Consider the following 72089-nt stretch of genomic DNA (forward strand, 5'->3'; position numbering starts at 1 on the left):
TTACCATGAAGGCCTGCTGCACAAAGTCTCCTCTTAACAGTTGTTGTAGAGATGTGTCTGCTGCTAGAACTCTGTGTGGCATTGACCTGGTCTCTAATCTGAGCTGCTGTTAACCTGCGATTTCTGAGGCTGGTGACTCGGATAAACTTATCCTCAGAAGCAGAGGTGACTCTTGGTCTTCCTTTCCTGGGGCGGTCCTCATGTGAGCCAGTTTCTTTGTAGCGCTTGATGGTTTTTGCAACTGCACTTGAGGACACTTTCAAAGTTTTCCCAATTTTTCGGACTAACTGACCTTCATTTCTTAAAGTAATGATGGCCACTCGTTTTTCTTTACTTAGCTGCTTTTTTCTTGCCATAATACAAATTCTAACAGTCTATTCAGTAGGACTATCAGCTGTGTATCCACCCGACTTCTGCACAACACAACTGATGGTCCCAACCCCATTTATAAGGCAAGAAATCCCACTTATTAAACCTGACAGGGCACACCTGTGAAGTGAAAACCATTTCCGGTGACTACCTCTTGAAGCTCATCAAGAGAATGCCAAGAATGTGCAAAGCAGTCATCAAAGCCAAAGGTGGCTACTTTGAAGAACCTAGAATATATGACATATTTTCCGTTGTTTCACACTTTTTTGTTAAGTATATAATTCCACATGTGTCAATTCATAGTTTTGATGCCTTCAGTGTGAATGTACAATTTTCATAGTCATGAAAATACAGAAAAATCTTTAAATGAGAAGGTGTGTCCAAACTTTTGGTCTGTACTGTGTGTGCTTACAACACAGCTCCTCTGTCAGTTGAGACACATTTCTCAGGAGCAGTATATTTTCAGACTGCAGCCCATGACTGGGATGGGCTGCTCTTTGAATAACGTGACGGCGGCCATTTTATTACATTCATGGAGAACCCCTTTAAAGGTGATCAACATCTTATTATAGCTTTTGAATTCCTTACCGTTCCCCTGCAGCCGTTCATGCCCATCTCTATTACTGACACATCATGTCAGTCGCAGGACAAGTGTGATGCATCTTTAGATACATGCTGTAGCTGGCTGTGATTGATCTGTCTTATTCACATAGGAAAAATATACTAGAATAGTCATGTCACAGTCTTCTAAACAGACAAGGTGGGTAACAGATATATAATTTTACCATTTTGGGTGTAAACATTTTTTTTTTTTCCTTACAACAAGTTAAATAATAAAAGGTATGAAGACGTCACAGAGGTTGGCCCTGAGAAGAGAGTTGCTAAGAAGCAGCAGTCCTCATCACGGCAGACTTGGGCTGTCTATGTATTACAAGGGGATCAAGTGCTGGAACTGCAGTAATCAGGAAGTTCTTAAAGAGGCGGTAATAAGACCCCTTTAAATAAGCAAACTCCAGTTATTCGTAAAGAACAAGAATGACCAGTCTATAATCCCCAAGTTTTGAGTTTCCTTCAAAGATGTACAATAGCATAAAACTGTTGATGCGTCACTGCATTGGTAATGATCATGAGGCCCAGGCTTGAAGTGTCTAGAAGTAAACTGGCCATTATCCTACAGTGAGGGAAGGGGTAACTAGCTTTCACACAGGCCTGACATTCTTCATCTAAGGTCTGATTCTTAGGCCGGATGCCATGGTCTGAGTATGGGCCGTGATTCCTGGACTGGTCGCAGGACTACTGACCCAAACTTGTCAGTTGTATAAACATTTATGAGGCTATCAAGTTGGGATCAGGAGACCGGTAGCCAGACCGGACATCAGTCCATACTCAGACCATGACATACAGATGTGTGAATGCGGCCTTAAATATCAGGCAATTTGGAGCCCCCCCTTCAGTGTAGCAGAGAAAAACCTAAGGGATACTGATAACAGAACTGATCAATCTATAGGATCATTAATAAATCTATTTGATTATTCCTAGCCATCCGTAGCATTAGTTTTTGCCTCAGATTGGTCCTAGAGGCAGGTCAGAAATAGATGCTTGCAATGTTTTATAATCCAGCTATGCCAGATCATTGTAAAACTGTGTGTAACTGATATACATGGCAGCACAGTCTAAGAATAGAAGACGGACCGCTAATTGTCTCCCCAGTAGGCACCAAATCTGGCAACTCAAATCATATATTTCCAGCCATCTTTAGTCTGAGCTTTTGAGCGGAGTGGTGAATGATTGGGATGATGACTGGTGCAAAGATCTACATGGGACTGAAAGGTTTCCTCATACAGCTGATGATGAGATTCTGCTAGAAGCCGCTCTTTGTCCAACATCAGCAGGAAATCTATAGTAAAAAGTGTTAAAACATCATTTCTCCATTGGTGAAAAAGGAATAACAACACTTCACTGCATGATATAAACAATCCACATCTTCTCTCTGTTGTATAAAAGTGTCCATTATTCTTTGATACTTTGAAGAAGCTGCAGAAGGTGATTCTCGATGACTTGTTGAACTGAAACAGTAAGGAGAAGCCTGTAAGTGTGCGGTGATAGGATGTAACACAGGTACATCAAACATCTGCATCTTACAGAAAAGAAATAAATGGCAGGGTACTTTATTCATTAAGAAAAGAGTGTGAAAGAGTGCCTAACCCCTTATAGAAGTTGTCCGGCCTTAGGCTACACAGAGTGACTGCAGACTTGTGAATCTTCACGTTGCGCGCACTGCACATTGAGGATTCTGCAGCACCGGGAGCGGCGTGTGGTGACTAAGTTTATGATTTGTATACATACAGGCACATGCCGACTAGATGTGTGCGGCCTCGCACACTACAAGTGTACTGAGCGTGGATGGATACAGTCTAGTCGGAGTGTGGCTGGGAGTATGCAAATCCCATACCTACGGTCGCATGATCGCCGTTACTAGTGGCGGCACCGAACAATCCTCACAATGAGCAGCATGCGCGATGTGAGGATCCACAAGACGGCAGTCACAGACTTGTAACCAAATTATGGACAACCCCTTTAACAATAAGGCCTGTTTGTTCCTCAAAGACTTTATATCTAGACGTATGAGGGTTTCTTTGGTGGAATAAGTTGTATTATCAATGGCACTTTGGGTACTAAACATTAAAAATGGCGAACATTGGACATAATTTCAAAAAACATCACAGTAAAAGATAATGCCTTACCAACACCGGGTCAGATTACTAATGCACTGCAGGATGCAGCAAGCCTCCATGATAAAGGAGGGGGCAGCACATGTGCAAAATACTGATGGAAACAGCCACTCACTAACCTACCAAATCATGGAGGGGGTGGCTGTGTAGTATTATACATGCACACCGATGGAGTCTGCATAAGGAGCCAGTCACACAGATATGGGAGATGCACAGTGTCAGGCTTGCAGCCTATTGATGACGCCCATACTATTAGATCAGGCGGGTTGCCCTGCAGCATATACGTGCACTCCCACAGGACAGACGCCCCAATTCACCCAGCCACCACTAAAGAGGCCTGGCCACATCCTGCATAAAAATGTGCAAAAAAGATGAAAAATAGTGTATAAGATAAATACACCATATGAGGTTTTGGTTGATATTTTGGCCAAAATACGCAAGCTCGTAACCCAAAGTCAAGGGTCCCCATACTTGCGAGTCCTAACACCAAGCATTATCTTTTACTGTGGCACTTTTTGGGTACATATAAACTTATTAATTTCTGGAAGGGAATGCACAAAAAACAGCAATCCTGCTATTTTTTTTTCTTTGCAGAAAAATTTGTAACATTCACTACGTGGCTTAAACTCTGTAAATTGGCTATTGGCCCTGCACCACAGACCCCGGCCATTTATTAACTCTTCTATCTTCTTTTTTGCCGGCTACACTACTCTCAGTGAGCGCTGTGCAGTGAGTAGAAGCATTGGTAATGCTGCGTCTTCTGTAGGACCTGGCAATAATATCATTTCTGGGTGTCTCTCCGGCATAGCAGTGCTAATGGTCCCCAGTAGGCCCAGATCAGCTCTGCCAGTGACTAAGGTCACGTTAGTGGACTGATTTTCCCCGTAGATGCTCCTATGGATGTGCCAGTTACATTTGAAAAATGAACAATAATGAAAAATATATATATTTTCCCTACAAATGTTTTATGATCTCTTCGGAGAGAAATTATGTAAAATATGTGGTAAAATATTATAAATATATATATATATATATATATATATATATATATATATATATATATATATATATATATATATATATATATATATATATATATATATATATATATATATTTATTTATTTATTTATATGAAAAAGTTTGGGCACCCCTATTAATCTTAAGCTTAATGTTTTATAAAAATTGGTGTTTTTGCAACAGCTATTTCAGTTTGATATATGTAATAACTGTTGGACACAGTAATGTTTCTGCCTTGAAATGAGGTTTATTGTACTAACAGAAAATGTGCAATCTGCATTCAAACTAAATTTGACAGGTGCATAAGTATGGGCACCCTTATCATTTTCTTGTTTTAAATACTCCTACCTACTTTTTACTGACTTACTAAAGCATTTTTTTGGTTTTGTAACCTCATTGAGCTTTGAACTTCATAGCCAGGTGTATGCAATCATGAGAAAAGCTACTTAAAGTGGTCACTTGCAAGTTGTTCTCCTGTTTGAATCTCCTCTGAAGAGTGGCATCATGGGCTCCTCAAAACAACTGTCAAATGATCTGAAAACAAAGATTATTCAACATAGTTGTTCAGGGGAAGGATACAAAAAGCTGTCTCAGCGATTTAACCTGTCAGTTTCCACTGTGAGGAACATAGTAAGGAAATGGAAGAACACAGGGACAGTTCTTGTTAAGGCCAGAAGTGGCAGGCCAAGAAAAACATCAGAAAGGCAGAGAAGAAGAATGGTGAGATCAGTCAAGGACAATCCTCAGACCACCTCCAGAGAGCTGCAGCATCAACTTGCTGCAGATGGTGTTACTGTGCATCGGTCAACTATACAACGCACTTTGCACAAGGAGAAGCTGTATGGGAGAGTGATGCGAAAGAAGCCGTTTCTGCAAGCACGCCACAAACAGAGTCGGCTGAGGTATGCAAAAGCACATTTGGAGAAGCCAATTTCTTTTTGGAAGAAGGTCCTGTGGACTGATGAAACCAAGATTGAGTTGTTTGGTCATACAAAAAGGCGTTATGCATGGCGGCAAAAAAACATAGCACTCCAAGAAAAACACTTGCTACCCACAGTAAAATTTGGTGGAGGTTCCATCATGCTTTGGGGCTATGTGGCCAATGCCGGCACCGGGAATCTTGTTAAAGTTGAGGGACGCATGGATTACACTCAGTATCAGCAGATTCTTGACAGTAATGTTCAAGAATCAGTGACAAGTTTGAAGTTACGCAGGGGATGGATCTTTCAGCAAGACAATGATCCAAAACACCGCTCCAAATCTACTCAGGCATTCATGCAGAGGAACAATTACAATGTTCTGGAATGGCCATCCCAGTCCCTAGACCTGAATATCATTGAACATCTGTGGGATCATTTGAAGAGGGCTGTCCATGCTCGGCGACCATCAAACTTAGCTGAACTTGAATTGTTTTGTAAAGAGGAATGGTCAAAAATACCTTCATCCAGGATCCAGGAAATCATTAAAAGCTACAGGAAGCGACTAGAGGCTGTTATTTTTGCAAAAGGAGGATCTACTAAATATTAATGTCACTTTTCTGGTGAGGTGCCCATACTTATGCACCTGTCAAATTTTGTTTGAATGCAGATTGCACATTTTCTGTTAGTACAATAAACCTCATTTCAAGGCAGAAACATTACTGTGTCCAACAGTTATTACATATATCAAACTGAAATAGCTGTTGCAAAAACACCAATTTTTATAAAACATTAAGCTTAAGATTAATAGGGGTGCCCAAACTTTTTCATATAACTGTATATATCCCCATCGCAAAAAAACAAACAAACAAAAAAATCTACACATATGATAAACCTACACATATTCAATATCCACATGACCATACTAACCGGGAGAATTCATTCAAAAGGTTATATGGTTCGAAATGTGAACAGTAAAAAAAAAAATATATAAAAAAAAAATTATATATACACATACATATATAAATAAAAGCTATACTAAAAAATGCTTTTTTATATTTGTATGGCAAAAAAAATATTTATATACAGTGGGTATGGAAAGTATTCAGACCCCTTTAAATGTTCCACTTTGTTTCAATGCAGCCATTTGGTAAATTCTAAAAAGTTCATTTTTTTTCTCATTAAAGTACACTCTGCACCCCATATTGACTGACAAAAAATAGAAATGTATACATTTTTGCCAATTTATTAAAAAAGAAAAACTGAAATATCACATGGTCATATGTATTCAGACCCTTTGCTCAGACACTCATATTTAAGTCACATGATGTCCATTTCCTTGTGATCCTCCTTGAGATGGTTCTACTCCTTCACTGGAGTCCAGCTGTGTTTAATTAAACTGATAGGACTTGATTTGGAAAGGCACACACCTGTCTATATAAGACCTCACAGCTCACAGTGCATGTCAGACCAAATGAGAATCATAAGCTCAAAGGAACTGCCCAAGGAGCTCAGAGACAGAATTGTGGCAAGGCACAGATCTGGTCAAGGTTACAAAAGAATTTCTACATTACTCAAGGTTCCTAAGAGCACAGTGGCCTCCATAATCCTTAAATGGAAGAAGCTTGGGACCACCAGAAGTCTTCCTAGATCTGGCCTTCCAGCCAAACTGAGCAACTGTGGGAGAAGAGCCTTGGTGAGAGAGGTAAAGAAGAACCCCAAGATCACTGTGTCTGAGCTCCAGAGATGCAGAAAGGAGATAGGAGAAAGTTCCACAAAGTCAACTATCACTGCAGCCCTCCACCAGTCGGGTCTTTATGGCAAAGTGGCCTGACGGAAGCCTTCCTCAGTGCAAGACATATGAAAGCCCGCATAGAGTTTGCTCAAAAACACATGAAGGACTCCCAGACTATGAGAAATAAGATTCTCTGAGAAGATAGAACTTTTTGGTAATAATTCTAAGCGGTATGTGTGGAGAAAACCAGGCACTGCTCACCTGTCCAATACAATCTCAACAGTCAAACATGGTGGTGGCAGTATCATGCTATGGGGGTGTTTATCAGCTACAGGGACAGGACGACTGGTTGCAATTGAAGGAAACATGAATGCGGACAAGTACAGAGATATCCTGGATGAAAACCTCTTCCAGAGTGCTCTGGACCTCAGACTTGGCCAAAGGTTCACCTTCCAACAAGACAATGACCCTGAGCACACAGCTAAAATAAGAAAGAAGTAGCTTCAGAACAACTCTGACCATTCTTGACTGGCCCAGCCAGAGCCCTGACCTAAACCCAATTGAGCATCTCTGGAGAGACTTGGAAATGGCTGTCCACCAACGTTCATCATCCAACCGGACGGAACTGGAGAGGATCTGCAAGGAAGAATAGCAGAGGATCCCCAAATCCAGGTGTGAAAAACTTGTTGCATCATTCCCAAGAAGACTCATGGCTTGACTAGCTCAAAAGGGTGCTTCTACTCAATACTGAACAAAGGGTCTGAATACTTATGACCATGTGATCTTTCCGTTTTTCTTTTTTAATAAATCTGCAAAAATTTCTACATTTCTGTTTTTTTTGTAGTCAAGATGGGGTGCAAAGTGTACTTTAATGAGAAAAAAATTAACTTTTTAGAATTTACCAAATGGCTGCAATGAAACAAGAGTGAAAAATTTAAAGGGGTCTGAATACTTTCCATACAAACTGTATAAAATTAGGCAGCGCGCCAAGTGCCAAAATTCTCCTGACCGTAGTGCAGCAGTTCCTGGGCATCGAAGTCTGTCTTGCACAGCACCACTACAGACTCTTCCCCCCTCCTCCATCGGTATAGAGCAGTTACTGTCAGGGAATATGGGTGTCTAAGCAGGAGATCTGTCCAGGATATCGGGAGCTCTACTCACATGCGTCCACTCAGTACCAGAACATAACCACGCAAACGCCCCCACCTGTTCTAACAAGGATAAAAATTCTCCATTCGGCTGACCAGTGTGACCTCAGCAGACCCCCAACCGATCAATAAATTATCACCTATCCTGTGGAAAGCTGATAACTTATTTTTACAAGACAAGCCATTTAACCCAGGTATATATTAAAAGTGATCAAAGCCATTTGCAGGTCTCTGGTCCAGCGACCTCGTTGGTAGTCCGTGGCCACCAGTCCTGCGGACCTCCTCCTACCTGCCAGCATCCCCAGTGCCTCTTCTGATGAAGCCTGGTGAATCTCTGCTCAGAAGAATCTCAGCGATCAGCAGAATCTCTGCAGGTCGGGCCGGTGAAAAACCTGACAATCAACTGACAGTGACGGGAAAGCTGCAGTTGCTTCGGAGGATTCCCAACACTTAATGGTCCCATATGTAAATATGTAAACGGGCGATATCAGCAATAACTGTATGAAGGTGGTTACTGCCATTGGGCAATTGGCTATTAGGTAATTTAAGCAGCCTTGTGTCTAGATGTTGTGTGTGTAATCTATCTATAGGAACCCAACCATAAATCACCCATTATACAGCAATGTCCTCAGATAATATTTACAGCATGGCTTTCTATTGACTTAGTGACATCACAGCATTTTCGCAATATTGACCAGATACTGACAGGAAGGAGCATGATGCCGATCTCGCTGTTTATGTGGGAGGAAACACAATCACTTCTGTGTACACAAGATGAATAGATTTGGACCTGGACCCAGAGGGTTGTTTGCTGCGGGTACATAACTTACCACTCCTGTGGCCCAGAGCGACAGACAGGTCCATGGAGTTATAGCCAGAGTCGGTCTCAATGGTCGGATCTGCCCCATTCTCTGCCAATAATAACATAATATCATTCAGCTAAAGTCAATACCAGGCTCGAAAAGTTTCCCAAAAATACTTTCTCACATAACTACCCACCTGTGACCTGCTCAGTCTGATGGGACTACCTGCATGTGTAATCTGCTTTCTGTTTAACCATTTACCTAGTATTTAGGAACACAACTAAATCTGGAATTCTAAATGATACAGAAACCATATTATAACCCCATAGCGAAACATTATGACCCCCAGCTAGTTGTGAAAAAGCCACCTAGCACTTTCCAATCATCAGCACCTTTGTGCATTTTTGAAACACAATGCAAAGTTTTGTAAAAACAGATAAAAATATAATGTGTGTGGCTAAGTCTGACCCAAGCAGAACCCTAAATGGAGAAAAATAGACTTTTTTTTTTCTACATTTTGGATTTTTGCAGGTCAGATTACTTGGCCTACAGATGTCACGTCCCTTTAATGAGAGAGTGCTGCTGACAGCCATATGAGAGATATGACATCTCCTAGTAATAAAAGTACAAAATGTGCTGTGCCCACACAGGCTACGTATGCCTGACTACATTCACATCACCAAATATTCACCAGAACTGGAAAGATCAAAGATCTCCATGATCCAGATGCTGGTGAACATGGGGGTGATCTTCATACTCTTTGGTAGAAACCAAAAAAATGTCCCCACTAAATGTGACGATTGCAGAGCACACCCCCTCTCTGATTAGTAAGAAGGGGTGATACCATGAGGAAAAGCTCCTGTAACTCCCTCCTGGAGGCTGTACCCCTGGAGGTGACAGTAGCAGGCTGTGAGATTTCTTACAGAGGTCACTTCCAGCTTTCCATCCAGAATACTGAGTCTGATATCATTTGAAAGTCAATATTGTAGTTAATAATCTGGATTAATAATATAAAGAACTAAATTAGTCCTAATATTTTAGCAAATGTTTAAATTGATGACATTTTCCATAAGTCCCTGGCAGTGAAATGATTGCAATATGTGTTCACCCAAGGACACCCCGTTGGAGGTCACATATATAGAGCGACATCACTTGTTTTCCACCAGAGCTGAATCTGATCAGTTTTCTGCGGATTCCCTTCTAGGGTGCAGAGCTGAATTCACAATTCTGCTGGTAGTCAGGAATAGCTGATCAGCACGGCTTAGCCGAGGTCTTATGACACAGAGGGATTGTACGTTTTCTCCTACATCAGATTACTGTTTGGTATAAAGACGGCACTTTCCAACATGGAAATCATTACTAGGGAGAAGACCAGAAATACCACGTACACTGCGGTTGAATTAGTGAGCTACATGTGCCAGAATTCTGGATTAAAGGGAACCTGTCATATTGTACATGCAGTCTGATCTGTGGACAGGAGGAGAAGCTGAGCAGAATGATATATAGGCTTGTTGGAAAAGATTCAGTGTAACTTGCAATTTATTAATTGCAATTCCTAATATTTATATGCATATGAGTCCAGTGGGCAGTCCTACTAGTGATTGACAGCACTCTCTGAATGCACAGTTATACAGAAGATACTGTCAATCACTAGTAGGACCACCCACTGGATTCATATGCATATAAATATCAATTAATAAAATGTAAGTGATACTGAATCTTTTTCAACCAAAATGTATAACAATCTGATCAGCTCCTCCTGCTCTATAAGATCTGGTCTGCAGATCAGATGCGGCTTCCAACATGACATGTTCCCTTTAATGTGCATAATAAACAGCCTTACATGCCGGGCACCGCATTTACTATGTGCTTTAAACACACTTGACAAGGGAACATGTTCTGTTTGGAAAGTGGGTGGAGGGAGAGCCCTAAATTGTGACCCTCGTGTGCCAAAATTGCCCCACAATCTGGTGTAAAATAGTGAGCCAAGTAATAGGGGATGTAAACTTACACTGGACATTTAATGATGCGCCAAACTTATCAAATAGCAGGAGGCAGTATGATAAATGTGCCACATTAAGACTATCAAGTCCAAGTCTAAGCCGTCTAAAGTTTAGACAGCTTAACAGGTTTTTGTAGCATTTTTACACTTGGTGGAATTTCCTCTAAGCTCAGCATGTTTTGGATACATTGTTTTGTCAAAGGATTTTCTACAAAACTTCAAAAAGAAAGAAAACAAAACACATCGGGGCCGATACATCAAATGGTCACTTTGACTAGCAGCAAACATTTTGCACAAAGTTGAGTTGTGGAAAATATTTGCACACCACCGACAAACAAATCACCAATCTCGATGAATCGGAATCATACAGTATGAACAAAAATGATAAGAAATTTAAATGCTCAAAGACAAGCGTGTGTGAACACCATACGGCCACGTATCCCTACATCCTGACATCGCTCAGATACTCACCTAGAAGAATTTTCACACATTTCACGTGATTGCCATGGACAGCATATAACAAGGGCGTTCCTCCATTCTGTAAAGAAGGTGTCATGGGGTAGACATAGTAAATCTGCGTGCTCATCTCACTACATGCATTTTATGATATTTTCATGTGCTGATCTTACCCAGTCGTACTCGTTCACATCCACTCCACACTCCACCAGCATTTTCACAATATCTGTGTAGCCTTTGCTACATGCCAGGGACAGAGCACTTTCGCGACCTTTCCCGAGGACTTGAGGATCCGCACCCTAAACAAAGGATAGAGATCAGAGTATAAATATATTTTCAGAGCCTTTTGTATTCAATATGTGCAAATTATTTTAAAGCTCTTTCAATTTCTTACATTCTGAAGTAGAAACTCCACAACGGCGATCTGTCCGTGAGCTGCGGCCCACATTAGCGGTGTGAATCCTTCTTCGTCTGTCAGGTTGATCACGTTTTCTGGTAGGAGGTTAAAGACAATTTTTTTCTTTAGCACACATCATAGGTGATAAGTGCCAGCTCAGTGAGAGTTCAACCGAAACTCGGCTCCCACCTATCCTAGCCCTGAACAATCCTCAGCACCCCCCCACCACCACGATCCTCAGCTCCCCCCCCACCACCACGCTCCTCAGCTCCCCCCACACCACGCCCCTCAGCCCGCCCCCCCCACCACCACGCTCCTCAGCCCCCCCACACCACGCCCCTCAGCTCCCCCCCCCCCCACACCACGCCCCTCAGCTCCCCCCCCACACCACGCTCCTCAGCTCCCCCCCCACACCACGCTCCTCAGCTCCCCCCCCCACACCACGCTCCTCAGCTCCCCCCCCCCACACCACGCTCCTCAGCTCCCCCCCCCCACACCACGCTCCTCAGCTCCCCCCCCCCACACCACGCTCCTCAGCTCCCCCCCCCCACACCACGATCCTCAGCTCCCCCCCCCACCACGATCCTCAGCTCCCCCCCACACACACACACACACACACACACCACGATCCTCAGCTCCCCCCCCACACACACCACGATCCTCAGCCACCCCCCCCCCACACACACCACGATCCTCAGCTCCCCCCCACACACCACGATCCTCAGCTCCCCCCCACACACACCACGATCCTCAGCTCCCCGCCACACACACACCACGATCCTCAGCTCCCCGCCACACACACCACGATCCTCAGCTCCCCGCCACACACACCACGATCCTCAGCCACCCCCCCCACACACACCACGATCCTCAGCCCCCCCCCCCCACACACACACCACGATCCTCAGCTCCCCCCCACACACCACGATCCTCAGCTCCCCCCCACACACACCACGATCCTCAGCTCCCCCCCACACACACCACGATCCTCAGCTCCCCCCCACACACACACCACGATCCTCAGCTCCCCCCCACACACACACCACGATCCTCAGCTCCCCCCCACACACACACCACGATCCTCAGCTCCCCCCCACACACACACCACGATCCTCAGCTCCCCCCCACACACACACCACGATCCTCAGCTCCCCCCCACACACACACACCACGATCCTCAGCTCCCCCCCACACACACACACCACGATCCTCAGCTCCCCCCCACACACACCACGATCCTCAGCTCCCCCCCCACCACGATCCTCAGCTCCCCCCCACACACACACACACACACACACACACCACGATCCTCAGCTCCCCCCCCACACACACCACGATCCTCAGCCACCCCCCCCCCCACACACACCACGATCCTCAGCTCCCCCCCACACACCACGATCCTCAGCTCCCCCCCACACACACCACGATCCTCAGCTCCCCGCCACACACACCACGATCCTCAGCTCCCCGCCACACACACCACGATCCTCAGCTCCCCGCCACACACACCACGATCCTCAGCCACCCCCCCCACACACACCACGATCCTCAGCCCCCCCCCCCACACACACACCACGATCCTCAGCTCCCCCCCACACACCACGATCCTCAGCTCCCCCCCACACACACCACGATCCTCAGCTCCCCCCCACACACACCACGATCCTCAGCTCCCCCCCACACACACACCACGATCCTCAGCTCCCCCCCACACACACACCACGATCCTCAGCTCCCCCCCACACACACACCACGATCCTCAGCTCCCCCCCACACACACACCACGATCCTCAGCTCCCCCCCACACACACACCACGATCCTCAGCTCCCCCCCACACACACACCACGATCCTCAGCTCCCCCCCACACACACACACCACGATCCTCAGCTCCCCCCCACACACACACACCACGATCCTCAGCTCCCCCCCACACACACCACGATCCTCAGCTCCCCCCCACACACACCACGATCCTCAGCTCCCCCCCACACACACCACGATCCTCAGCTCCCCCCCACACACACACCACGATCCTCAGCTCCCCCCCACACACACACCACGATCCTCAGCTCCCCCCCACACACACACCACGATCCTCAGCTCCCCCCCACACACACACCACGATCCTCAGCTCCCCCCCACACACACACCACGATCCTCAGCTCCCCCCCACACACACACCACGATCCTCAGCTCCCCCCCACACACACACACCACGATCCTCAGCTCCCCCCCACACACACACACCACGATCCTCAGCTCCCCCCCACACACACCACGATCCTCAGCCACCCCCCCCACACACACCACGATCCTCAGCTCCCCCCCACACACACCACGATCCTCAGCCACCCCCCCCACACACACCACGATCCTCAGCCACCCCCCCACACACACACACACCACGATCCTCAGCCCCCCCCCCCACGATCCTCAGCCCCCCCCCACGATCCTCAGCCCCCCCCCCACACACACACACACCACGATCCTCAGCCACCCCCCCCCCACACACACACCACGATCCTCAGCCCCCCCCTTCACACACACACACACACACACACACACACACACACACACACACACACACACACACACCACGATCCACAGCTCCCCCCCACACCACAATCCTCAGCCCCCTTCCCCCATCAGTCCTGACACTGCACCATTCCATGTCTATAGGAACTGACAGAACAGGCTAGAAATGTACTAAACCACTTCTGTCTACCACAGGCATCAGTTTTCTCAACAACATAAATGGTTAAAGTTGCAAAGTGCTTGTAAAAACAAGCAAATTTGCAATTTACTTGTTGCAAAATATCCTCTCCATTCTCAATGAAGGATTTTTTATTTTGTTTACCGGTTACCAGTCTTCTAGGCAAGGAGCACAGCGTTGACAATCTCTTTTCTATAGAGCTTGTAAGAGCCACTCTGAAGCATGCCAGGATCGCTGATGGTGCCGAGAGAAAGCTGCCTCTGCTTACACAGTCGGCTCTCAATGTCAAACAATCAGGAGTACACTCTCCTCCACACCACTGGAAGCCAGGAGGCTGGGGAGTGGTGTGCTCCTACAGATAATGAGTATGATCCTTTAACTCCCCCTAGCCATTGTCTTGCAGCTGGAGGTAAATGGAAGACCCGGTTCCCCAACTTTCAGTTTTTGCGGTGGCCAGTAAGGAGTTTTATGCTTTACCCTGTTCAAGACGACTTGCCAGATACACCATCTCCCCCTGAGCAGCCAACTGGTGAACAGACAGAGCTGTGCAAGAGACAAAAACTGAGTTTATAGCATAAGAAACATGTGATAATTATATTTGTAGACGGATCATCTTCAAGTTTAAATGGACAATAGCTTCCTATTAGTAATAATGCATATCCTGAAATAGCAGGTCCATCTGCAAAGTGATACCCCCAGCAGAGGAGATGACGAGCAGAGTACTTACAATTCACCAGCAGGGGCGTAGTGGACACCTCGTTGCCTCGGTGCTTGTTCGTCAGTGTGGTGGACTGCTTGATGGGAGAGAAATGTTTGGTGGTTGATGGGGTGTACACATGTCTGACCTGTATACCGGGAGACGGCGAGGTGTGGATATTGCATTCAGCTGGAAAGTAAAGGAAAAGTCATTATTAAAAAAATCCTGTGTGATAAGATAATAAGACGACTGGAGTAATTGTTAGGATATTACAACAGTGTTAAAGGATATGCAACATCAGAAAAAGACCTATTGTGTAGATCAGGTTTTTTTGTTAAATGATTTTTTTTTTATATATTACAATCTGCATTATAAAATAAAATTGCAATCTTACAATTTTAACACTAGCCACTGGGGCTGTTTTCGACTCGTATATCCTGTCCTCTCAGAAAGAGTTTTCAGCAGCCTCATTATCATGACAGACAAATTTGTAATTAACAAATAAAGTTGCACTCAAGTTGCTATAGCATGCAAACATGAAATTGGAATTGCATTACTGCTCTACAAAACAGGAAAAAACGAAGATACTTAGTGTATAAATTGACCAATTAATGCATGCCCAGCAGCAACGACAAGGCGATCCTCTTTGCTGGGAACTTAATCTAGCCCTCTAATGACAATGACAATTTTTGTGCCTTTGTTTTTCCCTCCATTGTTCTAAAAGCTGTAATCTTTTTATTTTTCCGTTGACATAGCCAAATAAAAGCTCACTTTTTGCGGTCCGAGTTTCAGTGTTGAATGACATTCGTTTTATTGGATAATGGCATGAAAAACGTCAAAAAATGTAATTATGCCTTTGTTTTTTGGATTTTGATTTTATTGAGTTCATGGTGTACAAAAAAATAATCAGGCACATGATTCCCCAGGTCAGTAGGATTACAGCGATGCTAAATGTGCAAGGGGTTTATTTTTAGATTTTGGTGGTCAAAATAAAAATATTTTTCAATTTCTGCCTATGGAGCTATGTGATGGCTTGTTTTATGTGTGCAGAGCTGATGTTCGTATTGATTCCAATTTGGGGTACATCTGACATACGATTTCCTTTTATTGTATTTTCAGACAATTGTGGTGACCAAAAAAAATGGCAATTCTAGTGTTCAGATTTTATTTTGAAATAACGCTCTTTTTTACATATATATATATATATATATATATATACACATACATATACACACACATACATACCAAAAGTTTGGACACACCTTCTCATTTATAGATTTTTCTGTATTTTCATGACTATGAAAATTGTTCATTCACACTGAAGGCATCAAAACTATGAATTAGCACATGTGGAATTATATACTTAACAAAAAAGTGTGAAACAACTGAAAATATGTCTCATATTCTAGGTTCTTCAAAGTAGCCACCTTTTGCTTTGATGACTGCTTTGCACACTCTTGGCATTCTCTTGATGAGCTTCAAGAGGTAGTCACCGGAAATGGTTTTCACTTCACAGGTGTGCCCTGTCAGGTTTAATAAGGGGGATTTCTTGCCTTATAAATGGGGCTGGGACCATCAGTTGTGTTGTGCAGAAGTCAGGTGGATACACAGCTGATAGTCCTACTGAATAGACTGTTAGAATTTGTATTATGGCAAGAAAAAAGCAGCTAAGTAAAGAAAAACGAGTGGCCATCATTACTTTAAGAAATGAAGGTCAGTCAGTCCGAAAAATTGGGCAAACTTTGAAAGTGTCCCCAAGTGCAGTTGCAAAAACCATCAAGCGCTACAAAGAAACTGGCTCACATGAGGACCGCCCCAGGAAAGGAAGACCAAGAGTCACCTCTGCTTCTGAGGATAAGTTTATCCGAGTCACCAGCCTCAGAAATCGCAGGTTAACAGCAGCTCAGATTAGAGACCAGGTCAATGTCACACAGAGTTCTAGCAGCAGACACATCTCTACAACAACTGTTAAGAGGAGACTTTGTGCAGCAGGCCTTCATGGTAAAATAGCTGCTAGGAAACCACTGCTAAGGACAGGCAACAAGCAGACGAGACTTGTTTGGGCTAAAGAACACAAGGAATGGACATTAGACCAGTGGAAATCTGTGCTTTGGTCTGATGAGTCCAAATTTGAGATCTTTGGTTCCAACCACCGTGTCTTTGTGCGACGCAGAAAAGGTGAACGGAAGGACTCTACATGCCTGGTTCCCACCGTGAAGCATGGAGGAGAAGGTGTGATGGTGTGGGGGTGCTTTGCTGGTGACACTGTTGGGGATTTATTCAAAATTGAAGGCATACTGAACCAGCATGGCTACCACAGCATCTTGCAGCGGCATGCTATTCCATCTGGTTTGCGTTTAGTTGGACCATCATTTATTTTTCAACAGGACAATGACCCCAAACACACCTCCAGGCTGTGTAAGGGCTATTTGACCAAGAGGGAGAGTGATGGGGTGCTACGCCAGATGACCTGGCCTCCACAGTCACCAGACTTGAACCCAATCGAGATGGTTTGGGGTGAGCTGGACCGCAGAGTGAAGGCAAAAGGGCCAACAAGTGCCAAGCATCTCTGGGAACTCCTTCAAGATTGTTGGAAGACCATTTCTGGTGACTACCTCCTGAAGCTCATCAAGAGAATGCCAAGAGTGTGCAAAGCAGTCATCAAAGCAAAAGGTGGATACTTTGAAGAACCCAGAATATAAGACATATTTTCAGCTGTTTCACACTTTTTTGTTAAGTATATAATTCCACGTGTGTTAATTCATAGTTTTGATGCCTTCAGTGTGAATGTACAATTTTCATAGTCATGAAAAATCTTTAAATGAGGTGTGTCCAAACTTTTGGTCTGTACTGTATAATATATATATATATATATATATATATATATATATATATATATATACACACATATATACACACACACACACACACACACACAGAGTGATCTATTTCTGTTAATGATTGTGGCTTACAGCCAATGAAAACACAAAAGTCATTATCTCAGTCAATTAAAATAATTAACAAAAAACACAAAGGCTTCCTAAGCGTTTACAAAGGTCCCTTAGTCTGTTTCAGTAGGCTCCACAATCATGGGAAAGATTGCTGACTTGACAGATGTCCAGAAGGCAGTCATTGACACACTTCACAAGGTCCCAGAGTTCCAATTATTTTCATTTGGAAATCAAGGTCCCAGAGTCTGGAGGAAGAGTGGAGAGGACACAATCCAAGCTGCTTGAGGTCTAGTGTGAAGTTTCCACAATCAGTAATGGTTTGGGGAGCCATGTCATCTGCTGGTGTAGGTCCACTGTGTTTTATTAATACCAAAGTCAGAAAAGCCGTCTACCAAGAAATTTTAGAGCACTTCATGCTTCCCTCTGCCGACAAGCTTTTTGGAGATGGAAATGTCATTCTCCAGCAGGACTTGGCACCTGTCCACACTGCCAAAAGTACCAATTCCTGGTGTAAAAACAGTATCGCTGTGCTTGATTGGACAGCAAACTCGCCTGACCTTAACCCCATAGATTCTGTGTATTGTCAAGAGGAAGATGAGAGACACCAGACCCAACAATGCAGGCGAGCTGAAGGCTGCTATCATAGCAACCTGGGCTTCCATAACACCTCAGCAGCGCCACAGGCTGATCGCCTCCATGCCACGCTGCATTGATGCAGTAATTGATGCAAAAGGAGCCCCGACCAAGTATTGAGTTCATTTACTGAACATACATTTCAGTAGGCCAATATTTCGGATTTTAAAAACATTTTTCAAGCTGATGTTATAACGTATTCTAATTTACTGAGATAATGACTTTTGTGTTTTCATTGGCTGTAAACCATAATCATAAACATTAACAGAAATAAACACTTGAAATAGATCACTCTGTTTATAATGACTCTATATAATATATGAGTTTCACTTTTTGTACTGAAGAACCAAAATAAATTTACTTTTTGCTGACATTCTAATTTTGTTTGATGCACCTGTATATATTTATATACAGCTATTTATATATAGCTCATGGAGTGTATAAGGGTGTTTGGAGAAGGCTTTAGTACACAGCCAGCATATGTCTGTAACAGCAGCGATCAGCACTAGCCTTTTAAATATTGCTGTCAGTGATTGACAGCGACATTTAAATAGCATAATCACTGGTGCACATGCTTATCAAGACCCACTGGCCCCCCATGACGTGATTATGGGGGATCAATAGGTTACCATGGCAGTAAGGGGCCTCCTAAAGCCCCCAAATCATTGCTATCTTGGTACTCCTTTGAAGCTCAGCCTGTAGTTGAGGAGACTGCGATTTATATTATATACTGCGGTATATAGTATAAATGATTAAATAATTGCAGGTTAAAGTCCTCTAGGGCAGGGTTCCCCAACTCCAGTCCTCAAGGCCCACCAACAGGTCATGTTTTCAGGATTTCCTTAGTATTGCACAGGTGATAATTCCATCATCAGCACAGGCAATAGTTACATCACCTGTGCAATACTAAGGAAATCCTGAAAACATGACCTGTTGGTGGGCCTTGAGGACTGGAGTTGGGGAACCCTGCTCTAGGGGGACTAAAAAATAAAGTAAAAAATAAAAAGTGTTATAAAAAAAAAAACACACATTAAAACATAAGACTAAAAGTTTAAATCACCAAATAATACATATCTTTGCAGCTATAAAAGTATATTCTATCAAGATATAAAATTATTTAAAACATACAGAGAAAGATGAAAACCACCCCCCAAAAATGCAATAAAAAGTGATCTATGTCTTATGTAGCCCACAATGGTATCAATGAAAACAACAGCTCGGCACACGAAAAAAAAACCTCCCGAAGCTCCACTGAGGAAAAAGTAAAGAAAAGTTACAAGTCTCAGAAAATAGTGACATGAAAAAAATATTTTTTTCTTTACAAATTTCAGATTTTTTTTTCACTAAAATATAAAAAAAAATAATAACTATACAACTTTGGTATTGCCATAACTGTCCTGGAGAATCATGTCGCCAAGTCATTTTTACTGCCCACTGAACGCCGTAAAAACAGAAACCCTATAAACAATAGAATTGCAATGTCATCACAATTTCACTCCACTTGGAATTTTATTCCCATTTTTCAGTACATTAAATGGTACAATGAATGGTGTCATTCAAAGCTACATCTCATCCCGCAAAAAACAAGCCCTCATACGGCTTTAATCGATGAAAAAAAATAAAAAAGTTACGGCCCTTAGAGGAACGGGAGGAAAAAATGAAAGCATAGAAATGAAAAATCGGCCGCTCTCGAAGGGGTCACTGAGAGAAGCCTTCAGAGATGTCAGCAGGGTGGGTTTTCTACTTATATCGAGGAGATGATAGCAGGTGTCACAGCCATCAGCCCAGTGTAACCACCACATTTCCGGCCATCTCCTGTCTCCTTGTCCTTCTGCTTCCTCAGCTTGAACATCACACATGTACATTTTTTACTTTGGAGAAACCACATAGATGCAGGTGATCACCCACCTTTAAATAGGACGGAGGCTACTTCCAGGTCAGAGTTTACTTGATCTTGGATATTCTTACTGTCTTCTTCGTTCAAGGACTTGACGAAGCGAGAACAGACATTCATGTCAAATCTATTTGGTAAAATGAATTTCATTCCCATGGCTACGTTCTGAGCGCTCCCCTCTTCTGGGTTGGCCTCCATCACATGCTCCACTTTTATGTCAGGCATGCCGGACAGACAGAAGCTCACACACTCTTCACCCGACAGCTCAGCCGAGCCCTCCAGACTATTCATGGAGGACATTGTTCATAAGCTACTCATTTACAGTCTCTGAGGTTAATTCTGCCTCTTCAGATTGGGCACAACAGGATCTATAATTAAGGAAAAAGAAAACATTGAAGTGATAAAGACACAATGCTTCAAGTGACAGTCCAGGAATGGACCATGACTGACCTATCCATAGGAGAAGTCATCAATATGAGGCTGGTGAGGATCCGACACCCGGCACCTTCACCAATTAGCTGAAAACCACTACTAATGCTACAAAGCTCCCATTGAAGTGAATGGACTGCAGTACTGGGCAGGGTCACTAATATCCAGCCGCTGCCCGAGTGAATTTCAATTGATGGGTGGTGTGCAGTCCAAAATGAGACACCTCCACCTCAACTATGAGATACAAAATGAGAAAACAAATCCTGAAAATCACATTGTCTGATTTGGAAAGAATTTTTTTTTAAATTTTGGTGGAAAATAAGTATTTGGTCAATTACAAACGAGCAAGATTTCGGTCTCTCACAGACCTGTAACTTCTTCTTTAAGAGGCTCCTCTGTTCTCCACTCATTACCTGTAGTACTGGCACCTGTTTGAACTTGTTATCAGTATAAGGCTGTGTGCCCACGATGCGTTTTTCAAGCATTTACGCTGGGGAATTTCCACAGCGTTAAAGCTTGGGAAACGCTTGGTAAACCTTCCCCCATGGTCTCCAATGCAATTCCGCACTTTCAATGCCCATGCTGCTCAAAAATACGCAGCATGTCCATTAATTTTGCGGACACGCAGCGTAATCGCCGCCATTGACTTGCATTAGAACGCGCAAATTCCGCAAGACTGCATCTGTACTTGCGCAATTGGCGCGTTCTAATGTGCGGATGGTACCCAGGCCTGGAGGAGAAGAGACTCTCATCCAGACCTGGGTACCACAGAATCTGTAAAAAAAGAATTTAAAATAAAAAATAAAGTTTATACTCACCTTCCGACGTCCTCCCGGTGTTTTGTCCACGCCGTCCGGTCTCTTGCAATGTTCACGCTGTTGTGAAGGACCGGCCATGACGTCACTGAGTCATGTGACCCATCACATGACTCAATGACGTCACCGCAGGTCCTTCACACCACCGCGAGCAATGCAAGAGACCGGACACAGCAGAGATGACACCGGAAGGTGAGCATAATCTTTTTTTTTTTTTTTTTTTTACCATTTTTTTAACTATTACTTGGTCACACTATATAAATCCATGCCGGTTGCATGGATTTATATAGTGTGACCAACTTGTCAAGCACTTTTCCAAGTGATGCTCAAAATCGCTTGGAAAACTGCTTGAAAAAACGCATGCGAAAACGCATGTAAAAACGCTTCTCTCTGGCAGAAAAAACACTTGTAAATCTGCATGCATTTTTTTCTGCCAGAGAGCGGCAAAAACGCTCTGCATTAAATCTGCTACGTGGGCACATAGCCTAAAAGAAACCTGTCTGCAACCTCAAACAGTCACACTCCAAACTCCACTATGGTGAAGACCAAAGAGCTGTTGAAGGACACCAGAAACAAAATTGTAGCCCTGCACCAGGCTGGGAAGACTGAATCTGCAATAGGCAAGCAGCTTTGTGTTAAGAAATCAACTGTGGGAGCAATAATTAGAAAATGGAAGACATACAAGACCACTGATAATCTCCATCGATCTGGGGCTCCACACAAGATATCACCCCGTGGGGTCAAAATGACCTCAAGAATGGTGAGCAAAAATCCCAGAACCACACGGGGGGGATCTAGTGAATGACCTGCAGAGAGCTCGGACCAACGTTACACAGGCTACCATCAGTAACACACTACGCCGCCTGGGACTCAGATCCTGCAGTGCCAGACGTGTCCCCCTGCTTAAGCCATTACATGTCCGGGCCCGTCTGAAGTTTGCTAGAGAGCATTTGGATGATCCAGAAGAGTATTGGGAGAATGTCATATGGTCAGATGAAACAAAAGTATAACTGTTTGGTAGAAACACAACTCGTCGTGTTTGGAGCAGAAAGAACGCCGATTTGCATCCAAAGAACACCATACCTACTGTGAAGCATGGGGGTGGCAACATCATGCTTTGGGGCTGTTTCTCTGTCAAGGGAACAGGACGACTGATCCGTGTACATGAAAGAATGAATGGGGCCATGTATCGTGAGATTTTGAGTGCAAACCTCCTTCCATCAGCAAGGTCATTGAAGATGAAACATGGCTGAGTCTTTCAGCATGACAATGATCCCAAGCACACCGCCAGGGCAACGAAGGAGCTGCTTCGTAAGAAGCATTTCAAGGTCCTGGAGCGGCCTAGCCAGTCTCCAGACCTAAACCCTATAGAAAACCTTTGGAGGGAGTTGAAAGTCCGTGTTGCCCAGCGACAGCCCCAAAAGATCACTGCTCTAGAGGAGATCTGCATGGAGGAATGGGCCAACATACCAGCAACAGTGTGCGCGAACCTTGTGAAGACCTACAGAAAACGTTTGACCTCTGTCATTGCCAACAAAGGATATATAACAAAGTATTGAGATGAACTTTTGTAATTGACCAAATACTTATTTTCTACCAAAATTTGAAAAAAAAATATTTCCAAATCAGACAATGTGATTTTCAGGATTTGTTTTCTCATTTTGTCTCTCATAGTTGAGGTCTACCTATGATGTCAATTACAGGCCTCTCTTATCTTTTTAAGTAGGAGAACTTGCACAATTGGTGGCTGACTAAATACTTTTTTTCCCACTGTATATGACGCCGTCACACCTAGGTCTTGAGACTGTGCATTGCGGTCCGATCTCTGACCAATTGACACAGACGTCTGAATGCGCCCTAAGAGGGCACCACTTTATTCATTGGTTGTTTGTACATTTATTGGGACTGGCACCTACAGGGTTTTTGGAAGAGGAGGGTTGGCTGTTACCTCATTGTAGGTACATGGTACTGTTTTCAGCATAATGGCTTTTTAAATGTTTTTGTCTTTGACCTTTTTGTACATTTATGTAACAATATTTGTTAATATGGAAATCTATTTCGTATTCACATACCTCTTTTTCTCTTCCTCCCATGGACAGGTCAGTCCCGGACAACCCCTTTAACATTGCACAACCGAGAGATGTCACTAGCACTATTAAGACACTATAAACCTAAAGTCTTACCAGCTGCGGGGACACAGGGGTTATGTTCTCAGGATGCAGCTTTTACAAAGTTTTTATATAAAAAAAAAAGCTTTAAAAAAAAAAAAATAAAATCTTTGCAGCTTTGCAGGACAACAGCGAGAATATGAACTGTCTACTGTCTCATTTACGTTCAGCGGAAAGAATCCATATAAAGCAGGGATGTCAAACTCTAAACACAGAGGGCCAAAATGAAAAACTTTGACAAAGTCGTGGGCCAACAAGTATACAGTATAATGGACCTCCGCATAGTCCTCCATACAGAATAATGGGCCCCCGCATTGTCCTCCATACAGAATAATGGCCCCAAAAGGGGGGGGGGGGGGTTGTTTCTGGTGTCGGCGGACAAATATATTCACCCTGCGTGCCAGATTTGGCCCAAGGGCCGGAGTTTGACATGTATGATATAAAGCTTCCTTTATGCCTTCTGCATTTTAGTGGATTTTTTTCAGGCAGGTACAAAATGTCATGTACACACTCATGTTCTTTCTGCCTACAGAGAAATATATAAGGGAGGCAAAAAACACCAGCGACCCAAAACAAAGCGGAAAAAAGCAGACTGTTGGTACCGAGGATCATATATTATTACTGACTCATAGCCGATGATTATTGGCAGCAGCCTTTTCAGAAAATAAAATGCAAAAAATTGAATGAAGAAAATGTAAAATATATACATATACATACACAGTACAGACCAAAAGTTTGGACACACCTTTTCATTTAAAGATTTTTCTGCATTTTCATGACTATGGAAATTGTACATTCACACTGAAGGCATCAAAACTATGAATTAACACATGTGGAATTATATACTTAACAAAAAAGTGTGAAACAACTGAAAATATGTCTTATATTCTAGGTTCTTCAAAGTAGCCACCTTTTGCTTTGATGACTGCTTTGCGCACTCTTGGCATTCTCTTGATGAGCTTCAAGAGGTAGTCACCGGAAATGGTCTTCCAACAATCTTGAAGGAGTTCCCAGAGATGCTTAGCACTTGTTGGCCCTTTTGCCTTCACTCTGCGGTCCAGCTCACCACAAACCATCTCGATTGGGTTCAGGTCTGGTGACTGTGGAGGCCAGGTCATCTGGAGTAGCACCCCATCACTCTCCTTCTTGGTCAAATATCCCTTACACAGCCTGGAGGTGTGTTTGGGGTCATTGTCCTGTTGAAAAATAAATGATGGTCCAACTAAACGCAAACCGGATGGAATAGCATGCCGTTGCAAGATGCTGTGGTAGCCATGCAGGTTCAGTATGCCTTCAATTTTGAATAAATCCCCAACAGTGTCACCAGCAGAGCACCCCCACACCATCACACCTCCTCCTCCATGCTTCACGGTGGGAACCAGGCATGTAGAGTCCATCCGTTCACCTTTTCTGCGTCGCACAAAGACACGGTGGTTGGAACCAAAGATCTCAAATTTGGACTCCTCAGACCAAAGCACATATTTCCACTGGTCTAATGTCCATTCCTTGTGTTCTTTAGCCCAAACAAGTCTCTTCTGCTTGTTGCTTGTCATTAGCAGTGGTTTCCTAGCAGCTATTTTACCATGAAGGCCTGCTGCACAAAGTCTCCCCTTAACAGTTGTTGAAGAGATGTGTCTGCTGCTAGAACTCTGTGTGACATTGACCTGGTCTCTAATCTGAGCTGCTGTTAACCTGCGATTTCTGAGGCTGGTGACTCGGATAAACTTATCCTCAGAAGCAGAGGTGACTCTTGGTCTTCCTTTCCTGGGGCGGTCCTCATGTGAGCCAATTTCTTTGTAGCGCTTGATGGTTTTTGCAACTGCACTTGGGGACACTTTCAAAGTTTGCCCAATTTTTCAGACTGACTGACCTTCATTTCTTAAAGTAATGTTGGCCACTCGTTTTTCTTTCTTTAGCTGCTTTTTTCTTGCCATAATACAAATTCTAACAGTCTATTCAGTAGGACTATCAGCTGTGTATCCACCAGACTTCTGCACAACACAACTGATGGTCCCAACCCCATTTATAAGGCAAGAAATCCCACTTATTAAACCTGACAGGGCACACCTGTGAAGTGAAAACCATTTCCGGTGACTACCTCTTGAAGCTCATCAAGAGAATGCCAAGAGTGTGCAAAGCAGTCATCAAAGCAAAAGGTGGCTACTTTGAAGAACCTAGAATATAAGACATATTTTCAGTTGTTTCACACTTTTTTGTTAAGTATATAATTCCACATGTGTTAATTCATAGTTTTGATGCCTTCAGTGTGAATGTACAATTTTGATAGTCATGAAAATACAGAAAAATCTATAAATGAGGTGTGGCCAAACTTTTGGTCTGTACTGTATTATATATATAAAAAAAATTTTATTTATTTATTTTACCCAAAACATCTTGTAAGCAACCACACCCATGATCACTGATGCCAAACGGACAGCCCTCATGGGCCGGATGTGCAGGAAGGGAGACAATTTACATGACGTAGCTGCACAGAGAGCTGCAATACCAGACACATCGCACGGATAAGAGTGGCACGGTCTTTGGAATAACCTTACACAAGCATGAATAAATAAATTTAAATCTTGTAACTCCCGCATTGGCCACTGGCGATATTCTGGACTCGTACTTCCTTTTCTTTTATGAAATCCACATGTACATTAGCAGCAATACACTGATCCAACCCTATATTCTGTACTGAAACATCTAATGCGCCTCTGGAAAGGTCATTTTGAGGGGAGGGGGAGCAAGACAGCTGTGACCAGGGCTGTGGAGTCGGTAAGCCAAACCTCCGACTTCTCAATTTCCATGACACCAACTCCCTTATACGTGGCTCATGTTTAAGTGCTAAATTTACTGTAGCACAGATTCATCTCAGCTAAAAGTCTAGACCCTTAGATCAGTAGTAGGACATTTCATTCCCTCAAACTTCTGTCTCTCACTGAAACCTGGATCCAGCAGTCGGACACCACCGCCGCTGCAGCAGCTCTCTCCTATGGTGGCCTACATTTCTCTCATACCCCGCGACCTGACAACAGATCAGGTGGAGGTGTTGGTCTGCTTCTTTCAACAAAATGTACTTTTCAGGTTATCCCCCCTGTACCCTCCCTTATCTTCCCGTCCTTTGAGGCCCACACAGTCAGACTCTACCGGCCCTCCTCCCTGCGAGTGGCGGTTGTCTATCGCCCCCCAGGTCCCCCCCGTCAATTCCTGGATCACTTTGCTGCCTGGCTTACACATTTTCTATCCTGCGACATCCCCACGATAATCATGGGAGACTTTAACATCCCAATTGGCGATCCTCTTTCCCCATCTGCCACGCATCTTTTATCACTAACCTCCTCCTTCGGCCTTTCACAGCTTGCTAATTCTCCTACACATGAGGACGGGAACACATTGGACCTGATCTTCTCCCGGCTTTGCTCAGTACATGACTTTACTAACTCTCCCCTTCCACTCTCTGACCATAATCTTCTTTCATTCTCTGTCAAGACACACCCACCATCCACACTTATAGAAATTTACGCGCCATTAACACCCAGAAATTTATAAAAAGGTTGCAATCATCATTGGCCCCAATCTCCTCCCTCTCATGTCCCGACTCTGCATTGAAGCATTATAACAAAATAATGCTATGCGCCCTGGATGAAGCCGCACCTCCTACACAAAGAACAATTCGGCATAGATGGCGACAACCCTGGCACATGCCTCAAACACGTCTTCTCCAGAGGTACTCCAGGTGCGCTGAACGGCTGTGGAGAAAATCAAATCTGCCCGAAGATTTCCTCCATTATAAATTTATGCTGAAAACATATAACTCTGCCCTTCACCTCTCCAAACAAACCTACTTTAACAACCTCATCATCTCACTTTCCAATAATCCTAAACGACTCTTTGACATGTTTCATTCTCTCCTCAATCAAACAACACAGGCCCCGACCACCGACCTCAGCGCTGACGATCTGGCTAACTATTTCAAAGAAAAAATTGACCATATCCGACAGGAAATTTTCTCCCAATCCCCAAATGTTATGCATGCTCCCCCCCGCCACATTGTATCTTGCTCATTTTCTGACTTCGAACCAGTCACGGAAGATGAAGTGATCAGGCTCCTTGCATCTTCTCGCCCTACCACCTGCACCAGCGACCCTATTCCCTCACATCTCCTTCAGTCCCTTGCTCCAGCGGTCACCTCTCACCTAACTAAAATTTTCAACCTTTCCCTCTCATCTGGTATCTTTCCCTCTTCTTTTAAACACGCCAGCATACAACCATTACTTAAAAAACCATCCCTCGACCAGAACTGCACGGCCAACTACAGACCTGTTTCCAATCTTCCCTTTATCTCTAAACTCCTGGAACGCCTGGTCCACTCCCGTCTAATCCGCTATCTCTCAGACAACTCTCTTCTTGACCCTTTACAATCTGGTTTCCGCTCTTTACATTCTACTGAAACTGCCCTCACTAAAGTCTCTAATGATCTACTAACAGCTAAATCTAATGGTCACTACTCCCTGCTGATTCTCCTGGATCTCTCTGCAGCATTCGACACTGTGGATCATCAGCTCCTCCTCACTATGCTCCGCACTATTGGCCTCAAGGACACGGTTCTCTCCTGGTTCTCCTCTTATCTCTCTGACCGCTCCTTCTCTGTGTCTTTTGCCGGCTCCTCCTCCTCCCTACTTCCTCTTACTGTCGGGGTTCCTCAAGGATCAGTCCTAGGCCCCCTTCTTTTCTCCTTATACACCGCTCCTATTGGACAAACAATCAGTAGATTCGGTTTTCAGTACCATCTCTATGCTGATGACACCCAATTATACACCTCTGCTCCGGACATCTCCCCTGCATTACTACAAAAGACCAGTGATTGTCTTTCTGCTGTGTCTAACATTATGTCCTCCCTCTACCTAAAACTGAATCTGTCAAAAACTGAACTACTCGTCTTTCCTCCCTCCATTAATCTACCTGTGCCCGATATTGCCATCTCCGTTTGTGGCTCAACCATTACTCCCCAGCTACAAGCCCGCTGTCTTGGGGTCATTTTTGATTCAGATCTTTCTTTCACTCCTCACATTAAATCACTCGCTCGTTCATGTCATCTACACCTCAAAAACATCTCAAGAATCAGGACTTTTCTCACCTTTGACTCGGCAAAAACTCTTACTGTCGCTCTTATTCATTCTCGTCTTGACTATTGCAACTGTCTACTAATCGGTCTCCCTCTTACTAAACTCTCCCCTCTCCAATCCGTCCTGAACGCAGCAGCCAGGATCATATTCCTCGCCAACCGCTACTCAGATGCCTCTTCCCTGTGCCAGTCATTGCATTGGTTGCCCATCCAATATAGAGTTTGTTTTAAACTTATCACGCTTACCCACAAAGCGCTCCATGCTTCAATACCCCCCTACATCTCCTCCCTTGTCTCAGTCTACCACCCTACACGTGCCCTTCGTTCTGCAAATGACTTGAAACTAAAATCCTCCATAATCCGAACTTCCCACTCCCGCCTCCAAGATTTCTCGCGTGCTGCGCCAATTCTCTGGAATGCACTACCCAGGACAGTTCGATTAATTCCCAATACCCACAGTTTCAAGCGAACCCTAAAAACACATTTCTTTAGACTGGCGTATCACCTAAACACACTCTGTCCATCCCAGCTTTCCCCCATATTAAAATCTTCTTCAACTTCGGGTTCAAACCAACCATGCACATAAAAGCCTCTGTCAGGACTGCACACATACTGGCTGGCGACCAGTCCATGTATTATTATTTATCCTATTCAGTATATCAAGGCTGCATTATACAATATATGTACTTTTACCTTTTGTGTCTCCCCCACTTCCTCATAGACTGTAAGCTCGCGAGCAGGGCCCTCACTCCTTTCGATATGAGATATGCTTATTCTGTATTGTCTGTATAAGTCCCCCCTAAAATTTGTAAAGTGCTGCGGAATATGTTGGCGCTATAAAAAAATAAATTATTATTATTATAACTTTCCCAAATTCTGATGAAAAAATATTCCCCAATGGAGGCGGTAACCACTGATACCAATAGAACTGAACCCGCGCCAGCTGTATGTTACAGATGACTCAGCTACAATGGTCTGTGCGATTTATTATCTCAGCATCTTAAAAAGGGCTTTTCCACTACAATTTGACCTCCTTTCATATTCCTTAATCTGCCTAATAATCACTTTTCCAATATACATTTATTCCCTGGGCTGCTTCTATGAGCGCATCTCTGTGTGGGTCATATAACCCTTAAAGAGATTTCCACTACTTTAGCATTGATGACCTATCCTCTGGATAGGTCATCAATGTCTGATTGGCCGGGGTCCGACACCCATGACCCCCACTGATCAGCTGTTATCGGCCGGAAGTGCTAACTTGCAGAGCTGCTCTGTGTTCTGATAGTGGCAGAAGCTGGGTACTGCACATCTGCATCCTAACCAAATCAATGAGGCGGATGTGCAGTACCCTGCGGCGGCCACTATCAGAGGACAGAGCAGCTCTGCAAGTGAGTACTTCTGGCTGGCGGCAGCCGACACTGATAACAGTTGATCGGCTGGGTGCTGGTGCCAGACCCCGACTGATCAGACGTTGATGATCTATCCTAAGGATAAGTAATCAATTTAAAAGTAGTGGGCAACCTCTTGTCATGTAGCCTCTTCTTTCTGCTCTGGGCAATGGAATCAAACAAAAGGCCTATATGATGGGGGCACAGCTGCCTTTAAATGATTGATAGGAGTCAGAGCACACATGCTCAGACCGCAGAAATACAGTCCTCCTCCGCATGGGTCCTGGCGATGCTTTGGAGCACCGGCCTTTCAGCTGATGTGTGCTGCTTGTCATCAGAAAGCATATCATACTGCTTGTCAACTGCTGACGTGCTAAAGCAATGTACACCGTGTATTGCCAAGCTCAGATCAGGCTTCACTGCCCTCCTCTGCCTGGATCCTGCTGATGCTTTGGAGCTGACAAGCAGCACTTGTCAGCTGAAGGATCGGCAGGATCAGAGGAGAGTGAAGCCTGATGTGAGCGCGCTCAGACTGCTGTCAATCACTGAAAGATAGCTCAGCCTATTAGTAACATCCTCGTCTTCTTCGTCCAATTCCGGTGCCCAGATCAGAAGAGCAGGCAGCCAAGACTTCAGGACAACAAAGGGTTATGTGACCCCACAGAGAAGCAATCAGAGAAGGTAATAACAGTATATTAGAAGGCAGTTAGGACATATGGAGGGGGTCGTATAGTAGAAGACCCCTCGACGTCTTACATGCAGCAGTGAGTAACCAGCGCGGCGTCTGAGCGGTCAGACACAGGCACAGACGCACTTCAGTTATTCCCAGAGGAGCTTTAGACACAACAGTGGCTTTAGGAAAAAGTGGTTTTACTGTGCAAGACTAATAAAGTTTAAAAAAACAACATAAGACGTGGTGTGAGCATAACATGGCACCATACCTGAGTCCTGGAACATGATGGCCACTACTGTCTGCTGGGCCCGGGGGGAAAGACCCGCACCTGAAGCTGCAGAGGAGCACAGACTGTACCGGTATAACAGCATTCAGTGCAGCCCGGGGACCTGCCAGCTGCAGGCTGAGGCCCGCTGCTCCCCCACAGCCCCATCACTTACCTGATCTGAACGCTATTGTTATATTATTGTCTCTCGTCACTTCCCGTCTGACGTCATCCTGACACGACACCCGGCCTTGCCCCTATCTGCTGTCCCCGTATTCTCGGGCTCGCTGTACATTGCTGGTTCCGCCATTTGCCCAACAGTTGGATAATTCTGTCTGTTCTCACTCAGAAGGTCTCCCGGGCCATCCAACCGGAGACAGTGACGTCAAATCATCGCGACCTTCCCGGAAGTACGTCATGAAGCAAGATGGCCGCTCGCGTGGGTGATTCCGGCAACGTGACTCGCCGGTGGTGAAGTGGACGAAACGTGTGTGCTGGTGCCGGGCACTGGGGTACGTGACCGGGGGGTTATAGCTGATGTGTTATTGTCTCTGCAGCGGCGCTATTACCGGTCACACTGGGCGCTCACAGCGGATCACAGATACTGCCGGCCGCGTGATCACATGGTGCAGCCGCTGCCTGGCCAACCCGTGGGCAGCACACGGCCTCAGTGGTTAGCAGTGCAGCGCTGGGATCAGATCAAAGAGCAACATCTGCTAGGAGTTTGTGTGGGTTTCCTCCCAAACGCCAAACACATACTGATAGGGAATGTAGGTTGTGAGCCCCAATGGGGACAGTGATGAGGATAATGAAGTATGTACAGTGTTGTGGAATATGATGGTGCTATATCAGCAAAGTATAATAAATAACCCTGGTGCCCCCCACTGCTGATCTAATAATCTCTATGTGTAGTGTGATGTTGGCGGACCCCAGTATGCCCAGAGCACAGAATTACTAGTCAGGCTGCAGTAGTTCTGAGCGTCCTTTATCTGATCACTGCCTGTGGTTGGGAAAGGTCATTTTACATAGGCAGAATAAGAGTAACAAGTAGTGCTGGGCAGTCTGGCTCTTTTTGGGGAGCTGGGTCATATGGATCCCTGTTTAATATGTGTTCACCCCCAGTCTGATGATGTCGAAACTCAGGGGGCAGGTGGGTGGGCTTTCATTTCCCTCAGCATCCAAACAAGTTGATTTTACTCCCAGTGCAGGGCTGTGGAGTCGGTAAGCCAAACCTCCGACTCCTCAATTTCCATGACACAGACTCCCCCATACATGGCTCATGTTTAAGTGATAAATTTACTGTAGCACAGATTCATCTCAGCTAAAAGTCTAGACCCTTAGATCAGGAATAGGACAGACATTTATAGCACATTTCATAACTTTCCCAAATTCTTATGAAAAAATATTCCCTACAAACTGCATTGAGCTACTGTACCCAATTTATTATATATTTTAAGAGTCGGAATCGGTCCATTTTATACCGACTCCACCAAAATGGGCTCCGAATCCACAGCCCTGCCAGTGACTCCCATTCAGATACTGCAAATGGCTCTTACTGGAGTGCCATCGTTCACTGAAGGGAGCCGTCTCTTTGTGCCAGATAGGTCGCAAATGACCCATCACTAGTGACAAGCCTCATTTGTGCGTTCTCGCGTGTCATGCCCACGTAAACATATTTGATTAGCCAAAAGTCTGGTGCTACTGGAGCTCTGGACTTTCCCATCTGCGATTGAGTGTCAGGTCCAGCATCCATACAGGAGATCATAATAACCATTACTGCTAAGCAGAGGGGAAGAGGTCACTTCACAGAGTCCAGGACACTTCACACTAAGGAAACACCCAGCAAACACTTTACTCCGATGGTTAAAGGGGTTTTCCTAAAATCACAAGTTATCCTCTATCCTATTCATAAAGATATAGCTTACTGATCATTGGGGGCCCAACTGCTGGGACCCTCAACGATCTTGACAACAGAGGTCTGTAAAGCCCCGTCTTTAGTGAAGCAGAGTTGTGCATTATTACCCTCTGCTTCCATCATTGATTTTATAACAGGATGGCTGCAAATAGTGGAGCAATGTTCTCCTCTTCCTCCAGCAGTCCCAAAACCAATGAGTGAAACGGAGGTCAAGCTCCTGCACCCTCTGCTCCATCCAAGACGTTCTTCTACAGAGCCCTTGGGATTGCTGATGGCCTGAGCAGTTGGATGCCCACTGATTAGCAAGTTATTCTTCTAAACATAGGATAGATGATATCTTGTGATTTTCGAGAAACCCACTAGTGTGTCTGTCCACCCACCTATACATGTTATAAACGCTTTACATGTCACCAGTCTTAATGCTGTCAGCAGTTTTGAGGGGTCAGTACATTAATAAGAAATGCGGATAACACAATTTCATTCAAATAAACAAATCTGCACAGACCTAAAGCTACAAGTAACACACGCAGATCCAGCTGATATTTCCTCTTCTACATCTTTTTATATTCAATTCACTGTTATTCTCCCGTGTTTTGTTACTCCTCTTCCTGACCTGATCCTTTAAATGTTCTAGGTGTTTGAGGAAAATAAAAGCAGAGCACGTTACCTTATAAATCCTGGAGCAGGAAGATGCCATCCTACAAGCCTGTTGCCATCCCCTTGTATCCGAAACTCGGGGAGAAGATCACCCAGGACACTCTGTACTGGAAGCGATACAAGGTAATGTTCAGAAGAGAGGTTCTGATTGTCAGGAGGGCACAAGTGTGACACATATGTCATTATTCATAGCAGGAGCTTTTACAGACTCATTCTGTTGTTCATTTTTTATCTAATTTCAGTTTTTACTTTTTTCTTACACTTTTGTTTCCAGTTGTGTCCGTGCTTTGATGGAGCTATTTGATTTGTCTGAAACTTGGCACCACATAATGGATAAAATTTCTTTATACAGATGTCTCTAATTCTAGAGCGCGATGTGGTATATTAATCATAGTTATGACTGTAGTTTCTAGCACAATTGCATTGAAAAGATTCTGAGCGGAGTGCCATACTTATATCACTGTAATAGCAGACACATACCCTCTGATTTGTCAGGCAATTGGTTTGACCCAGGATGTTTAGCAAGTTATGCACCTCCCTGTATATGCAGCAGATATACCATATATTTGAGTATTTGCTCTTGCCACATTGCAGTTTTGTGCTTTCCCAGAAGACTTATAACTTGTCTTGGAAGTCTAACTGAAAAATTTTAATATTCAGATTTTGGGTACTGATGTGCAATCCATTATGCTTGCCAATCTGTTCCGTACCTTGAATGCTGGTGTTCCTGATGTCATCTGGGAAGGTGGCGCTCTAATAAGTGAAGCCAGTGCTGGCCACAACTGGGAGTGTATACTTATTTTATCGGCCTTCAGCTCGATCTCGAGCCATGGAGGATTGATGGATGAAGATCGATCTGAACAAATAAATTAATTTTGGAACAAATCAAGACAGACATGTCACTCAAAGCAAGGATCACCAAGCTACAACTTGCCTACTTTGAACACATCATATGAAGAGAGCAATCACTGGAGGAGGACATAGTGGTCGGAAGAATAGAAGGGAGAATATATAGGAATTGCCAAAAGATAGAAGCATTGAAAAAAGGAGTGCCACTCACCACTGATATGTGAATAATCAACACGTTATTCGGTCATTATTAGAGGGCAGAAGAAGCGTAGTTTACGTGAAGCAGCTCATTCATTCCTTGTGTCTCTGCTCCTCATGTAGGGACCGAATAATGTGCTGATTATTCACATACAAGTGGTGAGTGCCGCTCCTTTTTTTCAATGCTTGTATCTTTTTGCACTTTTATGCTCTGACCCTTTTTGAGCTGCACACCACCTGATCTTGTTGCCCCCTCTTCCTACTTACCCTATGGTGCTTCCTGATGGAACGCTGTATCAGTGTGGCAGCAGTGCCAGCGTTTCTACCTCTTTTATATAGGAATTAGTACGACTGCTCTTATAGGAAGGTTGACGAGTCTTATGATAGTTCTGCTCGGTTATCACATCAGACCAGCACAGACCTCACAGGCTAGAAGGATACAAGAGGGGATCTCGGAAATGGTGATTTTCATGCAGGAAGGGCTCCATTACTGGGTGAAGAAGTGACATTTTCTCTTCTGGAAAAAGCCTTTTGATACGTCGTTTGTTATTTCGGCTGTGACTTTTTCTGTCCTTTGTTCTGTCTTTATTAGACTCCTGTTCAGATCAAGGAATTTGGGGCTGTAACAAAAATTGACTTTTCACCAGCTGAGCCATGTAATTACGCAGTCACAGCATCTACCAGGGTAAGTTGGCAAATGGTAGTAATATTTCATAAGATGAAACGCGACAAACCATTTTCGTTGCAGCCATTGTTAATTTTCCCTTCTTCGTCTACTAAAAGCCTTTTTTGTATCTTTTGCTTTAAATTAAGTGCATTGTGTACCTGTCAGCAGTTTTTGCTATGTAATCTCAGAGTAGGAGGATCTTGGGGCCCCTTTTCCAGTGATTTGTCACTAGGCTATTTTTTGTTTCAATACAATCAGTGTTTTATCAGCAGGAGATTATCACTGCAGGACTAGGTTTTTCGTGCCTCCTGGTCACCTGCTCTGTGTAACATTGTCCCCAGTACTGATTGGCAGTTTTCTGCCTATGCACAGTGTTCGCTGAAAGCTGCCAGTGGTGTGAGCAGGGTTATACGGGGCTCAGTATTCTGAGTACTACTTGATCTACAGCAGAGAAAACTGCGATTGTAACCAAATGACAGCAAGTGACGCATCGCTGGAATCAGTGTCCCAGCTCTTACATACTGTTGCTCTACGATTACACAGCAAAACCTGTTGACAGATTCCCTTTAAGAGTAGAAAGAAAGGAAACACAACATTTACAGCGTTGAACCTTCAGCCTCATCAGTCCTGTTATTAGATTGTTGTTTTTCTTCTTCAGATCCACATCTACGGCAGATATTCCCAGGAGCCTATAAAAACGTTTTCCCGCTTTAAAGACACGGCTTATTGTGGAACTTACAGAGGTGATGGGAGACTTCTTGCTGCTGGCTGCGAGGATAGTGTCGTGCAGCTGTTTGACATCAATGGGAAGGCCGCGCTGAGACAGTTCATCGGACATAGCAAGTAAGTGTCTCCTATGGTAGTGTACAACAACTCTCTAGCCAGTGACTCACAAGCCTCCTCCGTGCGGCTCAGTGACCGGTGACAGCCCCACGTACTATGGTGCGCTAGTGTCACTGAAGTCATAGTAATAGTTAAAGGGGTTGTCCAGCTTGTTTAATGGGTATACTCACTCCTGTGAGTTGTAAATATTTCCCTGCCAGGGATTTTTTTTCCTACATTGTTCTACAAATCTGTTAATTCATCGTTGCCTTTTCCTCCAAAGCAAAATGTTATATAAAAAATGCATAATTCACATTCATGGCTAAAGGTCAGAGCCAACATCTCATTAAAGTACAAAAAGTGTCTAAATGTCCATAATTCCCTGGAAGTGAATAGACCATAATTTTTCCCTCAGTAGTAATACTATGACACAGGGTCGCCGGAGGCCCCACATGGGATAAATTACAGGTTTAGTGGTCATTTGTTGCCCCCCCCCCTCCCCACTCCCCGTTTAGTTGAACAGGCATCATATGAAAGCTAAGATTTTGGTCTTTAACATGAAACCAAGATCTCGGCTCTTAATATTCTAGACATGGGAAGCAGTTAGTCATTATGTATTGCGTATGCCCTGGCATGGATGGCAGCAAAAGGGTTTATAGTCCAGGAACTCCCTAGAGACCGCTGCCATACATGAATGGCGGCCAAGCGCCATAACTAAGTGGAGCCGGCTCAGGAGCTCCAGGCAGCATGGATGTCGGCTGTGTTACGTAGCCGGCACCCGAGATTAGCTGATGCCACGGAGCAACTTCTTGTCACATCAGTTTAGCCTCTTAAACGCCTTTGTCAATGCCCCAAAAATAACAAAAAAAAAATTAATTCCATACTATGTATTCTGAATCTGTGTCATTCCAGTCCAAGGGGCTGTGTCTGGCATTGCCGCCCTGCCCCATTCAGTTGAATGCATGAAGAAGAATGGTCCCACTTGTATGGGTGGAGCGGGGTGAGGTCCATTTTTCATGATCTCTGACAACAACCCCTTTAATGTCGACCCATTGATTCATCTTCTGAGTTGTCTTTGTGTTGTACAGTGTTTCTGAGCTGAAGTTTGGTTGATGGGACGGGGCCGTATCAATGCTGGCAGCTACGTTACTACTTGTTAATATAATGCTCTTCGCTGTTGCTCCACAGTACAGTATGGCCTTTGTATTTCCTTAGAGCGGTGCATTTTGTGGATTTCACCGGAGATAATTTTCGGCTCGTGTCGGGCTCAGATGACTATGCATCCAAAATCTGGGACATTCCCAACGGCACAGAAATCTCTACCCACAGGGAGCATACAGACTACGTGCGCTGCGGCTGTGCAAGCAAGCTCAACGACGATCTGTTTGTTACAGGTATGCGGAACACCCCCCTGCTGCCGGACCACCCCGTCTTACCACAGATGTCTTGGGCTAATTATATTACACGCAGTAATGGCTGCCATCTGAATGTGACTGATAAATGAAAGGGATTTTCATCAATGTGATGGGTTAATGTATGTGCACACAACATCATCTTCAGGTGGATTCTGCCTGAAAAAGCGCTCAGTAATGGTTAAAAATACTGAATATATGCACATTTTCTTGAAGCGTCTTGCTATAGCAAAGATGTAGACGTTATAAGACACCTGGTTGTTCCCAGTATTGAAACCTGTCACCTAGCCACAGAATAGGGATAACGAGTGAGACCTCCATGGTTTCTGGCAATGAGTGAAATGAGATGCCTCATCAAAATAGTGTAGTGGCCGTGCCTGCTTGATTCTTTATGCGACTGATGGAAATAACTGAGCCCTGTACTCCCAAACAGAAGGAATGAAGCGGTAACCACTCCATTTTGATGGGCCATTTTGGAATGTCATTTTCAAGAATGTTGCGGGGCCCAGTTGTCGGACCACCACCGATCTGCACGTTATCAATTATCTTTTGAAACGATGATAACTTCTTTAGTTTTTAGAAATAATTTGAAAATGCTGAGCGACCTAAGGGTTAATAATAACCTAAGTGTTATAGAGAAGAAGCTAAACCGATTGATACACACTCCCTGACAGCAGAAGTGATGTCGCTTATCCATTGTAAATAAAAGCTTATAACCTGACGTTAAATTCATTCATTGGTTTTATAAATTACTCTTTTGAAAGCTGAAACCCTCCCAAATTTGGTTTAGGTTAAGAAAATAAATTGGCATCAATGCTGAAATATTGATCATTTAATGAACACAGAATGGTCAAATTTTGGCAAGACAAAAGTTTTGTCGCCCACAGAAAGTAATGTGATATTCAAACAAATAATTATCTTAAAATACAAATATATGTTGCATAACATTGATGAATGAAGTTGTGGTGCTATTAGAGTCATATTTCATATTTTGTGTGACTTCCATGAGCTTGAAGGACTGCATCCATGCGGTTCAACAATGATTCATACAATTTATTAATGAAGTCATCAGGAATAGCAAAGAATGCAGTCTTACATGCCTCCCAGAGTTCATCTAGATTATTTGCTTTTATCTTCCAAGCTTCCTCTTTCATCCTACCCCAAACCTGCTCAATGATGTTCATGTCTGGTGACTGGGCTGGCCAGTCCTTGAACACCTTGATCTTTTTTGCCTGGAGGAACTTTGTTGTAGAGATGTATGTATGAGATGGAGCACCATCCTGCTGCAGAATTTGACCCCTTTTATGATTTGGAATGTAAGAGGTAGCTAATACTTCTTGATATTTTAGGCTATTGATATTGCCTTCCACCTTGCATATGTTTCGCACACCCCCATACTGAATGTAACCCCAGACCATGATCTTTCCACCACCAAATGTAGCTGTTTTCTGGGTGTATTTTGGATCCATACGGGCTCCAGTAGATCTGCAGTATTTGTGGCGGGTGTGGTGTAATTCTACTGAAGATTCATCAGAGAAATCCACCTTCTGCCACTTTTCCAGCGTCCATCTGTTTAGCAGGCTGTGGGACTTTGTAAATGCCACACAGTTTATTTGCCTTTTGTTTAGTGCTGGCTTCTGGGCACTGATTCGACCATGGAGGCCATTTTGAGACAGAACCCTACAAACTGTTCTAGTTGACACAGGGGCTTGAGGTGACCAGGCCTGTTGGAGCTCTGCTGCAGTGGAAGAGGGGCTTGCTTTGGATTTTCTAACCAACAAACGTTCCTCCTGAGCAGTTGTCTTGCGGGATCTGCCGGACCTGGGCTTGTCAAACACATCTCCAGTCTCTTCAAATCTTTTTTTTAATTCTTTGTACTTGACGCTGAGACACATTAAAGGTGCCAGCCACCTCTGCAGTGGATCTGGTCTTCAGCCTCTTGATAATCAAGGCTTTGGTCGCAGGGTGGATTTTTGGCATGTTGTCAGAGCTCAAGTTGCAGTTCAAGTGAAGGTCTGGGGTGCTGGGTTTCTTTTGTATACACACCCACTAATTAACCGATCATTTACTGAGCACTGGTGAGGATGTAAACTAGGATTGGGTGCATTATATGACCAGGCGACAAAACTTTTGTCTTGCCAAAATCTGACCATTCTGTGTTCATTAAATGATCAATATTTCAGCATTGATGCCAATTTATTTTCTTTACCTAAACCATATTTGGGAGGGTTTCAGCTTTCAAAAGAGTAATTTATAAAACCAATGATGAATTTAACGTCAGGTTATAAGCTTTTATTTACATAACATGGGTAAGCGACATAACTTCTGTCAGGGAGTGTATAATTTGTAAGAAGAGATTGTGTATAACTGGTAATTTATTCAGGGCTTAGCAGTAAAGAGGGCAGTCCAAATCTGTGACTGACAGCGGCCTTCTCTGTGGGCATACCCAGATATCTGTTATGTTAATGATTAGCACTAAGCCAAGATTGAGAAGGGATTTCACTGAATAAAATACAGATGTCCGCTTTTTTTCATACATGTTCTAGTCTTTGGGGCTGTTCACATGTCAGTTTTTTTTTTTCCTTTGCGGACTGCTAGTTAAAAAATTAATTTGGAGACTTGTCTGATTTTGATCCCATTTGTGGATTCAGCTCTCCCTTTCAAGTGAATGGGCCAGCAACAAAACTGTACCGCAGGAGAAGCCTCAGAAACCTCCATCTGTTTTTTTGGCAAGTGAGAAAAACACTGATGTAAATCTGATCCACACACCGATGAAAATTTGCCCATTTTTTAACTTATGAGAAAAAAGTGTCTGGAGGAAAATGTTCAATCAGTCTGTTCTATACCTGAATACGACAGCCGCATCATGTGTAGAATACACATACTGGGTGTAGCGGACCACATACAGTAGATAAATTGGGGGAACCTTCAGCATCGTAATGACATACGAGGGAAGAAGAAATGGAGACATTAGATTTAGTTCTCCTGGGAATATGCCCTTGGCGCAGGGGTCTGCTGTGGCTCTTTTCTCTTTGCATGATACAAGTGTGCGTGTTTATAAAGGACGCAGAACATGTACAAATCCATGTAGATGCAGAATGTGTACAGTGCCGTGCAGACGCTGACTTATTTCCTACAACTGTTGTATCTGCTGTTATTATTTCCCAGGCTCCTATGATCACACGGTAAAGGTTTTTGATGCTCGAACAGAGAAGAGCGTGATGACCATGGACCATGAACAACCAGTGGAGAACGTCCTGCTCTTCCCATCCGGGGGGCTTCTGGTCTCTGCAGGTATGCCAAAATGCCCGGCTGTTTTGTGTTAATAGTCCTCTTCTATTTCACTTGTAACCTAGTGACTATCAGCCAGCTACTGATGCTATATGCCTTTACAGCCATAATATGTTTAGTCAAGTGTTATGATTTTATGTATAGAAAGTACTTCATATCTTGTAGGGAAGCATAGAAATTGTAAATCACACAAGACCAAAAAATAAATTTAGCCATAACATAAATGGAGCATTAGTTATCAGTCTTCTTGTTGCTGCACTTCATGAAGTGCTGACGCGCTCCTGACCACCAGCTGAGCCGATGCCCTTAGACTTCAGTTGGGTGGCACTTCTGCACGTTGCCATGCATGCCCTTTTGTAGAGGAAAAAGGTGTAGAGAGGGCTGAAAGCAGTGGCCCCTTAATTCTCGGAATTGGTGCAAGTTCTAGTAGTCCGATCCCCAGCAAATAATTAGGTCATGGCATATGTCAGTGATATACTGTTACTTTCTGAGATAAAATACACCTTAATGCTGTGGTATCTTTGACATGGAGAAATTATTTTTACTTATGTTAGTGGTTACCCTTAGTTCATTAATTTTCTGACCATTTGCAGCCTGATCTAAATTTCAGATTTTTTTTTTTTCTTATGGGAGTTTTTCCTCAGTAATTTAGGCTAAATGTGAGCTCTGCGTCTTTCCCGGATTCATATGTCAGCACATCTACAGAACTGTGCTTGTATTCTCTTTATGCACTCTCCTCCTTTTCTTTATCCTGGTTTCTCTGCCCTCCTTGTATCTGTAGATACTTTCTCCTCTCTTCTTGACATGTTCTCCATTCCTGCTGATATCGCCAACACTTAAGAGAAAGGAGTAAGGAGTAGAGAGCCGTCAAGAGCAGGAGGACTTTAAGGAAGAATTTTTAGAAAGTTGCTTAACTTTGTATTTAGGCAAAAAATGAACCATAAAAAAAATTGTGTCCAAAAGTGTACATAGCCTTTAAAAGGGTTGTCCACTACTCAGACAATCCCTTCTCAATTGCTATATTCCCCCGTCTAAAATAAAAACAGCCTGTACTCTCCTCCGGTGCCGAGTCTCTGGGAGGCGTGTGACATTGTCATGTGAGCCCTGCAGACCATCAACAGCCACTTCACTCACTTCCTGTAGCTGAAACTGACACTTGGAAGAAGTGAGAGCTGCTGCTGCTCCCTGACTTTCTCCAAATGGAAGGGAGAGTGAAGTGGCCATAGGGCTCACATGACATAATGTCACGGGAGCCTCGGAGACTCTGCACCGGAGGAGAGTTTAGGCTGTTCTGATTGTAGACTGAAGGATGTAACAAAGGGGTTGTCTGAGTAGTGGGCGACCTCTAAGGTTTCCAAAAAAGAGCACCAGAGAGTTGGTAATCGTGTAGAAGTTTGGATACCATACAGAATATGTAAATGGGGTCTTTGGATCGTTCTCTTTGACCTCAGCACCACATGGTGATGCATTGTGTAGACTGGGAGCATCCATGATTTTACAAAGTTGTTCCCTGACCGTGGCCATTGCAAAAGTGTACCGCAGCGCATCCTGCTGAATTATGGGTAACAGAATACAAGAGACTTTCCCACTTAAGGTTTAAACACGACTGCGATCTATGGTATTTAGTTCCTGACATTTTGCTTCTTTATTCTTTTCTTCTGTAGGTGGTCGATACGTGAAAGTGTGGGACCTGCTGAAGGGAGGGCAGTTATTGGTGTCATTAAGAAACCATCACAAGACAGTGACCAGCCTGTGCCTGAGTAGCTCCGGTCAGAGGCTGCTGTCTGCATCGCTGGACAGGTAGGTGTCATAGTAAATGGTGCGGATCCGGCCCTGTCCTCCTACCCCAATAGGACAGCATAAACCGCACGCAGAGCCCCAATCACTGACATAACTCCTGTCAACAGATGGTTGGAAATTTATAGAATTTTTATTTTTGGCCTGAGCCCTAACATAAGCTTTGTCTCCGAATTAAAGAGAATCTGTCGGGACAAAATGACTTCTCAGCTTGTACATTTAGTATCCAAACCCATTGCAGATATTGTTCTGTATTCAGATCTGGTAATGAAGTGCTCGGGGCACCCTGGGCATGGCCACGGACTCCAGTGCATCTTCCCATCCACTGGTTTTCTATCTCTGGCTCCTATAAAGCCACAGCTGTCAATCAAGCAAGTAGAGGGCTGAGATTGATGGAAAATAAGTAGTTGGGAACATTAAGTTGAACTATTCGGCCACACCCAGGGTGCACCGAGCACCTAATTAGCATGTTTGAATAAAAAGCTATTTCTGACAAATCCAGTTTTTGTTTTTAGGCACTAAAGCTATGATTTATGTTAGGGCTATGCCACCTACAAGGGGCTGTGCTTAGTTTGAACAGTCATTTTGTGCTGATAGGTTTCCTTTTAAATTTCTACATTTTTGTGTGCTGAAAAGTTTGTAAGTATTAAAATAATTAATGAGATTCCTTTTTATGAACAGATTTTATACTGTTCCTGGGATAGCCAATGGATGTTTTGATCCCCGTGTTTGGCAGAATTAAGCGGGCACAGGAACACCCATGTAGTTGTGCCTGGCACTGCAGGCAGCTGCCACTTAGTCCATTTTAAATTTTTGTGGTATGGCGGGATTAGGGAACGAACATAAAATCCATTTCCCATGTTACAACCCCGGTCGGACATAGATCTCCCTGAGAATCTGCCTCCAGGACTTATTATAAATGAAAGGGGACATTACCAGTGTGAGACATGTAATGACTCTGCTCTCCTGATCTACATGTCTCACACTGGTAATGCCCCCTTCATGTAAAATAAGCCCAGGAGACAGATTCTCAGGGAGATCTATGTCCTGCTCATAGATCTTAGCAGCTCATTTACATATAAGAAAAATGTGGATTTCCCTGGAATAAGACATTGGATCACAGATATCAAGGTATCACTGTATTCAGCTTCCTATGACCTACATGCCCATATAGATGGCTTAGGAGGGACGATCCTACTGACAGATTCCCTTTAATCACCTTTCTTAGTATTTTTGAGGGTAATAATTTGTTATAGGTGTACTCCTCTCTGGCTATTGACTACACCACCATCTGATTTCAGTCCTTTCTCCTCAGGCATGTGAAGGTCTACAGCACAATGAACTACAAAGTTGTACATAGTTTTGACTATGCAGCTTCAATTTTAAGCCTGGCATTGGCTGTAAGTATGACGTGTACGCTCATATATTATGTATGTGAAGGGTCTCTCGTCTGTGTTATTACAAACTACAAGTGGCGCTTGAATATGCTTGTCCATAATTAACCACGGACCTATAGTAAGATAATGCTAAAGCCATAGCATGGAAATCCTCTTACTGTCACATACAACAGTTTGTAGAGATGGCTTGCCGGTTTATTCTAGGTAGCGCCTATACATATTCCATAATCTGCAGTGAACCAGCGAGATGATATGTATGACTCAGAAAGTCCCATGGCTTCCAGTACCATCTGTACGCTGATGACACTCAGATCTACCTCTCTGGCCCAGATTTTACCTCTCTGCTTTCCAGAATCCCAGAGTGTCCATCAGCCATAATGTCCTTCATCTTTTCTCGCTTCCTCAAGATCAGTATTGACAAAACTGAACTCATCATCTTTCCTCCATCTCACGTATCTTCCTCACCTGATCTATCTATCACAATAAATGACATCACACTTTCCCTTGTACCGGACATCCGCTGCCTCGGAGTAACCCTTGACTCTGCCCTGTCCCTCAAACACCACATCCAAGCTCTCGCCACCTCCTGTCGCCTCCAGCTCAAAAATATTTCCAGAATCCGTCCTTTCCTCAACCTTCAATCTACTAAAATGTTAGTGCATGCCTTCATCATCTCCCGCCTCGACTACTGCAACATCCTCCTCTGTGGCCTACCCGTTAACACTCTCGCACCCCTCCAGTCCGTCCTTAATTCTGCTGCCCGTCTAGTTCACTCTCGCCTCGCTACTCCTCTACTTTTTCCCTTTTGCAAATCCCTTCACTGACTTCCAATTCCCCAACATATCCAGTTCAAACTGCTAACACTGACCTACAAAGCCATCCTTAACCTCTCTCCTCCATACATCTCTGAACTAATCTCCCAATATCTTCCATCACGCAACCTCCGGTCCTCCTAAGACCTCCTTCTCTCCTCCACACTCGTACGTTCCTCACCCAATTGCCTCCAAGCCTTCTCCCGACTATCCCCCATCCTCTGGAATTCTGTGCCTCAACACGTCCGATTATTCACCACACTCGGATCCTTCAGACGGAACCTGAAAACCCATCTTTTCAATTAAGCTTGCAACCTGCAATGAGCACACTGCCTTCTCACCATCACCAGAGCTGTCACAACCCCCCCAAACCTATGGTCTCCTTACCCATTATCCTGTAGACTGTAAGCCCATAAGGTCAAGGCCCTCTCACCTCTATATGTCTGCCCTTGTTATATTTTACACCTTATTTTATATCTGTGTCTTGTATGTAACCCTTTCTCATGCACAGCACCAAGGAATCAATGGTGCTCTAAAAATAAATGTTTGTAATTCATGTGTAGAAGTAATGTTTAGTGTCACAATGTAACAGTATTAACTAATGCGTTTTTCAGCCCAATGATGAGATGATCGTGGTGGGAATGACCAATGGCGTTTTGAATGTAAAACATCGAAAGCCGGAGGAAAAGAAAACAAATGAACCGTCACGAAGGAAACATCCAAGATACCGAATGTTTGTGAAAGGGAAGGACTACATGCCTAAACAGGTAAAGTGGCTGAAGATCCTGCAGGATAGGAAGACGGTGGTGTAAGGCAGTGTACAGGAAACTGCAGAAATGCATTTAGTTTATGAGATCTAATACAATTTTCTTGATTTTCTGTACAGGATGACTTCATTGTCAGCAAACCAGTAAAACAGCACTTAAGGAAATATGACCAGTTGCTCAGAGGTTTCCAGGTGTCTGCAGCTCTGGATGCTGCATTAGAGGTAAGAGGCCGGCTATCCCCCAATATTCTGCTGCAACTCCCATTAGGATGATATAATCTGAACCAAAACATTACGCTGCAAACCTTGAAGTATGTGGAAGTGATTGCATTACATGTGTCTCCGTCTTCTGCCAGATACATTTCATTGCAACGCTCATGTTCCTGTACGTATCGACAAACATACTGGAGGGGGATAGCAGCAATTTCACGCTGGATGTTTTTCTTAAAATCTTCCTCAGTGCAAGTCTTGTTGCAATAGACATTTGTGCATAACCTGTGACAGCCATAAATCATGCAGATGCAGGGACTCCAACATAATATACAAGCACGCCGAAGATACTCGGAAAGCACCCGAGCATGCTCGGTGAAAGGGTTAAACGAGCACGCTCGCTCATCACTAGTAACCACATTGCCCTACATCACTGATGCCCAACTGGTGCCATTGTGATTCACGTGTGACCTGCGCAGCCTGAGCCCCGCCAGACGGCGACTGAATTTGGACGCCCTACCCTGGAATGTGACGTGTTACCCTGTGTCGGACATATGGCGACACTGTTTTGGAGTTTGACAGCTGCCAATCAGCAGAATGACGGGGTCGTAGTGCTTTTGTGGGCATTTCATCTCTGTCATTACAGGCACAGGGGCTCTTGTGTGCTGGCAGCTGTGGTGGTACCAGAGCTCGGTCTCATTCCCTCTTCCATGCCCCTCAGCCCTGTCATTCTTCTCACCAGTGAGGTGTTGGATCAGGCACTTGCTGCCATTACATCTGATGCAATCACATAGCTGCTGTGGAGAAGGTCACTGTTCACACAATGTCTCTTGGAAGTCTCCAATTTCTTATTCCATGACTCTTTTTATCTTGCACTCAGGCCAGAAGCCCAGAGGTGATTGTGGCCGTGATGCATGAAATTGAACGAAGAGGAACTCTTAAAAATGCCCTAGCAGGGAGGGATGAGAAACAGCTCTGCCTAATACTCACCTTCCTCATAAAGTAAGTATTCTGTGGCATGTTCTTATCAGGATAAATATATGAAAAGCATTAATATTAATGGGGCTGTACAGCAAAAGGAAAACATGGCCACTTTCTTTCAGAAACCGTATTCACAGGTCGTGTGGGGTATTAATAGCTAAGCCCCATTAAATTTAATGGAGCTCGGCTGCGATACCAGCTACAACATATGGACAAGTGTAGCCATCTTTTCTAATCGAAGACAACTCCTTTAAAGCACCACTCCATTGTTTGTTTTTTCAGCGCTGGAATTATGTTTTAAATCTAAGTCCCCTGCCCATGGTCATATACTCACCCTCCGGCGTCTTCACCATTTTTTGGCACCTCTCCGGTCCTGTGGCACCTCTGGTGAGCGTAGCTTCTGACTAGTCGGAAGTCAGAAGCCACGTTACACGCTCTAAATGCAAGTCTACGAGAGCCAGAACGAGACTAGAACGAGGCTGTCATAGACTTACATTGTAAAGTGACGCTCTATGAAACCCTGAAACTGCCAGCAGGCCACTTTTCGCCGGAGATCGGTGGAAGCGACGCTGGCAACGGATGAAAAGGCCAGAAGGGGAGTATGAGAGGAGGACAGGGGACTTACATTTAAAGCATCACTCCAGCGGTGCAATAAAAAAACAAAACCCAGGAGTGGAGCTTTAAATCTGCCTAGAAAATCGTGTACTGCCAAAATATTCTTAGCTTCTTCTAATTGCTTCTTTCTGCTTGTAAGGGAGCACTGTCGTCATACGATATGGCTGAATGTACATTTCATGCTTCGATGATCTTTATTAGCACAGATTATAAAGTGATATTTTCTCTACAGAAAATGTAAGTATCATTAATCACCTCTTTTTTTTTGTTTGTTTTTTTTTTATAACAGGCACATAGTAGATCCTCGATTTGCCCCAATCTTGTTAAATGTGTCAGAAAAAGTAATTGGTAAGTAAAACCAGTAAGACCAAGGGGTTCTCTTGTAACTCCATTTACCAGCACTGGTTAAACTGTAATTGGTCTTCTCCACCCTCTAAATATCTGTTTGCACGTCCTATAGCTCATGTTCGTTTTGGCTACAATTATTCTCTTTCTATAGAAGAAGAAATATTGCACATTGACTTAAAGGCTATGGATGACTTTGACTTAAATATACAAACGTGGTCAAAATTGTTGGTACCCCTCGTTTAATGAAAGAAAAACCCACAATGGTCACAGAAATAACTTGAATCTGACAAAAGTAATAATAAATTAAAAATCCATGATGATGAACAAATGAAAGTCAGTCATTGCTTTTCAACCCTGCTTCCACAGAATTTAAAAAAAAATTAAACTCATGAAATAGGCCTGGACAGAAATGATGGTACTCTTCTTAATATTTTGTTGAACAACCTTTTGAGGCAATCACTGCAATCAAACGATTCCTGTAACTGTCAATGAGACTTCTGCACCTCTCGACAGGTATTTTGGCCCACTCCTCATGAGCAAACTGCTCCAGTTGTCTCGTGTTTGAAGGTTGCCTTTTCCAGACGGCATGTTTCAGCTCTTTCCAAAGATGGGATTTAGGTCAGGGCTCATAGAAAGCCACTTCAGAATAGTCCAATGTTTTCCTCTTAGCCATTCTTGGGTGTTTTTAGCTGTGTGTTTTGGGTCATTATCCTGTTGCAAGACCCATGACCTGCGACTGAGACCAAGCTTTCTGACACTGGGCAGCACATTTCTCTCTAGAATCCCTTGATAGTCTTGAGATTTCATTGTACCCTGCACAGATTCAAGACACCCTGTGCCAGATGCAGCAAAGCAGCCCCAAACCTGAGCTTATTGCCACTTAAGCATATGAGGCTGTCAAGTCAGTAGTCCCAGCGGTTGGGCCGGGTCCTCCGATCTGAGCATGTGGCCTAATGCTGAGACAAGCGAGGGTGAGAGTGGAGAGAGCCAGCAGGAGCTCTGTCAGATCTGTAACATTTTTGTAGATCACTCAGCTACATTAAGGACACTGCAGCAGCAAAATAGTAGAACATTTTTAATGAACACCATTTAGAAAGTTTCTTAACTTTGAATTTAGGAAGCAAATGAACAATAAAGAAAAATTCTGGCTGAAGGCATACATAGCATTTAAAGCAACACTAACCTGGCAGGTACTATGTCCCCTTTAGTGGTAATCGGGCACAGCGCCACACTTATTAGTACCTGGTATTATAATTCACTACAGCTTAATCAAAATCTTATGAATGTGTTTAAGCTGTAATCTCTGGCACAGCTGTAGCTGTGTACACGGACCCATGCCTGGTACACCATTGGATTAGAGGATGTGCCCCAAACCCCCAAAAAGATAATTTTGCTTGTTTATACCTAGGATTGGCCCTGAGTTCCTGGAAGGAATTTGTAGTCTTCTGTTTCTGAGGCCGATATACGCATTCACGGCTGGGTTGGCACTGTGAGGGTTTGGGGCTTTTCTCGAATGTGTGTTCAGTGTCCAAACATCTTTTTTTTTCTTTTCAGACATTTATTCTTCCATCATAAACCAGTCATCTGTAGTGGATAAATTATTTCTGAAGCTCCAAGACACCCTGGGAAAAGAAGTCAATTACCAGGAAGAACTCCTAGAAGTTTTGGGGATGATGGACACTCTCTTTGCTACTATGGCAAGCAAAATAACAACCATCTCCACAGAGACCAAACCAACAAGTATTTCAGACGAAAAGAACTTGATTGCTGTAAAATCCTCGTCATGATCCAGCCATTACCAGCGGACAGATATTTTTTTATACCACTTTTAATATATTTTATATGGGATGGATTGATGTCAAGCAAATGTAAGCATTGTTTTAGATCCCATGTACGCAGTTTCATCATTCTGAAGGTTGAGCCGTCACCGCCTTTTAAAGAAAATGTTTGAGGCGACTTCATTTTTACTTGGACTTTGTCAGATGGCATCATTGTAAATTAATACAGATAAAAGTCCTTCATCTTCCTGTCTGTTGTTTTGGGTGGCATGTTGCTGTTTTTTCTTATTTTCTGCTGAAGGGAGCGTGGTATTGTCACATGATGTCTAGACTAGGTGTAGCCTGGCAGGGTAATGAGGGTAGCCTGGCACTGCCATCATTTCAAAAAACATCACAATAAAAGATAATGCCTTGCCAACACCAAGTCAGATTATCAATGCACTGCAGGATGCAGCAAGACTCCATGATAAAGGAGGGGGCATCACAGGTGCAAAATACTGATGCAGACAGCCACTCACTAACCTACCAATTCATGGAGGGGGTGGCTGTGTAGTATCATACATGCACACCAATGGAATTTGCTTAGGGCGCCAGTCACACAGATATGTGAGATGCACAGTGTCAGGCTTGCAGCCTATTGATGATGACCATACTATTAGATCAGGCGGGTTGCCCTGCAGTATATACGTGCACCCCCACAGGACAGACGCCCCAATTCACCCAGCCACCACTAAAGAGGCCTGGCCACAACCTGCATAAAAATGTGCAAAAAAGATGAAAAATAATGTATACGATAAATATACCACATGAGGTATTAAATTCCATCGGTGTGCATGTATAATACTACACTGCCACCCCCTCCATGAATTGGTAGGTTAGTGAGTGGCTGTCTGCATCAGTATTTTGCCCATGTGCTGCCCCCGCCTTTATCATGGAGGCTTGCTGCATCCTGCAGTGCATTGGTAATCTGACTTGGTGTTGGTAAGGCATTATCTTTTACTGTGATTTTCTTTTAGCCTGGTACTACCACATGACTGTGTTTCTTTGGCCATTTTTGTAGCCTAGTGAGGATGATACAATAGCTGCCTTTCTGCAAATTCAGGTGGTATCCACAAATAGAGATGAGAGAACAGATTCACAGGATCCTGGTCCAGCAGCCTCTTCGGTGATCTGCGGTCGCCGGATAGGAGCTGTGTGAACTGCTTCCTATGTCCCGGAATCCCTGGCACGTATACGCCCGGCACATCATCATCTTTATGGCACAACGTCATACTAGGTCTACAAATCAGAAGAGGCACATGTCTCCCGTCCAGCAGCCGCCATGGACTACTTATGTGGCCTCTGGACCACTATCCTACAAATAGATTTGCTCATCTCTGTTGCCTATTCATTTGTTCATAGGACAAGAAGAATCAAGATAGAAGTCTGCTGAATGCTGCATTCGGATGCAGAGCATTTGGTCTTATGAAAATAGTGACTTATAGTTTTCAAGGTTGAAGGTAGACATAAGTCCATCAAGTTCAAACTATAGCCGTCATGTTTATCCAGAGGAAGGCAAAAACCCTATGGAAAAGATGCTAATAGCCCCATATTAGAAGAAAAATTTGTTTCCGACTCCACATACAGAAATAAAACTAGTTTCCTGGATCAACGTCCCATCACAGAATCTAGTGCCTATAACCTGTAATACAGGGTGGTCCAAAAGTAGGTGGACAGAAAGTGTAATAAGGTTATGAAGGAGGAGATTTATCAAACATGGTGTAAAGTGAAACTGGCTCAGTTGCCCTTAGCAACCAATCAGATTCCACTTTTCATTCCTCACAGACTCTTTGGAAAATGAAAGGTGGAATCTGATTGGTTCCTAAGGGCAACTGAGCCAGTTTCACAGATATTTGGGGGAGATCTATCTGTGAAAACTAGATCTGTGAAACTGGCTCAGTTGCCCTTAGGAACCAATCAGATTCCACCTTTCATTTTCCAAAGAGTCTGTGAGGAATGAAAAGTGGAATCTGATTGGTTCCTAAGGGCAACTGAGCCAGTTTCACAGATCTAGTTTTCACAGATAGATCTCCCCCAAATCGGTTTTCTTTTCAGATAATTCAGATAACACATAATGGCAAATAATTTAAATACAGATCAAAGAAAATGGATTTTAACAGAGTATTGGAAATCTCAAAATGCTGAAACCGTTAGACAAAGTGGGTTGAAACATTTGGTACTCAAGCCCCAAAGAGACAAACCATTTACCGCATTCGTGACAAATTCAATGCCACTGGCTCAATCCTTAATGCTCCAAAAACTGGTCGACCCAAAACAGTCTGTACAGAAGATAATAAACAACTTGTTGCTGAAACATTTGTTCAGAGTCCAAAAAAGTCCACCAGAAGAGCCTCTTTGGAATTGGGAATTTCACGAGCTTCTATCATGCGAATCCTGAAATCTATTGGGTGGAAAGCTTATCGTCCACGTCTAATTCATGGTTTATTGGAGGATGATCCAGACAGGCGGCTGCAATTCAGTATTTGATAAATCTCCCCCTTCATAACCTTATTACACTTTCTGTCCACCTACTTTTGGACCACCCTGTATTATATTTTTGAAGAAAGGCATCCAGGCTATTTTTGAATTTTAGTGGTAAATCAACTATTACATCATGTTCCATAGTCTCACTGCTCTTACAGTAAAGAATCTGCATCTGTGATTATGATTAAAGCTTCTTTCCTGTAGACGCAGAGGATCTGTCACAGGCCCAAGTGTAAAAAGATCATCAGAAAAATCTATACTGTCCCCTCATATATTTGTACATTGTAATAAGATTGCCCTTAAGCCTTAGTTTTTCCAAATAGAATAACCCCAAGTGAATAACCTTTGTCGCTGTTCTCTGCATCCACTCTAGCATGTTTTTATACGCTGGAGGCCAAAATTGTACATAATTTTGCCTCTATACAAGTCACTAGTGCAGCCAGATGTAAATACATGCTCATGACAAGAACATAGTATTCTATTAGCCTCGACAACAGCTGCCTGGCACTGGTCATTAAAGTTGAGTTTGCCATCCTCCCATATGCTCAAGACTTTTTCAATGACAGTTTTATCCCATGTTTCACTATTTAGTCCATAATTATGCGTTTTATTTTCTCTACCCAAGCGCATAACCTTACATTTATCTACATAAAACTTCAATTGCCATTTCTCAGACCAAGCCTACATGTTTATATATTTATATCCTTCTGTAATATTACATTATCTTCGTTTGTGTTGATTACCCTGCAGAGTTTAGTATTATCTGCAAATATTGAAATTATATTCTGTATCCTTACTAGAAGGTCCTTAATAAATGTTAAAAAGAAGAGGGCCCAATGCTGAACCCTGTGGTACTCTGTTAACGTTGACCCAATCTGAGTGTGATCCATTAATAACCACCCTTTGTTTCCTATCACTGAACCAGTTGTTAACCTAGTTACAAATATTTTCCAATAGTCCCATCATTCTCATTTTATGTGGCACCGTATCTAATGCCTTTGAAAAGTCTTTATAGAAAACATTCTCTGCGTTTCCTTGGTCTAGTCTGGAACTTACCTCCTCATAGAAGCTGATCCGATTAGTTTGAAAGGACCGAACCCTCATAAAACCATGTTGATGTTGGGTCATGGGGTTATTCTTATTGAGATACTCCAGGATAACCTCTCTTAGAAAACCCTCAAGTATTTTACCCACAGTAGAGGTTAAACTTACCGGCCTATAATATCCACGCTCAGATGTTGTCAACGTTTTGAACATTGGCACCACATTTGCTATGCCCCAGTCCTGTGGTACAGACCCTCTTTTTATGAAATCTTTGAATATTAGAAATAATTGTCTATCATGGTACTTAAAGGGAACCTGTCAGGTCCCCCGTACTCCCAGAACCACTAGCATTTGTGTCTGCATATGTAAATTCCCTTCCTAACAGTCCCTGTATTACATTACGTACATAGCCAGATCTTTAGAAAAAGTATTTCTCAACTCCGTTTATTATATGTAAATGAGGCCTTTGACTAGTCGATGGGGCGTTAGCGTCCCCAGACTAGTCGGCCCACTTTTCATGTGATAACATAACTTACAAGCGCCGGCGTCATCGCTAGCTCTATACCTACCTTGCGCATGCGCGGCTTCTTCACGTCGCATCATTGATCCTCTGAAGCCGCGTGTACGCTTGCCGGCTTCACTGCCCATGATCGGAAGTGAAGAAGTAGTGCAGAGACATGCCATGCCTTTGTATGTCTAATTGCAACTTGGGAGTGATTGGATCCAGCATATGGTCAAAAGGCTAATGACTGGCTGGGAAACCTGGAATAAAGCAAGGAACTTTAGGTTGGTGCAAATCTACCACTGAGATTATTAAAGTATTGAATTTTGCCTCAGAACCAACCGATCACGTGATTTCACCGCTTGTCACAGGCCAGTATCCAGAGCGCACCTTAGAAGCTTTCCCTCTCCTCTGCAGAGCCCGCCAGCACGCACTGGATACTGGGCTGTGACATGCGGTGAAACCTCGCCCATAGCCGAGTCAATCATGGGGAGTGCGTGAGGCAGGGTCATGCCTCGGTGATGCAAGGTCAACTTCCAGGGTTCGGAAGTTGACGTGACTTCACCGGATGTCAGAGACTACTGCAGCCTGGGGACACGTGATGCTGACTGAGCGAGCAGCGATGGCGCCGCTCAGAGGCAAATATGTCAACATTAGGTATTTGCAAAAAGGCTTATTTGAAAAGTTTAAATTGATGTGCACAATATACATTGTAGTGGACCACCTCTTTAACCCCTTTCCGACCTTGCCAGTAATAGAACGTAGCTGCGCCCTGGGCCTTATGGACCAGCTACGTACTATTACACGTGAACCGATCACGATCGCCGCTGGGTGTCAGCTGATTTTCACAGCTGACACCCGGTGCTATGTGCCAGGAGCGGTCACGCACCGCTGCTGCCACGTAAACCCCCGCAATGCTGCGATTGAAGTCGATCGCAGCATTGCGGGGGCAAGGGGAGGTAAGCGCCGGTACTCGCCTCCTCTGCCGGTGTCCCACGATTTCTGCGGCGGCTCCCGGATGTTGTCATAGTGACCCGATGTCGTCATGACAACATCCGGTTCAGCAGACAGCAGGAAATTACTTTGGTCATGCGCAGTGCATGACCAAAGTAATGTCTCCCTGTGCAGCGCTAAAAGGCTGCATGGCATAGGGAGCTGCTGCTCTCTATGCTATAAAGCCGATCAGGCTGCAAAAAGTGAAAGTCACAAAGTGTAAAAGTAAAAAAAAAAGTACCAGAAAGTGTGTGGGGGGGGGGGGGGGGGGTTGTAAAAATATTTAAGAAAAAAATCCCCAAAAAATAAAAATATATTCTATCCATATTTATTCTGAAAAAAAAATAAACCAATAAAAGTACACATATTTGGTATCGCCGCGTCCAGAACGACCTGACCTATAAAACTGTCCCACTAGTTAACCCCTTTAGTGAACACAGTAAAAAAAAAAATAAAGCATCGTTTTTTGCTTCGTTTTTATCATCATACTGCCAAACAAAAAATGGAATAAAACACGATCAAAAAGACGAATGCGAATAAAAATGGTACGGCAGTAAACGTCATCTTTTCCCGCAAAAAACAAGCCGCCATACAGCTCCATCAGCCGAAAAATAAAGTTATAGCTCTCAGAATAAAGCGATACAAAAACAATTCTTTTTTCTAGCGCCAAAACATAAAAAAGATATAAATGTAGTATCGCTGTAAACGTACTGACCCGAAAAATAAAGCTGCCTTATCAATTTTACCACACGCGGAACGGCATAAAAAAAAAAAAAAACAATTCCAGAATTGTTGGTTTTTGTTTATTCTTCCTCCCAAAAATTGGAATAGAAAGTGATCAAAAAATGGTGACCGAAAATGGTACCAATAAAAACGTTAACTTGTCCCGCATAAAACCAGCCCTTACATGACTCGACCGAAATATGGAAAAATTTTAGCTCTCAAAATATGGCGATGCAAAAACTAGTCTTTGCAACAAAAAAAAGCGCCTTTTAGTGTGACAGCTGTCAATCATAAAAAACCCGATATAAATCTGGCATCGCTGTAATCGCACTGACCCGAAGAATAAAGTCGTCTAATCACTTATACCGCACGAGGAACGGCGTAAAATATAAACTCTAGGGTTAGGGTTGGGGTTGTATTAGGATTGGGGGTTAGGGTTGTGTTGGGGTTGGGATATTTACAAAAGTAAAGAAGAAGAAAATGACGACAATATGGCGAATAGTGTTGAGCGCAAGTGCTCGCTACTTGAGTTTGCATCGGGTGCTCGAGTATGCACAGAGTATCGCGGGTGCTCGAGTCTCCGCCCCATATGTTTTGCAGCTGTTATACAGCCAAAAAACCTTGTTGGGATTGCCTGCCATGCACGAGCGTTCCCCGCATGTTTTTTTTTTGGGTGTCTAATAACCGTGAAACATGCGGGCGGGGACACGAGCATGTCACTTGAGCACCCGAGATAAACGATGCATACCTGAGTACCCGATGCAAACTCAAATAGCAAGCACTTGCGCTCAACACTAATGACAACTTATTCAATATGATGACCTATTGTTATCAAATTCTGTGTCGTAACACTGGGTTCAAAATGTCCTCTATACCCCTTGATAAAATCCTTGAGGGGTGTAGTTTCCACTGTTTAGGCACATCAGGGGCTCTCCAAACGCGACATGGCGTCCGCTCTCGATTCCAGCCAATTTTGTGTTCAAAAAGTCACGGTGCTCCTTCCCTTCTGAACCCTGCCGTGCGCCCAAACAGTGTATTTTCCCCACATATGGGGTATCGGCGTACTCAAGAGAAATTGCACAAATGTTTTTGGGGTCCATTTTCTCCTCTTACCATTGTGAAAATAAAAATTTAGGGGCTAAAACATTTTTGCGGAAAAAGTTTGATTTTTTTAATTTTCACAGCGCCATGTTATAAACTTCTGTGAAGCACCTGGGGGTTCAGGGTGCTCACCACACATCTAGATAAGTTCCGTGAGGGGTCTAGTTTCCAAAATGGTGTCACTTTTGGGGGGTTTCCACTGTTTAGGCACATCATGGGCTCTCCAAACGCAACATGGCGTCCGCAAATTTTACATTCAAAAAGTCAAATGGAGCTCCTTCTCTTCCGAACTCTGCCGTGCGCCCAAACAGTGGTTTTCTCCCACATATGGGGTATTGGCGTGCTCAGGAGGAATTGCACAACAAATTTTGGGGTCCATTTTTTAATGATACCCTTGCAAAAATAAAAAAATTGGGGTCTAAATTAACATTTTTGTGAAAAAAGTTAAATGTTCATTTTTTTCTTCCACATTCCAAAAATTCCTGTGAAGCACCTGAAGGGTTAATAAACTTCTTGAATGTGGTTTTGAGCACCTTGAAGGGTGCAGTTTTTAGAATAGTGTCACTTTTGGGTATTTTCTGTCATAAAGGCCCCTCAAAATCACTTCAAATGTGATGTGGTCCCTAAAAAAATGGTTTTATAAATTTTGTTGTAAAAATGAGAAATCGCTGGTCAACTTTTAACCCTTATAACTTCCTAACAAAAAAAAATTTGGTTCCAAAATTGTGCTGATGTAAAGTAGACATGTGGGAAATGTTATTAACTGTTTTGTGTGACATATCTCTCTGATTTAAGGGCATGAAAATTAAAATTTTGAAAATTGCTAAATTTCCATTTTTTTCACAAATAAATGCAAGTTATATTGAAGAAATTTTACCAATATCATGAAGTACAATGTCCCGAGAAAAAGAGCCTCAGAACCAGTGGGATCCGTTGAAGCGTTCCAGAGTAATTACCTCATAAAGTGACAGTGGTCAGAATTGTAAGAATTGGCCTGGTCATTAACATGCAATTCACCCTCAGGGGTAAAGGGGTTAAAGAACTTGTCTGGTTTAGAAAATCTAAATAACCTTTTATACATTTTTATGGAGACCGCTCTTCTCCTTTGGATACAAAGACTGTCACTCCTCCAGACAGACCTGGTGCAGTCGTGCGTTACATGGATGGCACTGATTTCATTGGGATTTGTGTAGTGATGAGCGAACATGCTCGAGTGCTCGCCGAGTATCTTCAACGGGCTCGGGTGTTATGTTTGAGTCACGCCGTGCACATGATTTGCGACTGTTTGACAGCTTTAATACATAGAATAAATGCTTGTTTCTTAGGTATTCCTCATATGTATTAAAGCTGTCAAACAGTCGCAAATCATGCACACAGAGTGTCTAAAACATAACACCCGAGCCCTCTGAAGATACTCCGCGAGCTCCCGAGCATACTCGCCGAAAGGGTTCACAGAACATACTCATCACTAGATTTGTGCAATGTCCCATTTCCCCTGTGATGGTGCTGGAGAGGAACTGTATGCTCGGTGCCATGTTCCTTCACATCTGCCCACTACTTACTAGGGATGGGAGCAGCTTCACCTTATCAAAGGTCCTAAAAAAAGGGTTTGACAAAAGCAGCCCATTTAAGTTTTTCTATCTAGTAATTGTGTGGCGTCTTGTTTTGTGATAGACAAAATCCGCAACACAAGGTCAAACTTGAAATGAAGGCTCAGTCAGGTGGCATTAATTTGCTTCCATTATCAATGTGTGGCCCCTGCCACTTGACATGTAAAAGATGTCGTCTGTCTGACTAAGTTAAGGTTGTGCTGATTGCCATCCCTCAGGGCCGTCAGAGGTGCAGGGCTAAATTTTGCAATGGAGGAGTTCTCACCAGTCCTTCCTGAGCTGAGTACAAGTGTCTGCATAATATAAGGCAAGAGAAGTCTACTGGACCGTTTCTGATGGGGAAACTATCTGTTGGGCCATGCACGTATTCTGAATAACACTTTCATTGGAGAAAAACTGCAGAGATAAAAGGATTTGATATTGAAATTAAACACACCTGATCCTTCTTTCTCCAACATATCCCCAGTGCGTACGGGGGCCTTAATTTCTTAATGACTGGTGATGTATTTTTTTAGCACCAATCCGGTACATTGTGAATGGAGCAGGCTCAGAAGCTGATCCCGCTCTACACCAGGTAGATGTCCCCATTTTCTCAGATCTGTAGCTTTTACGTTCTAAAAAATTTTTAACCACTAAATTATGAAAAACAGTAAAAAAAATCTAAGATTGGTTTAACTTTAAGAAAAAAAAAATGCTTTCTGACCACGGAGACATAACGAAGGTTCTGACTCTTGGAAATAGGAAAGCGAAAACAAAAGTGCTATGACCAAATCAAAAAATGCATGGAAGGGAAAGTGATATACAGTGTTGGTCAAAATAATAGCAGTGGGTTCAAAAACATGAGTCAAGCACAAAATCTTTCTACTAGTTTTTATTTCCATGCATTGGGAACATTGCACACTGTTTTCTAATTCAAAACATGAAGAGAAATGTATATAGTTTTTAACTACTTTACAGAAAAATAACAAAAAATTAACATTGGACTGTTCAAAAAATAGCAGAGTCTGCATTTGTCTTTACAAACTCACAACATGTACTCTCTTTTTTGAGGATTTAGCATTCCTGTGAATCACTACCCTAATATTTAGTTGTATACCCACAGGTTTTTTAGAACTGCTTCACATCTATGTTGCATAGTCAACCAACTTCTGGCACCTGTCACCTGTCATTCCAGCCCAGGATGCTTTGACTACATCCCACAATTTTCTTGCATTTATTGGCTTTGCCTCAGAAACGGCATTTTGATGTCCCCCCACAAGTGTTCTATCGGATTAAGGTCCGGGGATTGGGCTGGCCACTCCATAACCTCAATTTTGTTGGACTGGAACCAAAATCTTGCTTGTTTACTGGTGTGTTTAGGGTCGTTATCTTGTTGAAACACCCATTTCAAGGGCATATCCTCTTCAGAATAAGGCAACATGATCTCTTCAAGTATTTTAATATATGCAAACTGGTCCATGATCTCTAGTATGCGGTTAATAGGTCCGGCACCATAGTAAGAGAAACATGCCCATATCTTGATGCTTGCACCACCATGCTTCACTGTCTTCAGAGTGTACTGTGGCTTGAATGCAGAGTTTGAGGGTCGTCTGACGAATTGTCTATGGCCCTTGGACCCAAAAAGAACAATTTTAGTTTCATCAGTCCACAAAATGTTTCTCCGTTTCTCTTTAGGCCAGTTGATGTTTTCTTTTGCAAATTGCATCCGCTTCAGTACTTGTCTTTTATTTAACAGTGGGACTTTGCGGGAACTTCTTGCTAAGAGATTAGCTTCACACAGGCGTCTTCTAACTGTCATAGTACTCACAGGTCACTTGAGACTGTCTTTGATCATCCTGGAGCTGATCACTGGCTGAGCCTTTGCCATTCTGGCTATTCTTCCATCCATTCGAATGGTAGTCTTCCGTTTTCCGTCTCTCTGGTTTTGCTTTCCATTTTAAAGCATTGGAGATCATTTTAGCTGAACAGCCTATCATTGTCTGCACATCTTTATAAGTTTTACCCTTTCCAATCTACTTTTGAATCAAAGTACGCTGGTCTTCTGAACAATGTCTCGAACGACCCATATTTCTCAAGCTTTCAAGGAGAAATGCATGTACAACATGTGCTGGCTTCACCCTTAAATAAGGGCCACCTGATTCACACCTGTTTCTTCACAGAATGATTGACCTCACTATTTGAACTCCACACTGCTATTATTGTGAACACAGCCCCTGTACAATTAATTATTCAAATACACAGACTCAAAAACATGAAGATCATGAATGCTGAGGCTGCGTGCCCACTATGCGTTTTTCAAGCGTTTTTGCTGCGGAATTTCTGTAGCGAAAACGTTTAAAAAACGCTTGGTAATACATCCCCCATGGTCTCATTGCGGAAAAATACGCATGTCCATTAATTTTGCGGACACGCAGCGTAATTGCCGCCATTGACTTGCATTGAATCGATTAATATCCGCATGACTACATGTGCACATGCGAATATTAAGCGATTCAATGTGTGGATGGTACCCGGGTCTGGAGAAGAGGAGACTCTCATCCAGACCCGGGTACCATGGTAACTGTTAAACAAAGAAATTAAAATAAAGATTATACTTACCTTTCGATGGCCCCGTCTCCTCAGCGATACGTCCGGTGTGTTGGGCGGCTCGCGATAGTCTAAAAGGACCTGCCATGATGTCATTTAGTCATGTGACAGTATAATCTTTATTTTTTATTTTTTACCACTCTTATTCTCTTTTTTTTAACTATTACTTGGTCACACTATATAAATCCATGCTGTTTGCATGGATTTATATAGTGTGACCAAGTTGTCAAGCACTTTTCCAAGTGATGCTAAAATCGCTTGGAAAGCGCTTGTCAACCCGCATGCGGAAATGCAAGTGAAGAACGCTTCATATCCGCATGTCCCTGGCAGGAAAAACGCATGTACAATCCGCATGCATTTTTCCTGCCAGGGAGATACGGAAAAAATATGCAGCATTTCTGCATCGTGGGCACACTGGTAAATTGTTTGACATGTGGTAATATAATTTATACCAAAAACAGGGATTAATCTGGTTAGTCATATTGAACTGCTATCATTTTGAACACTACTGTAAGTACTGGTGTTTTTTTGTTCTTCAACCAACACCCTCAGGGTGGCAGTATCTAGTAAGCAGAGATTTACAAGATCTTACTCGCTCATGCATCTCAGATGAAAGACGATGGAATGTGAATGTCAAAAGCCCAATAGTTTGTATTACGAAAGGTGAATTCAGATCGGCTGATCAACTTCATAAAAGTCAGTCTGCACTTGTTTTCTTGCCTGTTTACACAGGTCGACAGGTGCCAATGGGATCAGAACGATGGCTAATCCAATCATTCTGTCCCCATACAGCATCATGTTCTCTGCAGCACAGAACCTGTTTACATGGGGTGATGTGCTACAGAGACCGATGATTTTTATGCCGGTACAAATGATACAATCACCCGACGAACAAGTCTCTAGCTAGTTCATTGGCGTGATAACATAGTGTGTTCAGATGAGGGATCTCATCCAAAAGACAAAGAGCACTTGCATCGGTGAGGCACACAGAAAGCTAGTAATAAAGGGGCACTATAATAACAAGTTATTCAACTTACTCTAATACAGTAAAAACAATTTGTTTTGTTTTTAATATGGTGTCAGTTTTAAAAATATTGTCAATTCTGATATTCCAGTTCCAAATAGTTTTCTGGGATGACCCCATTGAGCTGTTACTCAGTATTTGCTCACTTATAAGGAATCTGACAGCTGCCCTAGCCCCCTCTACCAAGTTTCTATTGTACCCCTTTCCTGCATTCTTACAAGCGCCTGGTTGACACTTAGCGATTGCTGAAAAATGTAAAATGAACTTTAAACGTGGGTGACTAGTCAGGGGGGAGGGGAGAAGGGTGTTGATCCTCCCTCTCATTATGTAAGTACACCCCTGGGGGCATGAGTAACATCACCGCTGGCTCTTTGCAAATCTCATGTCTGACCGAGATCTGCATCACTGCTGCCTCCCTGGGCATGTGCGATGGGCCGATAAAGTGGGGGACGCACACCCGACTCAATTGCCCGTTCCTAGGCTGTCAGAATGTCTCGTGACGACAATCTTACAAAATATGTCGCTCACACCAGAGGGAAGATTAGTCTGGGGAAATTAACGCCCCCCCATGACTAGTCACCCATTGATTAACTTAGCGAGAGCGCAGGGTTTAAAGTTAATTTTCACATATTCAGCAATTGCTAGGCAGCAAAAAGGGGGCAATACAGACATGATAGAGAAGGTTTAGGGGGCTAGTATTGCTGACCGGTTCCCTTTAATCTCTCTGATGTGCATCAGCTACTTTAGGATTTCTCTTTTAAAAGAGAAATGGCAATCGATGGATGAGTCACACAAAGTTTTAGTTGGATGATCTGTACAGTTTACTGATATCACTTGTAAGTTTTCCAGAGCAAATACTTGAAAATTTCAAGATAATCCACTTAAATTGGCAGCAATTTTTTTACAAGATAAGATCACATATAATGCAATGTTCTAGCATCACAGGTACCATGCACCTTTTATAAGGAGTTCTTGAAGCTTTGACGACAGAGACCTCCACCACTGCCATCTGTTAATTTGTTTCTGCAACATTTTTATTCTTATTATATTTAGCTCATGTGACGACAACCTCTGTATATCAAAGGTCAATGTCTGTAGTATTTTGGGTCAACTTGCTGAAATATCAATAAGTTGATACATTGTAGGACTGGAGGAAGCCATACACGAGAAGAAGAAATTTGATGTGAGAACAACTAAGATCACTAAGATCATCTTACTGACCCAGACATGTACATTACAGTCCTCATTGGCTGTTGCAGTTATTCAGACTTGTTATCTATAATATAATCGCACAAGCGTCCCTCTGTCTGAAGCCTCTATAGACTGCGTAAGCGCGACACGCCTGCGCAGTCTGGCTCCAGACAGAAGAAAGCATGGAGCCGTTACAGGTAAGAGGAGTGTATATATGCATACCAAAATAGGGATGAGGGGTGCCATGCATACCAAAATAGGGATGAGGGGTGCCAAGATAGGGATGAGGGGTGCCATGCATACCAAGATAGGGATGAGGGGTGCCAAGATAGGGATGAGGGGTGCCATGCATACCAAGATAGGGATGAAGGGTGCCATGCATACCAAGATAGGGATGAGGGGTGCCATGCATACCAGGATAAGATGGTGGGGACAGGATGGGGACAGCACAAATACCAGGAGGGGGGCAGTACATACCAGCATGGGAGACCATATAGCGTAGAGCAATAAAAACGCTTGCCACCTGGGCGTAGAACGGGCTCAATAGCTAGTTATATATAAACACACCAGGTGAAGGATAAACAATTTTCTGGAAATGTTCTGGGAACATTCACTGAAACATCTTTCGAGGAGTGGACTAGTGACACGCCAACAAAACCTTTGTACATAGCCAGTCTCGTAAGATGAACGATTGTTTTGTTTTGGTTTAAATCATCCAGTTTGATCAACTTCAGACTACGGGTAAGACCATGCGGAAAGCTGGCTGCACCAATTGGAAACTCCCCCAGCAGAGGTGGACTATAACAATTCTATTCTTCAAAACCATGAAGACATTCACTCCATTTACAGACACAGTTTCAGATTCGAGCAGCCAACAGTTATGATTCTAAGGTAACGCGGCAGACCTGATGAACCTGAACCTACTCAATATCTTATATAAGGTATTAAGAGTAATTTACCCATTTGAAAAAAAAAATTAAACGACCAGGCACTCCTCCCTCTACAGATAAAGTCTCGCCTATATCCCTTTCTTTTCCAGAGTTGGGAATCTAAATAAATTTGATCTTTGTGGAGAAAATCCTGCAGTTGATGTTAAATAGGTAACATACGTCTTTGGTTCCAGCTATGTCAATCTCATTCTGGCCTAGTGAAAAATAAGTAACCTCTTAAAGGGGCCGCGCGCGCCATCCTAAAGAGTCCCCTGCCAATGGCTGGAGGACTTCCCCTATATAAGGCACCTCCTCCAAAATGGAGGTGCCTGTGCAAGGTTGTTGTTTTGTGTGCTAACACTTTCCCCAGCCCTCAGGTCCCGCTGCCTGTCAGCCTTGCCCGCCAGTCTGTCTAACATTCCTGCCCCCCAGTCTGTCTAACAGTCCAGTCCGCCTGGCTGTCTATCTGCCGTGCCCGCCAGCCTGCCTACCCGGAGCACCTGCCAGTTACCTGCAGTGCCCGCCAGCCTGCCTACCTGGAGCACCTGCCAGTTACCTGCCGTGCCCGCCAGCCTGCTTACACGGAGCTCCTGCCAGTTACCTGCTGTGCCCGCCAGCCTGCCTACCCAGAGCTCCTGCCAGTTACCTGCCGTGCCTGCCTGCTTGCCTACCCGGATCACCTGTCTGGCTATCTGCCGTACCTGCCTGCTTGTCTACCCGAGCTCCTGTCTGGCTATCAGCTGTACCTGCCTGCTTATCTACCCGGATCACCCGCTGGCCTTCCTGTCGTGCTCATCCGCTGTACCGGTCAGCTCCTGTCATCTGACCCGTGGGAGTCACCTGCTCTCAAGCAAGGTCGGTCCCAGAGTGGCACCTGGTTCACCTGCCCGGTCCCTCCTCATGGTTCACGGAGTCGACTAAGCCGCCGTGTGACCTGGGTCAGGCCGAGTAGGCACTTAGTTACGCCCCTCTGGTCCCTCCTTGCACCGAAGCACAGAGGTTCCACCACCCGGATCCGTAACACCAATAGTGTTGCGTGAACGTGCAAGAGATGATAAACAGGCAATCCCTGCATGTGTTGCGGCGATGCGGACATATTTGACCTGCACGGTTAGGACTCAAACATGCTCAGATAACACCTTATTCGAGGACGTTCTCGCAACACTAGTCCAAAAAAAGGAAAATGAATGTCATAGCAAAGGAATATGAGACAGAGGTCTAATCTGTGTACTGTAGACAGGTTGAGGCTTTCAGTAGATGCTTTTAAAAAAAAATGCCTGTTCGAGAGAGAAGCTGAAAAAAGTAAAAAAATGAAAAAAAAAGCACAAAATGAAGTCTGGAACAGGGTTATACTAGTGCAGAGAAATAAGGTACTGACCTTCGATAGTTGTGAAGAGACGATAGGCACAAATCTATGAAAAGACACTTCTAGGTGTTGGCGGCGGCTCCCTAATGCTGTGAACCTCTGCTCCCCACTGCCGTCACGATCCAAAACATATCCAACCATTATAGAAGCCTCTTGTGAAACATTTGGACAGGCGCTGCCATAGGAGGTATCACTGGAGAGTAGCTCAATGTGCAAATGAACAAATTTATTGCAATAAAAAAATAACGCCTTTCGCTGCAGATTTTCACCATCAGAGAGCAAAATGTGCACCAAAACCCATCATTTATTTTTATCCCAATATATTTGCGCATCCAAATGTTGTTTCATAAGTGGCTTCTAGAGTGATCTAGAGCCTAGGTGACACCTCATGGTCATCTGATTCTGGTTTTATCTACCACTGATATTGCCCATGTCGTTGGTCACCTGAAGTGTGGCTCACATGTACGAGTATTTTCCTTCACACTAATGTCCTTGTCCCTGCTGAGCATTGCACGGTTGTTTTTCTGTGATAGCATGACATCATGTCACTTTACGTCTTCCGCAGCACTGTGTTCTTTTTGTCTGTCTGCTCCTTCCTCTGAGTGAGGGACCAGTGATGATCGCAGCAAGAAGAAGTGACACTCACTGATTTACCATAATTGAGGCCCAAGAATGTCATTGTTGTGGGGATCACTAATTCACGTCACTTCCAAACAAGTATCATAAGATTGCCCATCTGCATTCTTCCACTTAGGCTGAAACAATTAGAGGAAATTTGGCAGAAGATGACAACATCATGGACAGACATTAAGTAAAAAGCAAGGAAACGCTGTGCACAATTTTAAGCTGCATTCTTGGCCGTCCCTCCATTTCCTCACTTCTCTGTGAAAATAATCTGGTGGAAGATGAACGTTGCTGGCATTGTAGTTAGCAAAGTGAGATGTGTTTTGTCTCTTTCAGAACATGTGTTGTGTGATAACATGTATGAAATAATTTTTCACCTGTCACAAGCTTAGAGATTTTCTAGGACTCCACTGATATAGAGAATAGATTTCACCCATACCTCAATTTTTCGGTTTTGATCCTGTATATGGATAAAAATACCCCAAAATTTCCCAGAACAAACGACACCTCATGTGCCTACTATTAACTATTAACAGGTCAAAACCTGCTGAAGACAACCGGAGTGGCGTCAAGCACAGAAGAGAATGGCGGCAGGTAAGTATTTATACTACAGGCAGGGAACATGTATTAATGATACCACTAATGCAATTTTTTTAAAAATTACCGCTGGAGTGGTGGATTTGTGATCCATTTGTCTCCTTCTCTTTTCTAATAAAGTATACATATTTTTTCATCCATTGGACGTTTTTCGAAGTTTTTTCTCCTTTTCTCTTGTTTTTTCTTCTATATGATGCACTTTGGTAGTCCTTATTATATTTAGCCCTACTATGGGGTTTGTATTTGTTGCTTATTCTTACCCCTATATTTCAACATTTTTGATTATTTAATATAAAAAAGGTTAAAAGAAAAACAGGATTAAAACCTTACAAAACAAAATTTACTCTGGCCCTTTAAGAACAGCTAGTAACATCAAACTGTGGATAAGGAGCCTACCTCAGAAGGAGGTACTGTGTGATTAATGCATATATAGGAAGACAACAGCCCAAGAGAGAGCAAAACCAAGATTAGTACCAGCAAACAAAACATCACTGTTTCACACAGCTTCTTCAGAGGGCATGTCCCCCCCCCACCCCCTGAAAAGCAAGGCAAAATACATGTAGGGTTGTTTGCTTGCCCTGATCTGGATGTTTTTACTTACTGCCACTTCATCTGGTAACTGTTCTTTGCCAACATCGTTCAGGGGCATAACCTAACCTATTGCAAATGGGTCCCAAATTTACAAAAGAATGTGCAACTTATTCCGAACCAAAAAGCTGCTCAACCTTTGCCAGTTTAAACCCATTGCACAATGTAAAAGTGTTTAAGACAGAATATATTTGTGTTATTGTCACTGATTGTTTTATGTCTGAGCAGGACACAACTGACGACAAGTTTTGAACTTTATGCACAGATTTGGCATCCAAAGGAGGAAAAATCCACTGCATGCAATTCTAGGAAGGATCCCATAGAAAGCGATGGGATCAGTTCAACAATGAATTCTCTCTCTGCAGGGACAAAAAACAACAGATGGCAGGATAGAAGTAATATATATATAAACCAGGCCTACGTTTACTTGATTTATAAAGTTTCCATCATGTGCAGCAGTATAAAGAGTGAGAGTCTATATCACTGTAGAATCTAGTGTGTTAGGGGACGATTGCATGGAGCTCGATTGTCATATTTTGGATGCTGCTTTTGTAAAGTGTTAGATAAATGCTGAACTTTCCTCACACCAAGCCAACAAAAATTCCTTGTCAAATGTATCAGGGAACTGAGTCATGTCTGGTACACTGTCGTCACATTCCAGACATACTGTGTTACTGTATCACAGAGGACCACGATCATATTCCTGTCTTGTAAGTAAAGCACCACAAATAATGATAACAAGGGCATGTAAGTACTTGGCCCCTGAAGACAGATTTATGGTTCCGCATTGCACAGTATGTCTTTTTGTCGGAGCCATTTCTGGTCTAAGGCCACGGCCCCACTATCACTATTCGGTCAGTATTTTTTCTCAGGAGTGGGAGCCAAAACCAGGAGCGGGTGATAAATGCAGAATTGGTGACTTGTTTCTATTATACCTTTTCTCTGATTGTTCCTCACCTGGTTTTGTCTCCCACTCCTGAGAAAAAATACTGACCGAATACTGACCAAATACTGATAGTGAGGCCGTGGCCTAAGGTGCAGGAACACAACTTCAGTGCCTACAACAGGTCAATGGATGAATGTCAGAAACTATGCCAGCATATGATATAGTTCACTAGAAATATTCAATCCTTTTATATTTTATGTATATGAAAAACTTTAGGTAGACTTTTTTTTGCCTAAATTAATGTTTCTTTGGTCCCCAAAAATAATTTTAATTTCAGGTTATATTAAATCCTAAATCCACTATGTATCACAACTAGTGTTGAGCGAGTATGTTCTGTCCGAGTATGCTCGGGCCGAGCTCCGAGTATTTACCGCTGCTCAGTGATAAGGTTAAATCGCTCCCGTGTGCATGATTTGCAACTGTTTGACAGCTTTATTACATGTGAGGAATGTCTATTTCTTACACATGTACAATCACAACACATCAGAGTCAGCTCTGATCTGTAAACCCATATGACACGTCACCTAAATGGGTGGGTCATACTGTAGCTCTGAACTCTATCCTTCCAAAATATCTTGTATTGAGTTATAACCACATTAAAGTTCAACTTTGATTTGGTCATGAATCAGTTTAGGAAATTATTCAGATAAACAGATATAAGTGTCACAGATCCTGTCATTCAGGAGAAGAGGGCTATGGGTTACAGATTTTATCATTCAGGAGAAGCTAGATAAGGGTTAGAGATCCTGTCATTCAGGGGGACAGAGATAAGTGTTTCAGATTCTGTCATTCAGGAAAAGAGAGATAAGGTTACAGATCCTACCATTCAGGAGAAGAGATAAGGTTTACCAGACCAGAACCACCAGATGAGTTCACTGATGTATTTGATTTTTGATGTATTCTGCAGCTTGTTATGTATTGTGATACATAGAAGCTGGAAAAGCCAAACTGACCAATTTTCCTTTTGCTAAAACAATGTTCAAAAAATGCTTTTAAGCCTAAAGTACATGAATTTAAGTAAAGGAAAAACCCAAAGGTGTTGGTATCTTTTACATGAGTTGTTCCATTGATTGAATATCACATTCCCTGTTCAGTAAAGCAAAATGTTGCAAACTTTCAACTTTAATAAAAAAAAAAAATGCTTCTGTGTTCAGAGATTGCTGTTACACACTTGTTATGGCGCTCCCTCCTCCCCCGTCCTGAGTGATTCCTTCCCAGGACATTCACCTAATGTATACGTTGCTGGTAGCTGCAGTCAGTTGTCTTACAGCCATACGCAAGACAGTAAGAAGGAGGAGAGGGACATGACTGAGCTCCCAAGACACAGACATTTCTTTTCTTTGTTTTCTCTATTTTAATTGTAAGAAAAGACAAAATAGGATAAGATAAAAAGCGACGATTTAGGGTAGATAATGCTGGAATTTTTTATTTATTTTTTATTTAGTTATTGTAATGTACTTTTTATATATTTTCTGTGTTCAGTCTGTCTTAAAGAGCTTATGTAGCCTGCAAAAAGATACTTGTGAAATAGCAGTGTGTAGATATAATAAACATCTAATTAGTGACACTAAATATTGGCTTGTACCTGACTGTGTAAAACAGTGCAGCCATCTATCTGTGCCCAGGTTCTGTCACTGAATACTTGAAGAATTACTGGTTTAGACCTGAGGTCTTGGCCCGGCTCCATACCTGCTACTAAGTGACTCAGATTAGCGACTTCCAAGAAAACAGGTAGGTTGTCGAGCCAGAGCAGATAGGCAGCGATAAAGCTGTCCATGTTTCTAGTCTCATGGAAATCCGAGAATCCTGCTACTTTAAGAGCTGATTTGTAGGTCCCCTGCTAGCAGCACTAATTGTGAAATACAAAGGGGTTGCATGAATATGTAATACTAGACGGCAGAGTTATTTAGAAGTTGGACATTGTGTTTTAGGAAAAGTCTCACACTTCTTTGTAACATGAGAACGAACAATGTGTACATGTAATTGTGCCGGGCGTTTCACCTGGGCTGCGGAGCTCTGTACAGAACAGGTGGATTTTTTAGCACTTGCCTCCTGACTAAAGAGGCCCCAGACAGAAAATACAGATAGAATGAAATGTCAGATCATCTTTCTTTTTTTAGTCCGCAGAAAGTGGATCACTTTTTTTCAGTGAGCTAGATTTGACTTTCATCTGTTTTTGCTTCGTGACTATACAATCCTTAGGTCATCCGTTTTTCTCATATGAGCAAAAAAAAATCTGATGGAAATTTCTGGAACTTCTGTCATTGAAAAAGGGTCAGCACATGGATGCAAGACGGCTGGCAGCACGCATGAGCTGTCTGCATTTTATCAAATTCATTCATTTTGATTGATGAAGTTGATTTTCACAAACCCATCCATTCGAATGGGTGAGATTGACCCGCAAAGCTAACCAGATTCAAACACATTTCCGCTCAAAAAAATTATAGATAGAACTCGTGCATGAATGTGTCAGACATGAAAGAGTCGAAATAAAAGAGATTTTATAGCAGGGGTGGGGAACCTTTATTCTGCCAAGGGCCATTTGGATATTTATACCATTCTTTGAGGGCCGTACAAATTGCATGCCAACTCTGCCCACAAAGTACATCTTGATGCTGGTGTTAGAACCTTGCTCTTAGGTTTTTTTCCTTTGCTGGTCACATGACCTTGTTGGCCTATTTAATCCTGCTCCGCCCTTCTGGCTTTGCTGGACTTCATTGTATAACTACTTTCTAGCTAGCCTGTGCTCTGTATCTAACTCTGTTAGTTTGCTTGGTCTACGGACCTCTATGTTCTATATATTTTGTTTGTTCGTCTGTCTGCTACTATTTCTGTTAGGAGGTGTCCCATTTTCCTCCCAGTCCTTAGTACTTGTAGGGATTCCTTACCCACATCTATAGGTCTCCGTACAGACTAGCTTAGGACTTTAGCAGGTCTGATCGCAGGATCAGGTTCCCTGTTACATCGTAGGGATTCAGCTGAGTTCTAACGTAGGGACAGATCTCCTCTCTTTCCTTAGCTCTGGTAGCAGAACATAACAGTAAGTCCAGCCTGCAAATTCTCTAAGGAAAGATTTTTCTGTTCCATCATGGTGTCGGTTCAGGATTTGGCTCATCGCCTGCAGGGACTCTCTCTGGAGGTGGCCGAGCTCCGTCAGCACGTGAGTAACTGTCCTGGAGCACATTTCTTGGAGCCTAAGGTATGTTTGCCGGATTTATTTTTTGGTGAACACCGAGAATTTTTTTCATTTAAAAATGCTTGCTTATTGTATTTTCGTTTGAGACCCAAGTCCTCTGGGGATGAATCCCAGCGCATAGGGTTCATAATGTCACTTTTGCGCAAAGAGCCTCAGGAGTGGGCCTTTTCTTTGCAACCTAGTGATACATGCTTCAGATCAGTGGATAGTTTTTTTTCTGCTTTGGGACTATTATATGATGATCCTGACCGTGTCGCATCAGCTGAGACTGAGTTGAGACGTTTGAAACAGGGATCAGGTAATGCTGAAAAATATTGTACTCATTTCCGTCGTTGGTCTACTCAAACAGGGTGGAACGATTCTGCTCTGAAAAGTCTATTTCTTGCTGGGCTCAATGAAAGGGTTAAAGACCTGCTAATTGCTTATCCTACACCTGAAGATTTGCAACAGGCTATGCAATTAGCTATACGGGTGGATAGGAGACTGCGTGCAAGGGTTAATGAGAGCAAATCCTCTGCTATGTCAGTTTCTGGTTATGAGAATGTGTGTACTAACAGTGGTGAACCGATGGAGATTGGATCGGTGGCACCTCGCTCTCAAGAAAAAGACCGTAGATTTTCTGAAGGCTTGTGTTTCTATTGCGGAAAATCTGGTCATTTGATTAAAGGCTGTGAGCTTCGTATGAAGAAAGAAAAAAAAAT

General features: G+C 43.4%; 2 protein-coding genes across 3 annotated transcripts; one reads left to right on the forward strand and one right to left on the reverse strand.

Moving 5' to 3' along the window:
* Window positions 1–709: 709 nt before the first annotated feature.
* On the reverse strand, window positions 710–31753 carry ANKRA2 (ankyrin repeat family A member 2). Of its 2 annotated transcripts, none has more exons than XM_073679765.1 (9): window positions 31506–31753; window positions 20482–20835; window positions 15020–15178; window positions 14770–14835; window positions 11575–11672; window positions 11354–11479; window positions 11196–11262; window positions 8750–8830; window positions 710–2435 (listed from the first exon to the last, which is right to left on the reverse strand). In XM_073679765.1, exons 2-9 carry the CDS (start codon window positions 20765–20767, stop codon window positions 2380–2382), a joined length of 939 nt encoding a protein of 312 aa, XP_073535866.1. In that variant the 5' UTR covers window positions 20768–20835; window positions 31506–31753; the 3' UTR covers window positions 710–2379. The 2 variants fall into 2 exon arrangements, with proteins under 2 accessions (XP_073535866.1, XP_073535874.1); XM_073679773.1 differs by having other exon boundaries at window positions 31334–31753.
* On the forward strand, window positions 31687–50090 carry UTP15 (UTP15 small subunit processome component). Its single transcript, XM_073679751.1, has 13 exons — window positions 31687–31842; window positions 33880–34025; window positions 35542–35634; window positions 36275–36459; window positions 37654–37832; window positions 41019–41144; window positions 42806–42941; window positions 44254–44338; window positions 45762–45914; window positions 46034–46135; window positions 47004–47125; window positions 48009–48067; window positions 49622–50090. Exons 2-13 carry the CDS (start codon window positions 33936–33938, stop codon window positions 49852–49854), a joined length of 1563 nt encoding a protein of 520 aa, XP_073535852.1. The 5' UTR covers window positions 31687–31842; window positions 33880–33935; the 3' UTR covers window positions 49855–50090.
* Window positions 50091–72089: the final 21999 nt, after the last annotated feature.

Source organism: Phyllobates terribilis, unplaced genomic scaffold (genome assembly GCF_046119375.1).
Source record: "Phyllobates terribilis strain yellow unplaced genomic scaffold, ASM4611937v1 Scaffold_1__5_contigs__length_1240528914, whole genome shotgun sequence".
NCBI classification, from domain to species: Eukaryota; Metazoa; Chordata; class Amphibia; order Anura; family Dendrobatidae; genus Phyllobates; species Phyllobates terribilis.

Excerpts from the sequence above, each read along its gene's own strand:
- ANKRA2 (XM_073679765.1), bottom strand. The coding sequence starts at position 20,767 with ATGTCCTCCATGAATAGTCTGGAGGGCTCGGCTGAGCTGTCGGGTGAA. Across the intron at positions 11,480-11,574 it reads TGGAGTTTCTACTTCAGAAT|GGTGCGGATCCTCAAGTCCT; the intron begins GTAAGAAATTGA and ends TCCTTTGTTTAG. Across the intron at positions 11,263-11,353 it reads ATGTGAACGAGTACGACTGG|AATGGAGGAACGCCCTTGTT; the intron begins GTAAGATCAGCA and ends CCTTCTTTACAG.
- UTP15 (XM_073679751.1), top strand. The coding sequence starts at position 33,936 with ATGCCATCCTACAAGCCTGTTGCCATCCCCTTGTATCCGAAACTCGGG. Across the intron at positions 35,635-36,274 it reads CAGTCACAGCATCTACCAGG|ATCCACATCTACGGCAGATA; the intron begins GTAAGTTGGCAA and ends TTTCTTCTTCAG. Across the intron at positions 46,136-47,003 it reads CTCTGGATGCTGCATTAGAG|GCCAGAAGCCCAGAGGTGAT; the intron begins GTAAGAGGCCGG and ends TCTTGCACTCAG.